This window comes from Anthonomus grandis, chromosome 9 (assembly GCF_022605725.1).
Source record: "Anthonomus grandis grandis chromosome 9, icAntGran1.3, whole genome shotgun sequence".
Taxonomy (NCBI): Eukaryota; Metazoa; Arthropoda; class Insecta; order Coleoptera; family Curculionidae; genus Anthonomus; species Anthonomus grandis.
In genome coordinates, this window is record NC_065554.1 from 5,873,192 (window position 1) to 5,945,280 (window position 72,089).

A 72,089-nucleotide genomic window follows, 5' to 3' on the forward strand; every position below is an offset into this window, starting at 1 on the left:
TTGCCACTTATATAGAAAAATGGCAACACCTTTGGTTTTTTAAACAGGACACCCTGTATATTTAAGTTTTTAAGATTAATAAGTTTTCTGGTGGATATAATAATAATGATCTCTAATCACAAAGCAACGTCAAGCTAGTGCACCATTATAGTGTTATGTGTGATACAATTTAAAAACATAAATAAGATAAAAAAACATATATAATGATTACTTTCACACTTAACATAATTAAAATTGACTAATAAAATTTAAAATATGCTAACAAAGATAAAATATAAACACACGGTTAAGATTCATCAACCAGACACTTAACCCATGACTGTTACTGACAAATAGTTTTCCCGCAACTGCTATCGACGGGTCACTCTGACCCGTCGATAACTCCGGTTTTAAAATATTAAAATGAATGAAAAAAACATTAACCAAAACTTTTATTTGATATCAAAAACATTATTTATATAATATAGAACTTGGGTAGTACAAAAAAAACTTTTTATTTACAATTTGGGCACACTTTCAAAGCACATTGCAAACAGGTAATTTGCACACAATGCAACATGCATTTGTTTTCCTATCTTTTTTTCTAGGGCAAATTGAGCACCTCTTTCTTCTTGATAAATTTTGGGTTGGCGGTTGTGTAGGTGTATCCTCCATATCTACTCCAAGAATATCGGCGGCGAGGCAACGAAGTTTCCGGGGAACTTTTTGGTTGTAAAGTCTTTGCTTCATAATATGTGGAGTATATAGTGCAATACCTAGTTATTTTAGAAAGTTGTAGCGAGTTATTTCCTCTCCACGTGAAAACCGATATATTATACGACTATTTACACCAGACACATTCAAAATACAGTGAAAAATTGCCATTGGCCATTGACGGGTTCGCCGAGAAGTGGAATACGTTGCACATTTTTCATCTAAAGCATCTACACCTGCTTTAGTGCTGTTATAGAACATAATTATTTCGGATTTCTCAGTACTTCCATCAATAGTGCTGTCGTGATGCATTGACAATATTAAGACAACAGATTTTCCTTTCTTCGGGACGAAAGATACTATGGTTCTGTCTGATGTAAGTCCGAAGTTTGAAGATTTAACAGGCCTTTTTCTGTCCAGTAAAAATTCTGGAGGGATCATTCTTTTATTTTTTTTCACTGTACCTACATAGGTAATCCCTTGTTTTTTTAACTCATTAGTCAACTCCATTGATGGGTACCAATTATCTCCAGTGACATTTCGGTTGGATTTCTCAATTGGTTTGATCATCCGAAGAACGACATCAGTTGGATGTGAAAATGGCGATTTTTTTTCATGTTGGATATTTTTTCCAGTATAGACCTCAGCGTTATACATATAGTGTGTTTGGGAATCGGCCAAGATCTGCACTTTTAGCCCGTATTTTGCAGGCTTATTAGGTATGTACATTCTAAATGCACATCTTCCCCGGAATGGAACCAGCATTCCATTTATAGTTACGTGAGGTTCTGGAATATAGTTCTGCTAAGAGTTTTTCACAAAAGCTTCAAAAAGATCGGATATTGCAGCTAGCTTATTAGTTTTTACTCTCTCGGACCTTGTAAGATGATTGTCAAACCTTAAAAAGCTCAACAAAAAGAGATATCGTGCAAGGAACATTGTACATCTAAATAAATCTCTTCCAGTTCCATCTGTTACCCATAATGATTTTAAATCCTCATGGCCTGACTTAAATATACCCTGCATGAATGAAAGACCGATGAAGGCTTCTATCTCAATTTTATCTGTCTTACCAATGGAAGTTGGAGCAAATTTTTGGCGAGAGTTTTTACGTCGTTTGAAGGTGGCGTATTTTGATGCCATTATGTCAATTTTTGTATTTGTGTGCTCAACTATAATTTTCAACATTTCATTAGTTCTTAACAATTTCCAAGATTCTAAGGGGCTCAATGGTTCCTTCTGTCGAGCAGGACCTTTCAGTCCGGATAAAACCCTAATAATGTTATTGGATTTTACCTTAGATCTTTGTGGAGGTTGTTTGGCCCATTTTGTGGAATCTTTTCCGTACCAAGCTGACTGACATGTTAAAAATGGCTGTTTGGTTCCTCGAAGCATTTTCAATTTCGATGTCACTAGACGAGGTTTTTCTTGCACAGATTCAGTCTCAAATTCACTATCCGTATCGTGTTTACTGTAAATTTTGTCGTCAACTTCGTCGTAATCACTTTCGCCTGCATGATCAAATAATATTTGTGCGGCTTGCGATCCATTTTCTACTTCTTGAAGAGTTTCTGCCGCCTCATTTACATCTTTTAACTCTTCCCAAAACTCTTTGCTATTTAGAATGTCTTCCAGCTCCGCTGAAGTTAGCTGCTTGCTTGTAGAAGCCATTTTATCTAGAAAAAAAAAGTCTATCAGTAAAAAAACGTATTTCAATTTAAATCTAAAAATTGCCTAAGCAATTAACAAACGTTTACACAAAAAATAATAGTAAAAACGAGTACAAACGAGTACATAATGAGATAACACTTTGTTTACGTAAGTACTACAGACGGGTCACGGAGACCCAACTACGTAATTATTTCGAATTTGGCAAATTCAACAAAACCACCTGCCATGTCTCCGACAGAAGCACTAACTAATAGGAGAATAGCTGGACGTACAGCTCCCCTACCACCAAGGTTACATAGAAAGTGCGTATTAGCACTAACGCCGGGTCACACAGACCCCGTCGGTAGCAGTTACGGGTTAATAGTTATTAAAAACAGATTTATTTAGCTATAGAAATAAAACAAAAAATACAACTAAAAGTAATAGTACTAATGCATTCACGTACCATAATATCTAGCACATATTAAGACTATAAAGACATTTTGTTTGAAGGAATTTCATTGTTTCCTCTCTAAAGATTTTTGCACTATTTATTTCTCTAATGTACTGTGGCAAAGAGCGGTAGGCTTTTACCGCCCTGAACTTAGGCCCTATTTCAAAAAAAGCTGAATGATGTAAACGGATACGTAAGTCACTATGATCCCTCGTAATCATTTCCGTAACATTTCCTCTGAATAGTGTTGATCATTTCACTAAAAAAGATCTGGCTGCTTTTTGATAAATATAACCAATGCCAAAAAATACAAAGATGGAGCAGTTAAAACCCACAGTTTTTTTGAATACGTCCTACAGCTAGTTCCTGCTGAAACTTCAAAAACACATCTAATGATGTATTTCTGTGCCCTAAGAACACCCATAGCATCAACACAGGACCCCCAAAATAAAATTCCATAATTCAATATTGACTGAATGCAAGACAATTTAATAACAGTACAATTGACTGGTATCAATGAATAAATTGTATCTGAGTTTGCGGACCAGAGTTACTATTCAGTCTGGAAATTAGTGTCTTGCAATGGTGACTCCAATTTGGCAATGGATCAACAATCAACATGCTTCCCAAGAAACTTAAATGATTCCATTATCGGAATTATTTTATTAACTCCTTTGACATACAGATATAATCATTCAAACCTCGCCTATAGGAAATAGTCTATGAGCGTAAGCGAGAGGGGACATATTGAGTCCGCATGAGACAGACAGAGGGCACAATATATGCCGTTTCCAAAGTAATACGTTTGGCAACACTGATATTTCTGCCACACGGCTTCCTGCTCGTTCATCGAAAAACGAGACAATTCTTATCCCCACCACACTGCATTTTAAACGTTTAACGTTATTTTTATGCTTAGTTTTCTGCTTAATCAGCAAAGATTAAATATAAGCTCGCTATTTTCTTGTTAAAATGTGTTCTCTTGAGTAAAAAAAGCAGATTATTAAGTGGTATTATGCCGGCAGTTCTGTCGATGAAATATCAGGTAGAATTGCATTCACGTTCGCAAATCGGCCCATTCCCGTACGCAGCACAATTTCTGTAATTATCCATAGTTTTGAGACCTTTGGGTGCTTGCAAAATTGTAGAAAATGCTACGCAAATGAGCAATCACCTGTTGTTAGACGGCTAGGCGAAGTTTCCTTGCAATAGTACAACCATTGCCAAAGAAACGGGTATTGGGCCTTTAAAGGTTAGAAGAATTTTAAAAAGAAATAAGTGCAAGTGCTATAAGTTGCAAAAAACCCAAGAAATTTTCCCACAGGACCATGAGAGACGGATGGAATTTTGCCATAAAGTATTGGAAAGGGCAAATCGGGACGAAATGTTTATTAGTAACGTTTTGTTTTCAGATGAGTCCTCTTTCTCTATTTGTGGTAAACATAATCCGTCCATTACAATGGGTTATTCAAGGGAAAATAAGCACATAAGCATACCAACACGTACACAATACCCTCAAAAGGTTAATGTATGGGCTGGCATTTTAGGTGATTTAGCGATGGAAACCTTAATGCCAACAAATACCTTAATCTTTTGAGGGATGAAGTTCTTCCTGCTATTCGAGGGCTCAATATCAATTTAGAACAAGTTTGGTTTCAACAGGATGATTGTCCTGCTCATAACGCATTAGTGGTACGTCAATTTCTCGAAACGTCTTTCCCTGATCGAACAATCAGTGGAAACGGTATTATTAAATGGCCCGCCAGAAGCCCAGATTTAGCCATCAATGATTTTTTTTCTTTGGGGATACATAAAAGAAGAAATTTATAGACACGAAAATGAACGGGCTACTAATTTAGAAGAGCTTTGTGTTAAAATTATACAAGCATTTATTAGCATCTCCATCGAAATGTTGTCGAACACGAGAAGGTCGTTTTATGATCGATTGACGTGCGGCACTGCCAAACAGGGTGGCCTTTTTGAACCTGACATAAGATAATTTTAATTTTTATTTAATATTATTAAATTAATTTTTTCCTTGATTTCGAATTAATTTTTTTCATTTTCCTGTCCAATAATTTAGTTAATTTATGTTTACAACATTATTGCAGTCGGTTTTTAGTTTATTTTTTGCTGTTAGGATAGGCAGCAGCAAAGACTCAAACGAAGCCCTTTTTTTAAATTTGCCACAGAGCAGTGCATTCCCTCTCGAACGCCTTAAGAATACTGAAAGGTTTCGGGTTCGGGCTTCGGCGAGGTCCGCTAGTGCGAGTATGTTGTCACAACGTTGCCAGACCTACGGCGATATAAAATTTCTATAGGCGAAGTTAGAATAATCATATCTGTATAAGGTTCATTAGATTGGACTTTATTAAAGTGTATTATTGCAATTTTATCTCTATTAAGTTTCAGCAAGTTACCCTTTCTCTACTTTCTACACCAATTCTCTATTTCATTTACCACTCTTGAACAAGCATCCGATAGACCAGCCACGGAGCCACTTGATAGTATAACTGATGTGTCATCTGCATACTGACAGACATGTCCTCCCGACAAATCCCCCGAGAGCCCATTTACATATAATATAAGTACAAGTTGTCCCTGAGGAACACCCTGCTCCACTGCTGTTGGTTCTGAAAAGTATGTTTTCCCATTCTGGGTGATACTTTCTTTCTCTCGGGTAACTGTCTAATAGGAATAAGCAGGTACCTCTCAAACCAACTGAACTGAGCCTATCCAGCAACAGCCCATGATTTATCATATCAAATGCTTTTGACAGATCAAAATAAAGACCTGCAACTTTATAGTTGTTGTCTATAGGTTCAACGATATGTTCTATTGCCATATAAATTGCTAGCTCCGTTGATTTAAGTGGCACAAAACCGTACTGACTTTCTGATAAGATATTATGAAATTTAACAAATTGTATAAAGTGTCTACACACACAACTGCAAGCTTGACAAGCATGCATAAACAATCTTTTTATATAAGCATACATAATTTTCCTTCGCCGCCACACGGACATGCATGCTTTAACAAGCTTCAGTTTATGCTGTAAAAATGTCTGATTCAGACGATACCTTGCTTGCTTTGACCGCTTTTTACCTTATTCGTAGGAAGAAAATGCGAAAAAAGAAACGTGATATATGGTGTATAGAGTGGTTACTGAAAAGAAGAACCTATTCCCACATTAATTTACTGTCTGAATTAAGGATATATCCGCGTGATTGGCATAATTATTTCAGAATGAGTGAAGAAACTTACCTAAAGCTTTGGTCACTTGTAATACCTTTAATTAAAAAGCAAGATACGCTTATGAGAAAAGCTATAACTCCCCACGAAAGATTAACAGCAACATTACGATTTCTCGCAACCGAAAGGAGCTGTGAAGATCTTAAATATTCAACTAGAATTTCACCACAAGCTCTGAGTTATATAATTCCTGAAACGTGCCAAGCTATCTACGAGGTGCTGAAAAGAGATTTTTTGAAGGTAAGAAAAATCCTTGTTGTTTTTAAGTAATTTATTTTTCTAGTAGGTACAAAACAGGAAAATAATTGTCAAAAACAAAATATTAAAAATTTAGTTTGCGAAATTAGAATAATACGAAGATAAGGATTGAAGGGAACTATCGCTTTCCTCACTTAAAGCAGATTGCAACTAAAAATATGTTGATCCAGATTGCTTGAAAAAACCATCGTTATTATTATTATTATTAATATGCTGACGAGATAAAGAAACATTCTTGGGCTCACTGTTACTAGATTGACAAATAGAATGTGTCTGAGTCAACTGACCCATTTCAGCCATAAATAATCTCTCAATAATTATTTTTTCTGCTACCAATCTTTGAGTGTTATCTGGTATATCCCTCATTTTGTCTCCACCTCTCTTAGTAGGTCTAGTAGAAGGCATTGTTTTCGGAGTTGATTGAACAGATAAAGTGGATGTGTCTTGTGCTGTTGAAGTAGTTGCTTCATTTCCTTGGCAAGATTCTTCTGAATCTTCTGTAAATGGAGTTGGTTGTTCTTAATTTTTTTCCTGAAAATGATAATAATAATAATAAAAATAGTTATTTATTCATAACAATTATATATCCTATTAGATATTTACATGTTACACGTTATATTTAGATAAAAATTGTCATGTAATAATGAGTGCCTATATTTCTTTCCAGTTTCCACAAAATGAATATAACTGGATCACGATAGCGAGGGATTTTGAAAAGAGGTGGAATTTTCCACATTGCCTTGGCAGCCTAGATGGGAAACATATCGAGATTGTTCCTCCAGCTGGAAGTGGTTCATTTTTTTTAAATTATAAACATCGACATAGCATGGTGCTACTTGCTCTTGCAGATGCAAACTACAGAATTTTTTTTGATTTTGGTACGAATCGCAGAGTATCTGACGGGGGCGTTCTTCAGAAAACAGATTTTTTTAGGAGACTACAAAGTAATTCACTCAACATACCAAGAGAAGCAGAAGTCACTCACAGTTCACGTATACTGCCCTATGTTTTCGTTGCAGATGATGCTTTTTATTTAAGGCCTGCAAATGGTTGCAGTTGGTGCCCTTACAAATGGTTTTGACATGTCAAACCATTTGTACAGAGCGATTTAACCTGCATGGAAAAAAAAATTTAACTACTGATTATCTAGAGCACGACGAATTATAGAAAACGTATTTGGGATGTTGACAGCGCGTTTCCAAAATTTTTTATACAGCCATCAATTTAGAATTAGAGCATATTGATGAAATAATTAAAGCAACTTGTATGTCAACTGTGTGTCAACGTACTGAAGGACCTACGCTATTTCTAACTCTTTCACTCTAAAAACATCGAAAATGGTGCGGCACGTGTTGGATTAACACCAGAGAATTCCAATATAGTGCTAGCGGTACAAGCCAAATAACAAGAAAAAGGCGCACTTTGTGATACAAGCAAGCCATTTTGCACAGGTGTAATATGAACCTAATAGATTGATTTGACTCGTAGTTCTTAAGTTTTCAGCCCTTAGGATTTTGGTTTGGGGGTGGAGGGGGTATATTTTAAAAGTAAAATATTGAAATGCGTAAATACATCTAGAAAGGCGTGTTTAAAATGGTTATCGCTTTATTTGTACCTTCATAAGGCAATGCTAATGTCTGAATATACAAACATTCACCGACAGACGAATTACAGCGCCATTTTTCAAAATGGCGGCGAAAAAAGTAACATTTGTCAACATCTCCAAATCTCCAACTCCAAGTGTTTGGTATCATTTCATAGGTTGTTGAGGTCGCTGAATACGTTTTTAATGGTAAAAATACGATTATATACGACCTAAGTATGTAGTAAAATCTATGAAAAAAACGAGGTGTATAGAGCCCTTTAGAGTACCTATCTATACGCGCAACTTTTCGCCAATTCGATTTGCAGGTTGCCGCTCGCATAAGACAACATTCTGCGGTGCAAATGAGATCGTTCCTCAGTTTTGTTTGTTTTAGAATTATATGCGGAGTGTTTTTAGTTTAGTTTGTTAAACTTATACTTATTATGTGTTATTTTCTACATATTAATTAAGATTTAGAAGTAACGATAGATCTGTTTATCTATACAAGGTAAGTGGTGCGTTTTTTTACGATTTACGTAAAAATGGGATTTATAGTTTTATTAAAACAGTTATGTACTAATAACTAATAAACAGACAATATACAAAGACAATGTATTACACAAGTGACACCTATAAAGATAACATACAACTTTAAAACTCATCCACGACTTTTTTGTTTTTGTTTATTTTTATTTAAATATTTGAGGTGGTTAGTTTTGAAAAAAAACTGTATTTATTTCTTATTTATTAGACATGCATGTTTTAGGTTATGGCAGATGGAAAGTTAGTGGTGGCGGGCTTTAGTCCCCTTGATGTTGCTTCCGCTTCTCCCTTTAATTGGACTTTATGTTGCATATGCCAGATCGGTGGTGGTGTTTTAACTTGTCCATTGAATAATCCGGTAGTGGCAAGAAGAAGTTTGAGTTATGCATCTCTTGCGTCGAATCTGAAAAAACTAAAGGGCTACGAGTATAAACTTCCATGCGGACTTGACATTAAGAATTTAGACGAGGGTAGTGGAATCCTTGCATCTTTTTAAAAAAATGGTGCTAAATGGCACAAGAATTGTACTTAAAAATTTTTGAAACCAAAATTTAATGAGATTCTTGTTCAAATTTTGTCACCTGAGTCCCAAGAGTCAGAAGAAGATGTTATTAATCACCTTGTTACGAGGTCAGCTGGTAACAGAGCAACCAGCATCATACAAATTAATACCAAAGACGATGTATGCTTCTTGTGTAGTGGTCCGAAAACTTGGAGAAAGCCTCTGAGACGGTGCGAGACCAAAGACTTGTATCTTAAGGTAAAGCGCTGTGCCCAGATCCTAAATGATACGAACCTCCTTTTTTGTTTTGGAAGTAAATGGTGATTTAGTGGCACAAGAAGCTAAATATCATTGTATTTGTTTGACTCGGCTGTATAATCGATGCCGCCGGACAGAATCTACCAGCGAGCGTGAAAAAAATGATATTTTGTGCGAAAGTATTGCTTTCGCAGACCTCCTTCTTTTATTCAAAACAAACTGCCAATTTCTTTTAAGTACATTTTTCGCATGGGAATATTAAAAAAAATGTACTCATCTCGACTTGCCGAATTGCAGAGCGTCACCCCGTCTATTAAGGTTAAACCAGACTGTCCTCCTTCACCAACACTGTGTGGTTGGACCAAAGATAAGGGACAATTTAAACCGTTTTGGACACTTCTTCCAGAGGTTTGGAGTGTGTGTAGGGTCCTTGACAATTGTGGTTGCACTAAAGGATGTGATAGTCAACGGTGCAACTGCTTGTATTTACTACTACAATAATTTCCATACTAGTTGCTATATAGCTCAAAGGCATATTTAATCGCATTTTTATGCTCAAAAACGTATTCAGCGAACTTAAAAACCTATGAAATGATACCAAACACATTAACATTTGGAGATGTAGATAAATGTTACTTTTTTTGCCGCCATTTTGAAAAATGGCGCTGTAATTCATCTGCCGGTGAATGTTTGTGTATTCAGACATTAGCATTGCCTTATGAAGGTACAAATAAAGTGATAACCATTTTAAACACACCTTTTTAGATGTATTTACGCATTTCAATATTTTACTTTTAAAATATACCCCCTCCACCCCCAAACCAAAATCCTAAGGGATGAAAACTTAAGAACTAGGGGTCAAATCAATCTACTAGGTTCATATTACACCTGTGCAAAGTGGCTTGCTTGTATCACAAAGTGCAGTTTTTTTTCTTGTACCGCTAGCACTAATATAATTCCTCTACAAAGATCCCGTATCGCTGGAGATATACCCTTTGATGCTTAACAAGTAAAACAACAATTCATGGAGTACTTTAGCATCGAAGGACAAGTTCCATGGCAGCAAAACTTTGTACATTAAAAAAAAACAACATTAAAAAAAAACAAAAATATACGTGTAATTAGGTTATATATTTTACTTTTTGTGTAAATTAGAAGAAATAATTAGCTAAAAATCAAAAATTTGTTTTTTGGAACGTAGAACCTTATAATTCCCAAGAAATTTGTGTTTATATTATAAAAATTTATATAATAAACTTACCTCTGTATCATTCAAATTGGACGTAGAAATTCTTGGAGTCCCTTGATCTGCCAAAAAGCTAAATAAGTGGTAGTACCATAGTGTAGGTTCATATAAGTCATCTGTGCCACTGCCGGAGCGATGAGATGCGTCAACTTATTTCTTTTCTCTCCTATAATTCATTCTGAAGGTATTTACCTTTTTAATAACGGCAGCCTTATCGGCTTAGCTGTCAATTAATTTATACTTATTAAGCAAGATTTTGTATGTTGCATCCTTCTTCATCCTATCATGATATTCTGGTGATTTAATTCGCCAAAGAGACAGCAGATTTTTGTATGTATGAATAAAATCTTCCAATAATTCTTGATTGCTCCTTTTTAAATCGCTGGACATGATGATGGCGACGCCGACCGACGCCGACGTAGAGCCTCATTCACGGTCACGGAGTGACTAAATTGTTTGTACAAGCCGAATGCATGCGGTACACACGTACCGTTCCGCTTGCGTGCGCATGGCTTGTCCAAGCTTGCATTATTCAAATTCAATCAATCATCAAGTGGCTTGCACAATTAAAATGCTTGCGCAAAATTTGCCTACAGATGCTACAGTTTGCTTGTACAAAAAGATTGTTCATGCATGCTTGTCAAGCTTGCAGTTGTGTGTGTAGCCACCTTAAGGCCATCTCAATTATTTTAGAAATGGATGATAATAAAGATACAGGTCTATAGTTTTTTGCATTACTGGGGTCACCCTTTTTATAAACTGGGATAATTTTCCCTTTTTTAGGTTTATTCGGGAAAACACCTGTAGAGAAAATTTCATTTATGATGTAGCTTAATGACCATACCATCTTTATAGGAATCTCATCAAGACCACATGAGAATTTGTTAGGAGTCATCAAGAATCGAAATATTTCCTGATGATCTGTTGAATGTGAAAAGTTGAATTGTGCTTGGGTAGAGTTCAGGCTGTTTTTTGTAGGCAAAAGAATAAACTGTTGACTAAAAATATGTACAATTTCAAAGGGGTTAATTATTGTTGTAATATTAAAAAATATGTTCTTCAAAAATATGTTTTAGTTTCCTAATCACGAAGTAGTTATAAGTTCAGAAAATTTCAAAATAAAATGTTCACGTTAAACATTTATTTAATTCTCTATTGTTATTAGCTCCTACACCCAGTATGTAGCAGCAGAAATAGGTTTAAGTTTTATATGGGTTTACATTATAAATTATTGAAAAATGGTATGAAATGTCAAAAATGTAACAGGAAATACCATATTTCACGTCTAAAAAAAAATTGTGTTGTTATATGGTGTGCACCTTGGCTTTCTAAAAGTTCCTAGACTTTCTTTGGTTCCTATCAAAGTATTTTTTTGAAAGTTTATAAGTCTTGTTTTTAAGCAGATAATTATATGGTTTTAGAAAATTTAATTTTTCTTATTTACTTAATTAAATTCGATAATTTAATTCGTTATTTTGCTAGTTAAAAAAATTCGCTTTGTTTTTTTCTTCGGAGTTTTTTTGTTATATATTCTCATTTATTGAATTGTCGAAACAGTGGGCTGCCAAGGCAGTTATGCATATAGATCTCCTAATGGATCCGTCATACCCCAACGGGGGTTACCAGAGCCCAACGGCCTTAGAGAAACCGATAAGGCTGTCTGGTCTGAAAGACTTAAAGTCACTCGGTACACTGAAAGTGTTACCCAAGTATTTGAACCTGGCGCACGTGAGTGCTGGGCACTCCCCGACTACATGGTCAATGGTTTCATCCACCTTATAGCACCATCGGCATTCCGGGTTGTCCGTAATACCGATAGTATGGAGATGGCTTCTTAAGTGCTAGTGACCGGTTAAAAGACCTGTCACTAGCCGAATTTCGCGTCTTTTCAGACGTAGTAGATTTTTGGTGAGACAGGCAGAGGGCCCACCTATGTGCGCTTTGGCCTGTCTCATACCAGGGGACTCAGTCCATCTTCGGTGGGTCCACTTGTCCAGCAGACCCTTCATTGACGCGACCGCAATGCATTTGGCGATACCAACTATGGGTTCCGGCCCCATCGGCACATTCGCGGATCCCAGTCTGGCAAGAGAGTCCGCTTCCAGGTATTCAGACCAGTTTTTTTAGGACTTTTATATGACAAGCGTGTACTAGAGTGTCCTCTAGTACAAGCTTGGAGTTTACCTTTGCGGCCGTGATAGCCATAATGGCAGCTCTGCTGTCCGAGCATATTGATACGACTGTATTGCGATGTCCACAGCTTAGGATTTTCTGTCCGCATTTTAATACAGCGAATACTTCGGCCTGGAAGACAGTGGCGTGTATTGGAATGCTGCCACTTCTCTCTACCTGCAATGTGCGTCACGAATCCCTTGCAGTCTACAGTCACTGCAGCCATGCAGTCACTGCCCATCAGAAGGAGAGGACATTCCTATATGGCCCGTGACCAAATTTTTGCGTGACCGGTCTCGCCATCACGTAGTTCGCCGAGGACGTATAGCCTGTACGCAGTCCTCATTGCCTCGAATTGCACAACGAGGTCCAGAGGCGGAAGGCTCAGCAGTCTCAAGCGCTCTAGTTGGCGCCATCCGCATGGAACCCGTTATGCTGAGACATGCAAGACGTTGAACTCTGTCCAGTTGAGCACGAATTTTCGCTTTCTCCGTACATGGCTACCAAACGATAGCCCCGTATGTGAAAAGAGGTCTCACAATGCGCGAGTAGATCCAGTGGAGGATCTTAGGAGACAGACCCCAGATATTGCCGAAAGCCCGCCTGCAGGCCCATAGCGCGTAGGTGGCCTTCTTCATTCTGGTGTCTGCATGATCGTACCAGGAGAGTTTGAGATCTAACTTGATTTCCACAAATCTAACTGTCCTGGAGTAATGCAGCTGCACGCCACCTAGAGATATAACGGGGGGCGTACCAAAGTTACGTCTTCTCGTGAATAGTAGGAGCTCTGCTTTTTTGGGTTTAATCCTGAGACCCCCGAGAGGCACCATATGTCCACCATACGCAGGGCTCTCATCATAGGGCGTTGAGACAGCGTCTTTTCCCGGGCAAAGGATTACCAGATCATCAGCGTAGGCCTGTATGTATAGGCCAGCATTGTTTAAAAGATTTATCAGGCTGTCGACCACAAGGCACCACAATGACGTTTCGAGAGCATGGCCTCTATCCAGCTAACCAAACAGGGTTCTGAGCCGCGGGTCTCGAGTGCTTGGCAGATTAATGTGAAAGGGGTGTTATCGAACGGCCCTTCAATGTCTAGAAACGCACTCAGACAGGCCTTACCACTAGCCAGAGCACCCTTTATCTTCCTCACAAGGTGGTGTAGGGCCAGGTCCGTGGATTTGCCCGCCTGATAGGCGTATTGGTGCACATGCAGTGGATTTTTGACCAGAATGCTTTCCTTAAGGTGCCGATCAAACAGCCTCTCCATCGCCTTCAGCAGAAAAGCTGATAAGGCTGATAGCTCGGTACGATTTAGGATCTGTAAAATCGCTTTTTCCGGGTTTCGGAATGAAGACGATTTTCACTTGACGCCATAACTTTGGGACGTAACCCTGAGCAAGGGACGTCCTGAATTGTCTGACTATGTGTGGGGTTAGTACTTCTAACCCGTTTTGCAAAAGGCATGGATATAATCCATCCAATATAACCAATCCAACATGACTTTTCTACTATAAAAACTATTAATATAAATAAATCGAAATACTTAAAAATGCACTTTTGGCTGAGATGTTGTAAGAAGCTACGATAAGAAATAACAAAAAAAACAGCTGCAACTAGACTAATAACATTATAGGCAAATCACTTAATGCACACAATTACGATTTAATAAATACTTGTTTTCAATTCAAGTTCAAGTTAAGGTGAATTTTTTCTACAAATCTTATCAAACAAGAAAACAAATAAACAATTAAGCAATTGTATGTTATAATTAGAAATATAAGAAAAAAAAGACTCGGCACTTGCAAAAATTATGAAAATAAGCTAGGGACAATATATTTCATTAGGTATAAATACAATATGTATCGATTACTTCCCACATTTAAAACTGAACAGTAAAATAATAAATTAGTAATTTGACAGCTATAATTTTGAGATTACCTTATTGATTTACATAAACTATTTAGCTTATCATATCAATAAATTGTGGTTCAGATTTTTCTTAAACTAATTTTAATTTACATTTAAACAATGTGGGCTAAATTAGCGTTAGTGATTTACTTAATAATCATTGTCGATGGCAATTCTCAAGAGTGGAAAGAATTTAAAGTAAGTAATTAAACTTGTTTTTTTTTAACTTTAACTGCTTTTTTTTTAATTAATCAAAATGTTCTCAAGGCCAAGCATGCGAAAACTTATCCAACAAAAACCGAAGAAGCCCGTCGCTATAAAATCTTTAAATCTAACGTTGAATCTATTAAGGAACATAATTTAAAATACGAAAGGGGCGAAGTAACTTGGTACCAAGCAATAAACCATATGTCAGATTGGACTGTTAAGGAGTTTAGGCAACTTTTAGGAGCAATGCCCTACAATCACACCAAAAACGAGAAGTTTCATGTGCCATCAGGTGTTAAAGTTCCTAGCTCTATTGATTGGAGAGATTATGGAGTAGTCACAGAAGTACAACAACAAGGGAGCTGTGGAGCTTGTTGGGCATTTAGCGTCGTAAGTCTGTAGTTACCTTGATTTATATATTTTTTGGCGTAAAATTTAAATACAACTTTCCTAATAATACAACTTTCCTAACAATCAAAAACTAAAATAGTAACGACGATTAGTTAAACAAATCGTAAGTGACCATCTCTATAGAAAAACTACACTTAACATAGATTAAAATGTATATTATAACTTCAATTAGTTCATATAAATGATTTTACAAAAACAGATATTTAATGCTGATGAGACGCTGAGCAGTACTTACTTGTAATCTATAACTGTTTAACTTAAACAATGTTTTACGTAACAATTAAACATTATTTGTATTTGTAACTTAAACGAAAACGCTGATATTTTGTTCTTGTGAAAATTGGCTAAAAGCAAGTAATATGAGACAAAAATCAATTATACTTACAAAATTTAATCTGTGCCGTATATTAAACAAAACTGTCTTAAAAAAGTTAAGGTAGCACTTAATTAACTTAAGGCATTTTTCAATGATTTTAGGTGTAACAAAAAAACAACAAATATTAATTTTATAAAAGTCAACAGATTCTTGTAATAATTGGAATTACAAGAAAAACTTAAAGTAATAATTGCTCAAAATGCCGGCCACCATACTCGATACATTTATTGTACCTACGCAATAGATTAAGGTTGACATGGTTAAAAACATCAGGCATATTTTGTATAACTTTAGCAGCTGTGGAAATTCTAGCCAACCACTAAATCATCCTCTTTTTCGACTCGAGTTTTATAAACGAGAGTTTTCATATGCCTCCAGTAAAAAAATCTGAAAAAACGGTGCTAAATCTGGAGGGCGCGCTGTCCAGGTGATAGGGCCTCCGCGGCCAATCCAGCGCTTTTCAAAATTTTGATTTTTAAACCCGCGAACAGTAAGTGAAAAATGAGCTAGCGCTACATCGTGTTGTGGCCATAAGTTTTGTCGTATATTTGGGGGCAGATCATCTAACAGTTCTGGCAGTAAATGTCTTAAAAAACTAGATAATTGTTACTGGTAGATAATTGTAGACTGAAGTTACCTTTCTATGAAACTAATATTTATTTATATAAAAATATATACACAGGATCTTAAGATTCATGCCTACTGAGCTAAGGGGATATTTTCTTAAAAATTAAGGAAACTGCACCGGGTTGAGGAGGGGCGGCAGCTGTTGCTGGAAGCTGGAGTGTGGGGGGCGCGACAAGACGGCTGTTGTCCTGGGTGCCCCAGGTGAATGGGCGATCCCGTCTGGCCGCTTTGGCCTTCAGGATTTGTTTGGGGTTTCTGGGGCATCCCAGGTAGTTTGCTGTGTGCGGGCCTCCGCAGTTTGCGCATGTGGCTGGCTGGTCTCTTGGTTTTGTACAGTCAGCGGTTGCGTGAGGTTGGCCACACTTCATGCATTTGACTGCGGTACTGGCCTGCACCGCAGTGTTAGCAGACGGCAGAGCGGACTCAAGAGCCTTTATTCAGTTCTTAAGTGCTCTGGTCGTCCGGTGGAAGGCTCGGCGGGGATCGTTCATTTCTTTATCGTGCCTCCTCTTGGCACTAGGCATGAGGACAACGTAGTAGTGGGATAGCTCTTCTTGGCTTGACGGGGTGGATTGTAGGATGGCTAGGTCCGCGCTCTTAGTTCGGCCTCGTCTTGGGATGTTTCCTCATCCTCGTCCGTGTTGAAGAATTCCGAAAGTCCATCCTTGTCATCCTCCAACAGGAAGGAAGAGTTTTCTTGAGCCATGGTTGACTCGATCGTCGGGCAGAAGGACAGCGGGGTCGGTCGTACTGGTACACTCGGTCACAGTATAAAGAACAAGACAGTAGGTTCACTCTCTTGCGGCCGTTTGAAGTAGGGACTTCTAAACAGTGCCGACTTTTTTTACGCGGTCGTAAATCATTATTTAGTTTCGACGGCAATCCTTTACGATACGGGGGGTGTTTGAAACATTTTTAATAAGGAATATTTTCGTACATCGCGGCGGGCAGCGTGTAATATATGGAATTTTTTGAAATTAAAGGCACTTTGTATTATTGTTAAAATGAAATTGAAAGAATAATATTAAGTATCTCTTTTGAACAAATAACTGTAAGAAAAACACTTGGTAGATAGCTTTAAAATTAAGTTTATTAGAATGTACACAATTAAATCTTAGCTTTGCGTTCCTTTCATGCTCTTTTCTTAACTGACCAAGAAACTACCTACCTAATATTACATACACTTAATTAATAATAACTTCGTTAATATACCCATTTTTTAAATATTTAATAAAATTTACATAATAATGTGATAACAACACTCAAGCATATGGAACTCGGTAACAGTGAAATATAAAAAGGCAGTTAAATAAAAAACACTTATTAAATGCCTAATTATTTGCTTTTTAAATAGGGGATGAAAGAACAAACCACTAAAATTCAAATAAAACGAAAATAGGTGTTTTACAACCTAGAATTCATATAAATATACAAAATGAATATAGTTTTACATTGGGGATTATAGTACACATCAATATTTTGAAACTTAAACCCTTAAAAACCACCCTTATTGACGAAAAAAATGCATTTTTAAGTATGGTTAGACGGTATAAGTGGCTAAAATTTATATCATTCAAATGATTGCAATGCAACTAATAATAAATCGGATAGCTTTCACTATTAAAAACCACCACTAATAACAGAATACCAAAAATTTTGTATGTTTTTAGATTAAAATCACGATTAAAAAAAAATATGTACTCTAAATCGCTGACACTTTTTGAACATATTATTGGTACCTATATATAGTCCATTGTAGAAGGCTACGCTGTAATTTTTGAAATAAATACATAATTTTTTATGATAAATTTTTTAAAACTGCAATTATTTTTATTTTATTCCTAACTTTTTTAATTTTTATGCTAATGACTTACAATCAAGTTTATTTTTAAAGTTTTCGATAGTACATACTTGAAAAAATGTGCTAGATATTTGTCTAAAAAACGTTTTTTTTTTTTTATTATTTCACGTTATTATTTTACGTCATTATATTTTGTTATCTAAAAAAAGGGGTTATGTTCACACAGTTGTGTCTTAGCGCCTATAGCACCTAGATAAATCAAACAAAAGCCAATCTTTTGTTTTTAAACCAACTTTTGTTTATTAGATTTTTTTGTAGGATCTCAATTTTCCGAGATATTTCAGAAATACTGAAGAAAAGCGTGTATTTTTTTTGTAAACTAATCCATTTTTATTTTAAAAAAAATGTATATCCCCTTTTACTCCTGCAGCCATCTACGCAACATATCGCTGGCATTTTTAAAGTACAAAACTTCCGCACAACGCTATTATAGTTCTAATATTGAAGACGCCCCTGTATAACGCAGTCGCCACCGGGCAGCAAAAAAGAGTAGCATCAGAAAGCGAGTGAGAAAGGCAACATTTTGGGCGGCGCTTAGAGTGATCCTTCTATTCTAGTTTATGTTCGGTGACTCGGTACAGCGAAACTGGTTCAGAGAACACTTCGACGTTAAGTGCAGGTGATCTGCATTCAACGGAGGACGAACTCTGTATGAGGATAAGGGATAAGATTTGGTTGCTTGTATTTATAAGGTCTGGGTGTGATGTTATTGGACGCGAGCCTACGGAAAAAGCCACGCCCCTTCAGTATGCAGAACTTTTGGCTGCTGAGAAATGGTCGGACGGAGGTGTGAACGTAACTTTTCTCTTACGGTGTTTAGAATTGTTCTTGATTATTTAGCGTGTGATTTGGGTTTTATCTGGGTGAATAGAATCGTGATCTTTTGATCTGTAAACACTTCGATGTGGACACTGGTTCGGCGTTTTTGTTTACGGTCTTGTGTAGGCCCGGTCCTGTACAAGTACTGCGGACGTCCCTTGTAAGCCTTCAGCCTTAATATATTGTGATTTGCCCCACCCAGCGAAGGACCAGCGGTTTTACAAGAAAACACACGAATTTCTTTCTATTTAGAATTTACTTTCCAAACAGCTACACTACTAAATATTACACACGTAATTAACGGTTTCCCGTTTTACAAATTCACAATTTTCTAGTGACCGAAACTCAACTGTTAGGGAACGAAAGACGCGGTAAAATACGAAAAGCGCGGGAGAAAAAATGCAGCGTGTGACGTAACCCAATTACAGGTTCAGAGGCGACTGACTGACTTATTTGTCTTGCCGTGCATAAAAATATATTTTTTCGCATAAATAGCCGTTCTAAGAAATATTGACGCTTGCAGGTTGAGACTCTGTCTGCGACCTATGTATGATTTCGCGGTTTATTTCATATTAAATTAAATTAAATCCAAACATCCTCCCCCCCTTGAGGCAACGTCCTCAATTAGTATCGTAAGGCAAAGGACACAACTTTGCTATTGGTCTTATAAATTCCCCGTCTTTGGTTTTAATCTTAGCAACACGCACTTTATTGTCACTACCCGGAAAAACCTCTAGAATTCGTGCTATATTCCACCTTAAGGGCGGTACATTATCCTCTTTCACCAGAACCACAGAATTGATCTGTAAATTCTTTGAAGGTACAAACCACTTCGGACGGTTCTGTAGCCGGTTCAAATATTCAGTTGACCAACGCTTCCAAAAGGCTTGCTGTATCTTAGTACACTGCTGCCAATAAGTCAATCGATTCTCTGGAACAGACAGCAAGTCTCGTTCAGGATAACCAGTCAAAGGTTCTCCGATTAAGAAGTGAGAAGGCGTTAAACAACTAAAATCGTTCGGATCACTCGAAACCGGACACAAAGGTCTCGAGTTCAAAATTGCCTCTATTTGGGCGAGAACTGTAGAAAACTCCTCAAATGATAATTGGTTGTCACCTACAATCTTTTTCAGAAATGTTTTTGTGGCTTTAATACCCGCCTCCCACAATCCGCCCCAATGAGGACTGTTGGGTGGTATACATTTCCATTCTATTTCCCTTATCGATAAATATTCATTTATTGAATTCATATTTGAATGTGATTTGAAGAAATCATACAAATCCCTTAATTGATTTTTGGCCCCATGGAAATTAGTACCATTATCACTATGAATAATAGCTGGGCAACCTCTCCTTGCTATGAATCTTTTCAGAGTCAAAAGAAAAGCTTGAGTGGTTAAACTGGAAACCAATTCTATATGTATGGCCTTTGTAGCCATACACACAAACAAAGCAATATATGCCTTACAAACTACTGCCTTCCGGACTCGGGTCTGCTTAATGAAAAAAGGACCCCCAAAATCTATTCCAACCTTTAGAAATGGTCGCGAGACCGAAACTCTATCTAATGGTAAAGAACCCATTAATTGGCTAGCTACCTTAGCCTTAAATCTATAGCATGTTATACAGCCTTTAATAACCGATTTAACCAAGTTTAAACCATTTACTGGCCAATATCTCAATCTCAAGTTGGATAAAATTGTTTGAGCCCCGGCATGTAAAAGTGTTTTGTGTTCTAACATGATGAGAAGCTTTGTAACATGATGCTTAGCAGATAGTATTATAGGAAATTTCTGACTATAACCCACTGCTGCATTTGCTAGGCGCCCATGAACCTTTAACAACCCATCAGCATCTAAAAAAGGGTTCAAACATTTAATTTTACTACTTTTGAATACCAAATTGTCTTTATTTTCCTCCCCGTTTAATTTTAAATTACACAAATAGTCAATTTCCTGAGCGAATGCTTCTTTTTGTACCAATCTGAGGATAGCCTTGAGCGACACCTCCAGCTCATCAACTATCAAAAGACCCAACTGTTTTTCCCCTTTACAATTTTTTGAAAACCTGAAACAAAAAGCTACAGCTCTTTGTAAAAAAGAAAAACTAGAATAGCGTTCCCAAATTATCGTCAAATCCTGCTGAAAGGATTGAACTAGGACAATCTTTTTCTCTTCAGGTACAGGCGTAGCTAAAGAAATATTTGGCTCATTCTTTGGAAATCCCTTATTCTCTCTCAAAAATTTTGGCCCATTCCACCATAAGTTACATGAAAGTAAGTCGGCTGGGAAAGCCCCACGTGAAACGTAATCCGCTGGATTATTCTCCGAGTTGACATGTCTCCACTCAAAATTAGTAGTTAGTTCCTGTATCTCCGAAACACGATTTGCAACGAAAGTCGTCCATCGTGAAGGTGTGCCCCTTAACCAACACAAAACAATGCTGGAGTCTGTCCACAAAATTACCCTAGAATTAGAGTCTATTCTCAATATTGGTAAAATTTTACTCATCAATCTAGCGAGTAATAAAGCCCCACAAAGTTCAAGTCGTGGAAGTGTTACCGTCTTCAGCGGTGCCACTCTAGATTTTGAGCATAATAGATTGCAACTAACCTCACCACTTTCATAAATACCTTTCACGTAAATGCATGCTCCATATGCCTTTGTTGAAGAATCTGAAAACCCATGAACTTGGATTTCAAGCAAATTTCGGGAACCCAAAAATAATAATCGAGAAATCTTTAGTTTTCCTAAATCCGGAAAACACACAACGAAACCTTTCCATTTTTCCAACAAATTTAAAGGAAGCTCCTCATCCCAATCTATTTTGCTAACCCAAATTTGTTGCATGAAAATTTTTGCTAATAATACTACTGGCCCTATAAGCCCCAACGGATCAAACATTTGTGCAATATTTGACAATACAATCCTTTTTGTAAACTTACTATCTTCCTCAATAACTGGAGCTAGTATTTTAAAATGGTCTTTAAAAGGAGACCACGATAAACCCAAAATTTTATTAGATGAATTTTCATCTTTAAACTCTATTTCCTTGATACAATTATTTCTATCCTTTAACAAAGAAATGTCATTTGATGCCAATTTGTGCAGGTAAAATCCTGCTGAACCTAACAATTGTGTGAGCTGTGTCAACAACTCAATGGCCTCTTCCCTGGAATTACCCCCTCCTAAAATATCGTCCATAAAACACTGTTGCAACAGCGCTTGAGATGCTAAAGGAAAATCTAACGCCCTATCTTCACTTAATTTGTTTAAGCATCTTGTTGCAAAATATGGAGCACAGTTAGTGCCATAAGTGACCGTTTGAAGCTCAATGCATTTAAATTTGTCCCTTGGAGAATCTCTCCAAATAATGTTTTGTAAAAAACATTGTTCAGGATTCACTCTCACCATCCTATACATTTTTTTAATATCCGCAGTTATGACATATTGAAAGGTCCTAAATCTACATAAAATGTCAAACAGCTCCGGCTGAGTTGGAAACCCTTTCAGCATGATGTCATTCAATGAGAGCCCAGTTGAAGTCTTTGCAGATGCGTCGAAAACAACCCTCAACCTTGTTGTTAAATTTGACTCCCTTATTACACAATGGTGCGGTAAAAAGTTCCTTTGAATCCCTACCTCATCCTTATTTTGATCAAAATCATAATTTATAAGTCTTGCATGACCCAATGAAACATATTCTTCAATAAATTTTTTATATTCAAGAAATATGTCGGGGTTATGTAAAAATCTTTTCTCCAGAGAAGAAAATCTTTTAATTGCCATGGATAAAGAATCCCCCAATTTAAAAACGTCATTTTTATTATAAAGTGGTAAATCTACCTGATACTGTCCATTATTTAAGTTCCTAACAGAATCTATAAAAATTTGTTCACACTGTTTATCTTCAGGTGATAAATTTCTTTTATACATGACTTCCTCCATTTGCCAAAACTTAAGCATTGTCAAATTAATGTCTTCTTGATTGCCTTTAATCCCTAAAGAATGCCCAAATAATGAAACTTGAAAATTACATGTCTTAAAATGACTGCTTGACAGAGCTGACACAGCTCTACATACCAACCACCCCAACTGGGTCTCTTGCAAAACAGGTAACCCATCCCCCAGTTTCACTAAACCCGGTAAAAGCAAATCAAAGTAAATGTCAGCTGCAATAAGCATATCTATGTCAGATGTCTTGTAAAAATATGGGTCGGCAAGTTTGAAATTACCAGGAATTTTAAGGTTATTTATATCTATAGTTACATGTGGCAAAGGACATGTTACAGTTTTTAATATGTAGCAACTAGTAGTGACAGTTTTATTGTTAAAAGAACCCAATTGCAGTTGAATGTCAACCATGTCATTCACCTGGGTAACACTATTCCCTATACCACCAATAGTTAATGTTTGTTTATATGGTTGAACCTTTAACCTTTGTAACAAACTCGAAGATATGAAGCTAGACTGTGACCCTGAATCGAGAACTGCACGAGCCTTTATCAGCTTCCCATCCCTAGCACATAAATGAACAATAGCCGTAGCTAGCAATACATGTGATTTGAGTCCCTGAATATGTAATGTTCTTTGAATATCTGTGCTACTTGCGCTAGCAGCATTATCCCCTCGAGAATCCCCTTGATTATCCCTATTAACATTTATATTTTGATCAAGTTTTTGCTCTTGTATTTTATTTTTATTGCTGAAATTCTCATCATGCAAAAGTGTATTATGCTTTCTTTTACAGATGTTACACCCTGTAGATTTACATTGTGCTACACCATGATTATTACCCAAACAATTGTAGCAGAGCTTATGTCCCTGAACAAATTCCCTTTTCTGTATGAGCCCAATTCCTTTAAATTTAAAACATCTATTTATAAAATGCCCTTCTACATTGCAAAATAAACAATGCTGCTTATAATTTTGCTGTGTTGCTACAAAAGATAATGATTTTTCTCTTTTCCCTAGATATTGACACTTAACTTGCTTTGACCTTTCACTATCAGTAATATTTTCCAATGCCATGCATCGTTTCTCCAAAAATTCTAGAAAACCTTCCACAGTTGGCAACACTGTACCATCCCTTTCAAGTTCAAATGCCCTGCGTGTTGTAAAATCCAATTTTTGGCAAAGAATGTACACAAGCAAAATGTCCCAAGATTCTACAGGCTGTTTTAACGCCTTAAGTGAATTTAAATGTTGCCGAATTTTTGTCAAAAATGACCTTATTTGGTCCCCGTGCCCTTTTATAATTTGTGGCATTTCCATTAACCCTTTAATGTGAGAATTTATAATAACTAAATTGTTATCATATCTTTTTTTTAAGATATCTAAAGCCACCTTATAATTCTCATTTGTTAATGACAAATTGTCTATTAGATTTAATGCCTCCTGTGAGAGTGCACCCTTTAAATATAAAAACCTTTGAACGTCAGTCAACTGAATATTGTCGTGAATTAATGCTGTAAATAAATCAAAAAATGATTTCCACTCCTCATATTTCCCGGAAAAAGTGGGAGCATTTATGTTTGGCAACCTCACTCTACCCTGAGGATCGCTAAGAGAGATTGGATGGCTGGATTGCTGTAAACTAGGTGCTATTGTTACCCTGCCTCGATTCTGAATTATGGTTTTTATTTTAGCACAAATTCTAAAAAATTGCATTTCAATATTTTCCCTATCAGTTGACTCAAGGTCATCTTCATCTTCAATCTTTGATTGAACAGTATTATATAACTCAAATGCACTTTGTAAATACGTTTCCCTGATAACAAATTCATTAAAATCTACTTCTAAATTGTTTTCATTTGTCTCAACATAAGTTGCTATTCTAGTAATAGCTTTTTTCTGCTTTGTACGCTCTTTTTTATAACCCTCCATTATAAACTTTTGATTTCAACTTAAATTAAAAATCTAAATTAGCCCTTTTACTAATACCTACTTCACAGTACAAAAACAAGAATATTTTGTGTAAATATTGCTTTACTTTACCTATATAATCTTTTAATGCAAATTAAAGCTCAACTTCAACTTAAAGCTCAACAACCCAAGATTAAATCTAAATCCTTAACCCATAAATATTTTAGCTTTTTACCTAAAACCTAAAATTTGGCAAAAATGTAAACCCAAGCAATGCCGTCAGTTGTAAAATAAATATAAAATGTTAATTAAAAACCTTAAAGATGTTGCAAACATTCACCTCAGTAACCATTATATTATTATCATTATTAACGTTAACTTTTATTATAAAAGACCCTACATTTATTGTAAAAAATCGCTTTTGTAGATCTAGCCTTAAACATGAACAGATCTAATCAACTTAATTAAATTCACCAATTCACAAGTAGGTACGTTTAAAACACTGTAGGTACTTCTTCTTTAATGAACCCCAGTTTTAATAAACAAGAAAGATCTAACCTTGAATTTGCTTCAATTTCCGGTTGTAGTGGAAAATTTCCAGTCCCAGTTTGCCCAGAGTCGCCTACAACCTCCTACCAATAAACCCAGCTGTACTAAGTATTCACGTCGCTACCTATCTGACTCTCCGTAGAAGTCCCTTGGAGCCTTGCTTGAAGTGTTGAAGTCGTAAAAATGCCCAATCATTACTTCAGCAGCAACAGCAAATTAGCCCCTTCAGTAAAATCCCATAATAAATCCCGTAAACTCAACTATCCGGATCGATTGGACCATGAATAGAATCGTGATCTTTTGATCTGTAAACACTTCGATGTGGACACTGGTTCGGCGTTTTTGTTTACGGTCTTGTGTAGGCCCGGTCCTGTACAAGTACTGCGGACGTCCCTTGTAAGCCTTCAGCCTTAATATATTGTGATTTGCCCCACCCAGCGAAGGACCAGCGGTTTTACAAGAAAACACACGAATTTCTTTCTATTTAGAATTTACTTTCCAAACAGCTACACTACTAAATATTACACACGTAATTAACGGTTTCCCGTTTTACAAATTCACAATTTTCTAGTGACCGAAACTCAACTGTTAGGGAACGAAAGACGCGGTAAAATACGAAAAGCGCGGGAGAAAGAATGCAGCGTGTGACGTAACCCAATTACAGGTTCAGAGGCGACTGACTGACTTATTTGTCTTGCCGTGCATAAAAATATATTTTTTCGCATAAATAGCCGTTCTAAGAAATATTGACGCTTGCAGGTTGAGACTCTGTCTGCGACCTATGTATGATTTCGCGGTTTATTTCATATTAAATTAAATTAAATCCAAACACTGGGTTTTGTGTTTAGAGTGGTTAGTAAGAATGGAATTTGGGCTTGGAACATACTAGGAAGAAAAGAAATGCACACTGTTAGGACTTATACCTCGACTCCTAGAAGAAGCTTGATTGCCGAGTTTGAGTTCAGTTTTTCTAATTTTGCCATTAGGTTGTCAATTTTTTTTTCTAACATCCCATCAGGCAAACTTAGCAGATTCAAGAGGTTTGTATTCTTGATAGAAAACTCGGGATATTTCATATGTAATACTGAAGTGCCAGCCGTAGGCTTCGCCCTCCCGGTGATAGAGTCCGTGTCGGTCGTTTTTTTTCAAGGTATCCGCGGAGCTGTTTTTTTGTTTGTTTATGTTTTGTAGATTTGGGTCTTTTAAGCAGCGCAAAAAACTCGCCGGATGGTCGCCACCACAATTGCAACACTCCGCCGGAGCTGTTCTGATTTTATCACAATTAGAGTAAAAGTGATTGCCCTTGCATTTATGGCAACGCGGCTTTGCGTGTCAATTGCTCATGTCGTGTCCATACTCTTGGCATCAAGGGCACTGCCCAATTTTCTTCATATTATCGATAGTGTGGGTCCGTGCCTGGGCTGGTTTTAGACCAACCCAATTCCTCAGGCTCGAACCCTAATTTTCTGAGCTTCTCCTCATTTTCTTCTAGTTTCAAGTTTTGGTTGAGTCCTCTCAGAATAACATTTCATTTTCTGTCTTCTTCAAGGAAGAAAGAAAAGTATTTCATTCCGTCTTCCTTGAGGAGTCTTGTGAGTTCTCGATGGCATTTGGATGTTTTGGGGAAAAGCGCTAATCGCAATCTATCCTTCTGTACTTTTAAAATGTTTATGAATATTTATATGAATAGTTTATTTTCGCAAAATAATTTAAATTTTGTAGCCCAGTTGGACGTGTCTCTTAGCACTACATTTGAGACTTTAGATATATTGGGATTAATGCTTTTCCCCTTTTGCGCTAAGGAGAGGCTATTAAGGCATATGTAATAGGTTTTTAGGATTTTGGATGGGATTTACAGTTGGGTTTGGGTTTGGGTTAGAATCTGACGATGTTGAGGGGGTAGGCTCCCTATTTGCTGTATTTTTACAAGGTGAACCAGTTCAGACGTCAGCATGCCTCCATCCTGTAAAGATGGAGACAGCCTCGCATCGTCCCTGGTTCTTTTATTTTTTTGTTCTTAAAGATTAATCATGTCTTTAGCCGGACCCCCCAGCACCGTCAGATGCTCTTCGAGTTTAGCATTTTTGTTAATTAGGGCGTTGTTTTGGTTCAACACCCCTTCGAGTTTTCTACTCAAGTCAGAGATCTGCGTCTTAAAAGAATGATTTTCAGAGATCAACGAGTTTATTTTATACTCTAGGAGTTTGATTGTCACGATGATTTGAGAATTTTTGAACTTGATCTCGTAGATCTCGTTGTCCCTTTTCTCAATTCGCAGATCCCTTTCCCGAATTTCTTCCTCGAGTTTCCTCTTTCATTCCTCACTGAGCTTCAGCTGCGCACTCTGAGGTAGCGGCTTACCAGCTCCCAAGTCGGGGTTTGGAGGGGTTTTTAACTGTTTCGAGAGTCTAGGATCAAGACGGGATTGTGATGATGGTTTTCTGAACTTTGAGGAGTCATCAGAAGCCCTACCCCGCTCTCTCGCTAGTCTACTTTTTGATCTGTTGTTGTCTTCACTTTTTGTTGACCTATCGGCTAGGTAGCCGTCAAATAGGTCCATTTTTTGTCTCTCTTCTTGCTCCTTGCGGCGTTGGTTTAGCCCCTACTGATAATGGGAGGCGAGTCGACGCTTTTCTCCGCCGTTTGTTTTGATAACTTGACTGGTTGAGGAAATATATGTGTTGTTCGCTGTGGATACTGCTATGCTGCTAACTGCTCACAACTGTTCAACTGCTAGCTCGAATACTGAAAGGAATGAAATAATGAAAAAAAAATTTCTTACTCCAACTGCCGAGAACCGATGTTGATATCCCCTTAAATGAATACCATGTGGGCTTTCCTTAGCCCACAAATGATTATTTTTAGAATTAAAAATGCCTTCCTTCGTAAATATAGCTTCGTCAGTAAAAGAACATATTTTGGAAATTGAGGTTTTTCTGTACACCGCTCAAGAAACCACTGATAAAAATGTATACGGGACATTAAATCATTTGGTCTCACTGATTGTACTTTTTACAGCTGGTAGGGCTAAAGAAGCTGTTCATGAGCAATGTTCTGTACTCTACTGCTCAAGTAGTTACAGATGGGTTGTCTTCAAATCGTTAAAAAATTCTGCCGCGAAATCCGGGGTCTGGATATTCCTTTACGCACCAATATTTGGCCGTTTTTACGGAGCCAGTCTCCCTGAGCCGTCGATTGACTTTTTAAAAAAGTGTGTGAGCTGGTACTTGCCTTTGGGGAAACCGCTCTTCATATAATCGAGAAGCAGGTCTACCATTGCATCGAACTTCCCCATACATTAATAGCATATCGGTATATTCAGCAAATGTATAATCCTCTATTGCTTGTTACACTGGTTTCTTCCGGACTAACTGTTATTTCTCTTGCCGGTCTTCTCAGTTGCAACTGCGTGCTATGGTACTTTGATCTCCTATACTACTTTTCTCTGTAGCATCTGGGTGCTGAGGTTGGATTAAAGGATTTTTAACTTCTTTCAGGATAGGAAAGAGTAATTAGGCTTCGGGGAAAGGTTGCCAGTTATCTTTGGGCGGAGCCAGAGTCCGAGCCACATGCCTCGCAGAGAAAATAAAGCCTGAGTGAGTCGAGCTGAAGACTGAGCGATCTCAGTCCTTTGGTTTTAACTTAGATACTAAAAGAACTGTTTTAGTCAGTATATTTGAATTCGGCGGCTAATGCTTAATCTAAATCTCTATTGCTTAATCGCAATAAAAAGAGAACTAATACTGTGTAGAATCGGTTACTGACAATGACATGTTATAACAATAAATGTTATTCCATTTGCCGAAAAGCGATAGTAATAGGATGCGTCCTAAAATACAAATCTTTTGACGGGTTGTGGCTTGTTTCTACTCTAGGACTGTATTAGGAAAATTTAATTGAATCTATTAATGAGTGATTTTATAACATTTAAACATAATTTTATAGGAGTTAAAATAAATTTTGATCAGGTAGATAAAAATTTATATAATGTTTAAAATTACTTGACACAACAATACTTGCACAGTATTTAAGACATCCAGCAGAAAGTTAAAAGCTTAGTCCTGATTAACTTTCGAACCTTGTTAACATGCACTATCGCTTTTAAGCAAATGAATTTGTTGAATAGCATTATTAATAAATTCATTAATTCTAGTGCTGTATCTTAACTTACTTTTAGTCAATTTTTACAAAAACGGTAATATTTAGCGATTTTTGCTATGAGCACCTTTTTTATATAAAAGCTATAGGAGCATCATAATTTGATCTGGCCGAAATTCAAATTTTAGAGAAATGGGGTTAAATTTACCAAATATCCGCCTGGCGTCCACGCCAAATTATTTTCGTTAAGTAGGTTCAAAAAAATAAACGTACTAACAGTAATTTATATTCCAAATTTGGTTATGGTAGCTAATTTCTGGTTCCTATCTACCCTAGGAGTTTATAAGTTTGTAACATGAACGGAACACCCTGTATAGCTAAAAATATGCAGTGTGGTCAATTTTTCTTAACAAAGTAAGCAAAATTTCACATATGACAAAGAAAGTATATAGTTTATTGGCCAGAAAGAATGTTTTACTACATTTTGATCTAACAAATAGATGTATAACTTTGATGTGATGTGAAATACCTGAAAATCTCAAATTACCAAAAATTGCAGATACGACTCTTAATCTTAACACGGCAGTGTAATGCTTTCAATTCTTATAGTTTCCTTACTCGTAACCTTGTATCACATAAAATTGTAATATACCAAGTAACAATTTGAAGTCACCTATACTCTATTTCAGAAGTGTATAGAGCAATAAACTGGGGAATTCCGTTCTGTTTGGCTACATTTCGTGGTAGTTCATAGGCGCAGGTACTTATAATATTTATGAATTTAATTTTCACGGATTAAATGCCTTTATTTTGCAAGAGATTAAATACTAAATAAATACTTTTAATCCTTTTGTATAGGTACCTATCTTTTAACGCTTTGTAACATGCAAAAATGGGGTCAGGTAATATATACAGACTATAAATACTTTTAAATCATATTTTAAACGTTAGTAGTCACTGCTACGCTGTAGTGTAATCACAATATTATTATCCCAATATTTAAAAAATGGAGGTATTCAGTCCAACGAAAAGATGTACTAAAAATTCTCCACTATCGCTGAGTGAAAAAGTTATTATTTTAAATGTACATGATTGCATAAAACACGATTACCCTAGTTTTACTGTGCAAGAAATTGTTGAAAAATGTTCTCGAATGAGTGGAATTGGAAAGTCCACCATTTTCAAATTGTTGCGGGAAAGAAAAGTAGCAGGTCAAGTGGAATCTCCCAAGCAAAAGCCAGGACGACCTACAAAAGTCCTTGATGAAAATGCTAAATGTATAATTCGAAGAAAAGTTCACTCTTTTTATTTTAAAAAGGAAATACCCACCCTAGACAAAATTTTAATGGAGCTTGGCCGAGATGACAGTATTCCATTGATAAGTAGAAAACTTTTATGGGAAACTTTAAAAAATATGGATTTTGCCTGGGAAAAGCATAACCGCAAAGCACTTTTACTGGAGAGCGACGAAATTGTTTGTTGGAGACGACAATACTTGAGAAGTATCAAGCAGTACCGCAGGGAGCAAAAGAAAGTTTTTTTATCTTGATGAGACGTGGATTAACGAAGGTTATATAGTCCAAAAAATGTGGCAAGACAAAAATATAACCAGTGCTCGCCAAGCTTTCATAGAAGGCCTGTCTACGGGTATTAAAGTACCTTCGAGAAAAGGAAAAAGACTTATAATCACGCATATTGGAAGCGAAGAGGGATTTTTAAAAGAAGGTCTGCTAACCTTTGAGTCGACTCGCACAGGAGATTACCATGAAGACATGAACTCAGCCGTTTTCGAGGACTATTTTGGTGAAATGATAAAATTTCTTCCGACTAATTCGGTGGTGGTTATGGATAACGCAAGCTATTATTCACGGCGAATAGAGAAGACGCCAACTTCAAGTTGGAGAAAGCAAGAAATTATCGATTGGCTGACTGCAAAAGGTATTGCGTTTGAAGCAAATTTGATAAAAAAAGAACTGCTGGCAATAGCAAACTTACACAAAACTCGTTTTATGAAATACGCCGTGGAAGATATAGCCGAAAAATATAATATAACTGTACTGCGCTTACCGCCATATCATTGCGAACTAAATCCTATAGAACTGATATGGGCACAGGTAAAAGGATTTGTAGCAAGACAAAACACGACTTTTAAAATGAAAGATGTTAAGCTACTGTTTGATCAAGCCATTACGGAAGCGACACCAGAGAATTGGCGAAAAGCAGTCCAGCATGTAATTAAGCAAGAGGACAAAATGTGGGATCTTGACAACCTCATCGATCAGACAGTCGATCCTTTAATTATAATGTCAAGAGGTGATGACAGTTCGTCAGATGACGAAGAAGACTACAATCTATTATAATTTAAAATTGTTATACACTGTTCAAAAAGTGACAGATCCAAAAGTGACATTTTCAACTGTTTTACTCTACATATTATGTTCAATAAATTTGTGAAAAAAATATACTATTCCATTTAAACAAAAGTAACTTTCTAAAATAAAATAGCATTTAAGTACATTAATTATAAGGTAAAAAACAAGTCCCAGTTGCACGCCTTTGGCGAACCGTTTTCAATGTTTATCAGTGAGTAACAATGGGCAAAACTCATAAATTGACCCAAAACCGGGTGGCACTACCTGCAATCAAAGAAAAGAAAGAATTTTACATTGAAACTAATACCCAACTAAGGTAGTGGCATAAAATATTGGTGGATCACCAGGTACCACTTTTGCATACCTAATGAGGTTTTATTGCTCTACACACTTCTGAAATAGAGTATAATTTAAGAAATTCTTATTTTCACTAGTTGCAATGTTGTTTTCAGTGCAAAATTTAATTGGTTTTGCAACGGCGTTTATTTTCGACCAAACTTCGACGTATTGCACCTATATCGCATTTGTTGTAAAACTCTGCTGTTTTTACAACGTATTTTTTTATTATAGATGGTAGCAGTAGTAATTTACACTTAAAACAACGACGTGCAGACTTGTTCAATTTTTTGAATCAAAAACCCAGTAAGAACAAGGTTACCTTCTCGTTAGCGAATGGGTATTACATTATCTGATCGTCTGTGTTGAGCATTTTTCGCTGTAGAGGTAGCTTAAGAGTTTTAGAAAGAAGATGAAAAACAAAGGAAGAAGGAATAAGAGGAAGAAAAAATATTCAATTCAACATAACCTACTTAATCTATATTTTTATTTTTATAATTCATTTTTTGCTTGGAATTTTTGGGATTTATTATTTATCTGTTGCTTTAAAAAAAATAAGAGATATAAAGACTTTAAATATTCTGCAACTTACTATAGACGCAAAAAAACTTGCAATGGAAACAAAAGTGCCTACAACTAGCTTACCTGAAGTTGATATGTATTATGTAGACTCAATGGAAGTGGTGGAAGTTAGCAGTTAAAAGATTTGTATTAAATTTTGCATATTTAACGTTTAAAATACTAGGTTTACTTATGAGGAAATGGTTTCCTTCATCGTTCCTATTACCTACTTTATAGCCTTTCTTTACAAAAGAGAATAACCAGTTTGAAAACAATGGTAAATCTTATAAAATTTTATTTTTTAGGATTATAGCAGCAGCAGGAATGAGAACTAAGAATGTAATGTTTACATTACATCTTATATTTTTCAAAGAGCTTATGAATTTTTTTGTAAAAATTAAAGGTTTTGTTTATTAAAGTTTGTAAAAAAACGTGATTCATACGCACAACAAACTGCAAACAATAATTGAATTATTAAAATTTTAGGTTAGGTCCATCTACTTCTTCCTCTTGCTTCAGGCCAACCAGGGACAACGACAGCGAGTTTCTTATGTAACCAATAAAAAAAATTACTTATTATTTTTTTTTCCGGAGTCCGCTATAAATTCAGGGCGCGCGTCTTATTTAGGGCTAAAACAACATCTTTTCACAGTAAACTATGTTCAGTTTATAAATTAAGTACTTGTAAATCTTTCAAATCGGCTATTTCACCCCTTATATAATTCACTATATTAAACTACAAACAAAACAAATATTAATAAGGACTGTTCAAAAGATGGATTAAAAAGGTTTTATTTTTGGAGTAGCTGCCTACTGGAGTTATCTTTCTACTAGTTTATTGTTCAAAAATTAATAAATTTTTCTGTCGTTATGGCGTCCATTCGTCCAAAAATCAGTAACTCTAAAAACATTGCAAAAGCGTTTAGAAAGTTAATGGGTAGTCACTGCGTAACGTTGAGACAACCAAAAAAATCTCTTTCAAATTGGTGTAAACCGGAATTGTTTCTGCGGTTAAGACAACGTAACAATGCAACGTTGCATTGCAATTTGCAACGTTGTCGCGTCGAAAAATTGATAATTGGGATATTTCTTTTTTAGGCAGGCGCACTAGAAGGATTATACGCCTTTAGAACTGGACAGCTTCTACAACTTTCTGAACAAAACCTTCTGGATTGTGCCACTGCCGCAAATGGATACGACTGTAATGGTTGTAGCGGTGGAGTTCCTCAGTCAGCTTTGCAATACGTCCAGGACAACGGAATTGATTACTATGACGAATACCCCTATGAAGAAATAGAAGATACTTGCAGACAACAGCCTCCTGTTCTCCAAATTTCTGGCTATACAAGTACAGTTCAAAACGACGAAAATAATTTACTTGATGCTGTAGGTAGTGTTGGTCCAGTATCTGTATGCATTAATTGCGATCTTATAATGAACTATGGTGGTGGAGTTTTCCAAGATAGTAGCTGTTCTCAAACTATTAACCATGCAGTGTTAGCTGTTGGTTACGGTTCTGAAAATGGTTTAAATTATTGGCTAATGAAAAACTCTTGGGGAACCTCTTGGGGAATAGATGGATACATAAAGATGGTCATGGGACAAAATATGTGTGGCGTAGCTTCTCAGCCTTGCTACCCCTACTTGTAGCTTACTATTGTTTTATTTTATTTAAAAATAAAAAATAAATATGCTTACGAAATAAAAAAAATAGAACTTAACCTATATGTTATAAATAAAAAAAAATAAAAAAACATATGTTAACTGCTTCTTATTAGTTTTATAAAAGTTGTATAATATAATATTAAGAGTAATTTAATGCTAGAAAGTTAAAACATTTTAATTTTTTTAAATTTATTTTGATCAAAATATTAAATATTGTTAACTGACTTCAAGGAATTGTTATATTGGTGACTTTTTGATCATAGAGCATCTTAAAAATGCAAATTACTTCCAAATATACATATATAAATGTTATACATTAAAGAAACATCTTTTATTTACAAAACATCTAAACTTCAAACTTTTGCAAGTCACTAAAGTTTTTCGTGGCACTTTACCACTTCTCTTTATATCACTTCTTATAAATCTCTCTGTGTTGTACCTTTTATGATGTCAGGGAATTCCTTGAAAGAAAAAAATCTCTTTAGGGAGCTATATAGGTTTAACCCAATCGACATAAAGGGCTCGTGAGATAGTTAGTAATGCGTAGGTACAAAATAAAACTCTAGCCTAATAAAAAAACTCTCAAACAAAAAAGTCCCCGACACAACCTGCTGCAGAGCAGAATACAAATTATGCGAAGGGATAAAGTTCGGTTATAAGGGCTTATCTAAAATAAAAATCTTAGGTAATTTTCACGGTTTCTTTAAAGAGCGTACCTTTTTTAAATAGGACGGTTAAAATATGGCACGGATTTGAGAATCTATGTGGCAACCGGAACGATATCAAGGAGGTGAATCAAATTTAGCGTTTGTGTGTTTAGGAAAATTACGTTCAAAAGGATAAGAAATAGCGTATAGGGTCTTATAGGTTTTTTGTTAAATTAACAAAACTACGCTTAGATTATTGGTGTCAACATTTGCACTCTTTTTGTTGCAATGTGCAACTCACACAAAACATCTTTTATATTTTGTATTAGAAAAAATTAAACCCCTTTATCCAGTTTTCAGTAAATAACTTGCTAACGTGTAACAAACTAGTTATATTAGATCAGTTTTCCGTACTGCTCACTAAAAAGTTCCTATTCTATAAATTTAAGTAAATGACCGATCGAGATTAAGGTAAATAATTCAACTATTATTTTGCTCTTGTTATTTTATTTCTTCATAAACATAAGTAAACTTACCATTCTTTGACCTTCCTTATAATTTAGAAGACTTCTGAATCCCTCAGAAATTCATACTGTATTAAGAGATTTAATAGTTTTCACTCCTCATTATTTAATGAAATCGAAACTTAACGTTTTGAAAAGGAGGAGGCCTAGGCTAATAAGCTTACATGCTAAGCTTTCTTACCCTGATTTTAAGGACAATATATTAAAACAATCTAAACAAATTATCATGGACAATTTTAACCCTTTAAACTTGGCCAAAAGACTCTATAATAATGGGAAGGCATTGCTGCATATAACACAAGTTTCTCAATGAACAAATACTTTCTTGACTCAATAAGACAAGTATCCTTATCGACATATCTCAGTTTCACAAATAACGATACAATCAGCCTCAAACTTTACTCCTTACCCTTTATTTAAAAATTAATTTATAAGCTAATGATAAACATTAATTATACACATATTAAAATACACATAAAATACTTTTAGACCAAATTTTCCTCATCTCAGAACACCTTATGTTATATCATAAATTTCCATTATCATATTTATTTATTTATTTTGTTTATTAATTTATTTGATAAAGATAGGAATAAACACATTAAATAGTAGACAGGTTTAAAAACATAAAATAGTATTTACAAAATTAACTCAACATAATAACATACTATAAAAAATAAACAGATTCCAACAAACTTGAATTATGTATGTAGTACAGATATCGCGAGAAAAACTACAGCATACCCAGTCAGCATTAGTCAGTCCCTTGGAAATCTCAGTGACGCAAAAATGGGACATAGAATAAATCCCAGGGACGTCCCGTTACATCTCATGAAACCTTTGGGACATCCCATGGATGTGCTTTTGGAACAGTACGGGTCACAAATGGGATCATCCCAAGTTGATCTTATAGATGTCCTTTGGATAGTACTATAAACTTACAGGGGACTTATTGGTTGTGCAGCGGACATATTATATGTGACAACAATATTTACGTTTTTCGAATATTTATAAGATATAAAAATGATGGTAGAAAAACTATACAAAGGGGTATATTTTGTAAAAGATCACTTTAATTTTAATATAATTTGGCTTTGGTTTTTCTAAAAAAGCTTGTAATTTCATGAAATCTTCATTTATCTGGGAGAAATAACGTGGTTAAGATGTTAAGAAAGATGCTGTAAAATTAAAATATGACCTATGTTCTGTGGTTAATTGGTTTAAGATTAATAAGATGTCCCTTAATGTTCAAAAATGTGCTGTGGTCACTTTCACTTGTAAACTATTTTCTTGAAGACTACTATATTGATAATACCAAAATTCCTAGAAAAAACTTTATTAGAGATTTGGGAGTAACTTTTCAGACCAATATGAAATTTAATTCTCACTATAGTGAAATAGTTAATAAGGCTTACCGATCTTTAGATTTTGTAACAAGAAACAGTAAAAATTAAGTCAGCACTATCATTAGACTTTATAATGCCCTTGTTAGGCCACATATGGAGTATGGCTCTACTATCTGGTCACCTGAAGCATCATCACATTCAGACATGATTGAATAGGTACAGAAAAGATTTTTAAGATTTCTGTATATCAGAATGAACAAAGGATACCCATATAAGGTGTCATACAGGGCAATGTTAAAAACGTTTGACTTCCAGATGCTCTGTACCAGAAGGCAAAATCAGGCAGTCATTTTTATATATTTCATTGTAAATAATGTTAACTACTTGAGCTGTGATCTAATTGAATACATGTCTTTTAAGATACCAAAGACTAGATTAAGAATAACTAATAAAGAGCTTTTTTATATAAATAATTTTAATACTACATCTCCAATCAATAATATGTTAAGGATAACCATTTCTTAAATTGCTTTGAAGATGTAGATATATTTAATATTAGGGTTAGGGAAATTAGGAGGTTGCTTGAGCATCGGGACATAGTTTAGGAGTCATGTTTTACTTTTTTCTTCTTATCTTTTTTTTCTCTTAGATTTAGTGTTATTGTTGTGAAATTGTTTTAATATGTTTTTTGTTTGTTTTTTTTTTCCTGTTATAGGCGTTACATATAATTACTATTACCCGATTTGTAGTGTTTGTAAAGTTTTTTGAATAAATAAATAAATAAATAAATAAATAATACATTGACGATATTAATTTTTTACTTTTTAGTCTTTCAGGGACGTGGCGTAACCATGATAGTGCGGGAGCCCGTGTACAAGACATGTACACATGTGGTACAAGTTAGAAGTAACTTAAACTTGTTGCCGACATACTATTGGATGATGAATCGACCGTCAGCTGGCAAGGTTGCGTTGCGTAGGATTGCTAAGGTATTACAAAAACGTTAAAAAAAATATGAGAACCATTTGATACAGGTTGAAACTCATATGAGCGTAAGTTTATGTTCTAAAATTAACATATACATTCGTCAGCTGGCCAGGGAGCGTTGCTTTATCCGTCAGCTGACCAATCAAACCCATTAAAAATCAGGAAAAGTTAGAATCATTTGATACAAATTGAAACCCACAAAAGTCTCACGCTGTATCAAATGGTTCTCAACCTGTAATGTGAAAAAAACATAGTCCAAACTGAAAGTAATAGGAAAGAAAAGGAATCATCCTTGGATATTTTGCTTTCTCTCCGCCTGCCCTTTATTGTATGTCTTGCTCTCTCTCCCCCTCTCATGAACAGATTGTCGAGTGATCTAGAGGAACTTGTTAGCATGATTGAAAATTATGTTTGTGCTATGTATGGTTTTAAGACTATAAAGCGTGTTAACGAAGCCCGTGTAGCGTTGTATTTTAAAGTATATAAAATGAGCAAGGATGGAAATGAATTTCGAATACCAGAAAAAAATTTCGACGCTTTACTTTTGCCACCATCGCAATCGGAACTTGTACAGCACATATTAAGAACAATATATATTTCCAAAATTTGGAGTAACGCACACAAATAAGTGCCATCCTCATTAGATTACTTGGAGCATGGCTGGCAGCTCGAGGGAGGAAAATTAGTTTGCAAATGGTTTAATGGCGATTAGTTACCTCAAAATGTAAAAATTATTACTCAGGAAGCTGAAAACAATACAGGTATTTATTTATCTTAGATTGTTTATTTAATTTCAATCGTTATTAATATAAATTGTTCTAAAAATAATAATTTATAATTTTTAGAAGAGAATGAACAAGTGGACAATGACCTGGCATCTATTGAACTTGAAGAAAGCGATGAATCGGATGAAGACGATAATATTTCAAAGAGTGAATTAAAAAAAAATTTATGAAGTGGTATTTTATAGAGTTGTGTTAACAATAAATTTTTTCTTAAATGATAATAAATGTTTTCATTCATAATTATTGTTTTAAAATTGAAATTTAGTGCTGAAAAAGTTTTTTACACTGAGATTATAATTCATGTTCTGTGTCTTTTTAAATATCAGATATATAATAAGAACCATTTGATACAGCGTGAGATTTTTGTGGGTGTTAATACTTATATTAATATACCTGAAAAACATCGTTAGCTGCTTGTATTATAATGTAAACATCGTCAGTTGATGTACGCAAGCAAGCGCGCGATGGTCGAGCGCTTAGCACCTTCTCCGCATTAGCTGACGACTTTCGCAACAACATACACGCAGCTGACGATGTTTTTTGTGAATAGTAGTATGAATACTAATATCCACAAATGTTTCAATTTGTATCAAATGATTCTAAATTTTCGTGAATTTTAATGGGTTTGATTGGTCAGCTGACGGATAAAGCAACGCTCTCTGGCCAGCTAAGGACTTTATATGTTAATTTTATAACAAAAACTTACGCTCATGTGAGTTTCAACCTGTATCAAATGGTTCTCATATTTTTTTTTACGTTTTTGTAATACCTGAGCAATTCTACGCAACGCAACCTGGCCAGCTGACGGTCGATTCATCATCCAATGGTATGTCGTCAACAAGTTTAAGTTACTTCCAACTTGTACCACATGTGTACATGTTTGTACACGGGCTCCCGTATTATGACATTATCTCAATATTTATTTGTGTAACTTGTGTAATTTGTGGGTTAAGCCTTAGAACATTGAATACCTAGAATAAGACTAGCTGCAAACCATAGGCGAGGTGCGTGAGTTCACTATCTCTGAGAAAATGATATCAAATTGATTTTCCAATTTTTTATACAATATAATTTTTTTTTTATCCAGTGAATATTTTTAAAATTTTCTCTTAATTGCTAACTAATAATATATACTTCGTTTTTAATCGACATATTTTTTAGTATAAAAAAATATTCTTAACCAAAAAGTAAATGAAAGAAAGCATCTTGGCAACGTAGAATACCTATATTTTTACAACGCAAATTTCAGATGACGTTTTTTTTCAAAATATTTTTGCATATGTGTGCCACTCTATTTATAGTTTGCGTCGGCTGGTAATTAATTGATATACTATCGATAACTATCTCGTTCAATTTCCAAGAAATTTTAATAATTGTTTGTCTAGATATTAGCAACTTATGGTGATTACAAACCTCTACAATCAAAGGTTTTTTTTTGAGAAAATTAATTAAAAAGTCTAATATTAAAGAAATTGTTAAGGCTTCCAACGAATTTGACTTAAACTTTGTTTTATAATATATAATAAATATCTAAATGAAATTAAGAAAGTTGCAAGCCTCTACAAAATAAAGTTTTTTCGTAAAAAATTATAGAAATTGTTAGATTTTAAAAAATATAAACGGCTATAAGCAAAAGTTTTATCCATATCCTTTGGAGATTCATCTTTCCTTGGGAGGGAACTCAATAATTTTTTACCAAACAACTTTCGTTTGTAGAGTCCTATGGTTGGAACCTTTGGTGTGACGTTCAAGTTACTGATCTGTTCAACTAAGTTTTGATCTTCCCTAATGCTAACATTGTTAGCGAAACACGTGTCGAGAATAAAATAAGTTATTTGGTAAGTGGTTAAACTGTCTCGTAATTTAATTTTCGATTAAATCTAGACAAAAAAATATCTAGACAAAAAAATATTAAAATTTCTTGAGAATTCCAGAAAAGATGAGCATTCTATCGATTAAATAATAGTGGGTGCAGATTATAAATAGGTTGCTGGCAAACGACATATGCTGCGTTCTCGATAAAGTTGCTGGACGTCGACGCGCCGACCAAACATTTCATTTTTGCACACATTATTTTTGCGGCGTTTACTGATTCAAATGGGCGAAAAATTTACCAGATTGTAACAATATGCTTAACTATACATTATTTTCCTAAAAAAAATTAAGGAAAAAAGCTTAATTTTCGTATCCAATACTCGCTAGATACTTCACAAATATGTCGTCTTTTATAATATTACAATCTATTAGGATGACACCTAACTCGCCTGTGAAAGGAACGATTTGAAAGCTTCTGTTTCCAAATATATGTGACCCCTTTATAGATTTAATTAAAAACATGCACTGACGTCACTCAAAATATTCTTTTGATACTAATATTATAGAAAAGGCCATCCCAATGTAACCAACGAGGGTAGTTGCCAAGTACCTTTATCGAGAAAATAATTCTGGGTGAAATTTACAGCGTCGCCGTTCTGTGGCGAAATTTGGCGATAAATATTAATTATTATTAGTGACTAGGGTAAATATAGTACAAAATAGGTTTGGTTATTAAACGAATTTGATTCTTTATCTTGCTCTATAATAAAAAATGCAATTAAGTTTCTGCTTATTATAATAATTTATTACATTACTTTATTTTCTTCTAGTAAAACTGAGTATCCAACATCGAATATTAAGCATGTTCATCAAAAAACTGTCTCCTCTGATCCCTCTGTAGATGTTACGCTCAATCCAAGCCAGCAAATGCTTATTCTAGTAAATTCAATGTTCTAAGGGTTAAGCATTACTTCTTCTAAATCAAAAAAATATTTCTTGCAGGCGTTTTTATTTTTAAATGAAGTTCTTTTACTGAAAGGTTTTGCATCTTCAGGCATTTTAAATATAATTTAGGTACTAATCTTCTTAAAGCACTATACTGTGGCACCTTAAAATGAAGCCAAAATTGAGGGAGTCCAATCCAAAGCCTCCAATTTAAAATCACTTTTGCTTATCGTTACGGCCACAAAACACTACGATATAGTGATGAAATGAAACCTTGCGAAACAAAAGTAAGTTATTTATTACAAAAAATTAATTGCCACTAGGGATCAAATTCTTCAAATCTAAAAAGGAAATGCAGGATGCAGAGCATATCAGTTACAACATCGTAATGAACTGAACATACCTTCCGCAATGTGCATTTAAATAACAGAGCAAATCGACAATGACCTCTTCATGTCATGGAGTAGAACTAAACGGAAACGGCCTAATAAGGCACGAAATTTGAATTTAACTCTATAGTAGTGTCTGCTTAAAATTACTGTTGAAAATGTACTGTTCTTAGGGAAACTATTTTCGGTATTTCTTTTATTATAAGTATATATATACATAAGTCTTTTAATTTCAACAAAACGATAAACAAGCTAACTAACTAAAAAAATATACAAGATTTTAGATTATATAATGATATACATTTAATATATAGATATATAAATGTAAATATCCCAGAAACATCCCATAAATGTCCTAAATCTGACAATCCCACCCAGGACGTCCAAGAGACGTCCCACGGTACTTTTATTTAGACCATCATAGACATTTGCGACCAACCTAGTACGTCCCCAGGACAACAAGTTTATACTGGATAAGAGAATAATGAAAATAAATTAATTTTGGTGTATAATAACATATTTTTGACGTTGGCTTTAAAGCCATAGAGAGAGAGACTAAAGAAATCTACTGTATTCTCAAACGTTCTTCCAATTTTGGTTATTTTGACCAATGAAGCATTTTTTGAACAATTTGGTTTCTTAAACGTAATAAAAAAATTATAATTGGATCTTAAAAGAATTTGAGGATTATTCAAAGAGATAGTCAATAATATTTCAGGAACATTATAGTTAACCAGTCGGTAACAGAATGCCCGTTCTAATAATTGCTGTCTGGTTTTACGAAATTCGTTGCGAATCTTGTCTCATCGTTGCGACAAGAGTGACAATATACCAAAGTGTCTTCGAGCAACTTGCATCGTTGCACGCTTCCAAATGTAAGTCGATCGAGAACAATTAAATTATACATAAAAATAATCATCTTACTATTTGAAAACGTAGCAAACTTTTTGATAATATAACAACTAAATCTTCCATCTATTAGATAGAAGAACAGGCATTTAAATATCTGAATCATTGTGTGCTGAATCTCGCCTTTAAACTATTAACCTTGAATTATTGTTTTTTTTTTGCTAAATAAAAAGACCTTTATTATTATTATTATTATAGATTTTTTCCTTGCGGCAATCACACTCCCGTTTTACGGGGAACATTCACTTATCCCAGATATCTAAGATATTAAAAGGATTAAGCTCTGAGGGGACCCTTTCCAGGTTGTCGGGCCCTGGATGGTGTTCGGTCTTCTGTACCCATGAACTCTCTGACGACCCGTGCTGTCCCCACTAGCACCGCTTTTTGCATGTTTTTGTATTGGTGCTCACTTAGTCCCAGTTGTTTGAGGTTCTCTACAAGGGTTTTTGGTATAAGTCCAGTTGACGAGATTATTATTGGAATTGTTTGAACATGCTCCATCACCCGTTGCCGTCTGATTTGCCCTTCAAGATCTCAATATTTGATAATCTTTTCGTTGTATTTTCCTTGAAGGTTATTGTTATTAGGTATAACAACGTCAATCAGCGTGGTTATATTATTATTATTATTATTATTATTATTATCATTATTATTATTATTATATGGATATCAAAAACCAGTTTTGTGTCGAGCGTCCAGTATATGTGTTACTTTTGGAAGAGTAAAAATTTTATAGTTGAAATTAATGATTTTCTTTTCTTTCATTTTTCTGATCGCAGAAAATATCGAGCCTGTCAATAATCCACAGCAGACAATAAACTCCTGTAATACTTCAAATCATTTGCACAACCACGAAACTCATATAACTCAAAATAAGATTTAATTTCACCAACATACAATATAAATCCCTCAAGGATCCTAAATAAGATCCCTGAGGGATACCTAATGTCGGTCCCTCTTACGCCATAATATAATTTGATCAGCCTCACGGTCATGTTGCGCCTTATTTTGTTAAATGCCTTACTGAAGTCCGTGTACATGGCATCCACCTGAACCCGATCATCCATGTCACTGTGGAAAAGGTAAAAAAATGTGTATCAATAAATCGGCTTTTGTAAAATCCGTGCTTCTCGTTGCATATAGTGTTTTTAGTTAGATTAAATAAATATTTGTAAATTAACTTTTTAGAAGTTTTAGCGACCACTGACATTTTACTGATTGGTTGATATTTGTAATATCTTTTTTTACCCATTCTTAAAAATCGATACTACCATTGCTGTTTTCCACTCCACAGGAAATTCATCAGTTCTAAAAAGGGAAAGTGATAAGAGTGGTTTAACAATGTTTAATGGCGTATTTTTTTTTTTTTAAATGGAGGTATGCTATGTGGACCGGCTTCCGTTTTAATATTACCCACTAGTGTCTTGCAACTCTGGCCTTCGGATTAGATATTATTAAGAAGCTAAATATTATTTTTAAAACATGAAATAAAAGTATATTTAAAATGATGCCGTTCTGGTTCGAAAACACCAAGGAAATATGACTTAAATATATTACTTATATCATTTCCATTATTATATAATATTTCGTTTTCTTAGCATAATACCAAAATCGGTTTGGACTTATAACAAGGTCATTTACTAAAGACTTTATGTAGTTTTTATTGTCAACATCAATAAATTTCGTCAAACGTGCATAAAAATACTTGTACAAGGCGTAATCGACTAGATTTTTATAAAAGCGCCATTTTTTATAAACTTTGTTTTTGTCTCTTAGCTTAAAGTCAAATATATCCGCACAGTTGTTGAATTATAAGCATGGTGTCGTCAGCATAATAAAAAGCTCTGTCCTTTGGAAAAGCGTCAAATATTCCATTAATAAACAAAGTAAAGAGTCCCGGACTAGGTGCACATTTAAACGTGCAATTTAAGTTCTGACATGGAATTTATAGAGAAGCAAGCTTTTCAGTCATTTTTATGATTTTAATAATAATATGGATGAAGGCAACTCTGCCTTCTGTACGGTTGGGTAAACTAAGTAACTTAGTGGTGCAATAAATAGTCCCAAGCCCGGATAAAAGAGGAGGGTGAGACGCTAGGCCAACCACCTACTAGTAGCTCCTTTGAAATAAACCGGTTTAGAAATCCTCAAACCTTGGCTCGTGAGATCGGCCAGTATAATCTTGATGTATTTGCAATACAAAAAGTTTAACAGACGGCAGCTAGTATTATCAAAGTATATAGATTTCAACTATGTTAGACTGTGGTATTATCGATGAAAGTGACCTGAGATTATACTATAGTGGACGTTCCAGAGAGAACAAATATGAAGACGGCTTCGTTCTTTACAAAAAAAGAATGCTGTCCCTGGATTTAGTCTTATCAATGACAAAATATGTGTAATCAGTACTGGAAGCACCCGGAAAAATATCGCTTTTCGTGAATATTTATGAGTTCATAGAGGAAGCGACAGACGTAATCAAAGATGACGTTTACGATGAGGTAGAAGGGGTATATCAGCAGCTACCCTCGAACGATATCTAAATTATGCTAAGGGATGTAAACGCGAAAATAGGCAAAAAAAAAGAAGATAGCCAAAATTTATTCTTAAAAAATTAGGTAAAGAGAGCCTCTATACAATCTCTAATGACAGCGGTAATAGTTTAACAATACTCGAAGCAGGCAACATAATAATTGCGAACAAATATTTTCCACTAAAAACATTAACAATTAAATATGAATTTCGCCTGGCCAATACACTAAAAATGAAACTAACCGTTTTTTGATAGAAAAACGTCACGAAACTGATATTACAAATGTGAGAAGCTTCAGGGGCGCAGAGTCTGACAGTGATGTGGTCACAATAAAGAATAAAATACGAATACTTAAAAACCAACCTCCCCAGGGAGCGGGTTTAAAGTCAACGTAAATTAACTACAACATCCCGAGGGTAAAATAGTCTATTAAATAAAAAATAAATTTGACACTTTAAGCAGTTAGATAGGTAATGATGACGAAATATGAACACTGGACAATTATAATAGAAAGTATTCAAACAAGTGCAGGGAAAATCTTAGAGCCACTAGCCTCCCTAAGTAAGAAAAGAGTTTAACGAACATTGCGAACACCAAATAAATTAAAAGGCCATATAGAGAAAATTAATGGAAAACAGAAAAAATAAAAACAACGTTAATAAATTTATTAAGCAGAAAAAGGAAGGTACATGAAAGAAAAAATTAATGATATAGCGGAACACTATTATCAGGGTAGAATAAGAAGCTTCTATAAAGGAATAAGGCAAACAAGGTCTTTAAGACAGAATTAGCCTTAAAAAAAGAAAAATTTAAATGAACTCACAAAAAGCAGAACATTCAAGCATAACTTACAAAGTACAGTGGACCAAAAAAAAAACTAAATACAAAATCTTAGGAGACACATCTATAAAAAAATCCTAAACAAATGGAAGGAGGCTATAATAATACCAATTGGTTATACTAAGTACTCTCTAATATCCTGCTAAATAGACTGACTCCTTTTGCTGAAAGGTGTATTGAGAAATATCAGTGTGGGTATTAAAACGGGAAGCAGAACAATAGATCAGATGTTCAACGCGAGACAAATACTGGAAAAGCCGTAGGAACACGATCAAGCTACTCTATTTGTAGACTATAAACAGGCTTATGACAGCATCCATCGCAGAAGCCTATGGACCATCAAAAAAATTATGTTTTCCTAAATCAAGTCATTAATCTGACGAAGATGTGCATCCTTAAATTCAAGGCCTGGGTTAAAGTTGAGGCAAAACGTCAGAACCCTTTAGTATTCAAAGTGGACTGTGACAGAATGTGTGATAAGAGTTTTTATTGATAAAGGTAAGAGTGTAGAAATGAATGAATGGGAATGAAATTCAAGGCGTTAGTATACGATACGCGGACGATTTGGGGATGATGTGGAATGATGGATGCAAGAAATGGCCTAAAAGACTCTATGTACTAATAGATCAGGATAAGTTAAGAAAAAAATAAATACATAAAATCATTAGATCCAAGAGAAATACACTGAGACATAATAACAGATAATGGATCATTTGAAAAAATGAAAGACTTCTGAACTCACGAATAAACGAATCAAGTGATGTTAGAAAAGAAATTAGCGAAAAAGGCATATTGCCCTGAGCAATTTGCTTCAACTACGAAATCTAGCAAGAGAAGTGATATTTAATATACAGTGCGAACGTAAAGGTTGGAATAAATTCATTTAAAATTCAGGGGTATGTTCAAAAAAAAAACGCTCGGACATGTCGATTTTTATTTTTAACTGCGGGTTTTCTTACTATAATTTTATGTATACAGGGTGGCCCAAAAATAAGTTACGGTCATCAACGTAATTTTTTTTAATGTAAACACCTATTTTTTATTTTAGATTTAGGTTCTACATCAAATTCTAAGTACATTTCATGTACCATGTCCTATACCTAAACTCAACCGTTGACGATTGAACACAATAAAAGGCTATTTTTGAAAGAGTTATTTATATCAAGCAACCTATCAGTTATTGTTTGGTTATTTGCATTTGTGGTTGGTGTTTTTGATTGTTAACTTGTCACAATTTGTTGACATCAAATAATTTTGAGTGAATTTAGTTTGATTTAGAAGCAAAGTTTTGCTTGTGTTAAGTTTATCAAAAGATAAAATTAAAATTTCAAAAAATGGTACGTCTTAGTGAGCGAGAGCAAATAGAGATTTTAATGATGATTGGTTATGGAAACAGGATGCGCACTCAGATGCAAGTCTGTGAAATTTATCATCCCAAGTATCCTGATAGGCCACGTATATCTCAAAGTACTGTCAGTAAAATAGAACAGAAATATCGGGATTTTGGTCATGTCAGGGATAATTATACGAAAGGTCGGTCAAGTATATCAGAAGAGAAGCAACTAAATGTTTTGCTGGCAGTTGAAGAAGATTGCCATAAAACGACTCGCAATATTGCGTTAGAAAATCAGATATCCCAGACATTCGTCGTTAAGTATTTAGGTATAAATAAATGGCACCCTTACAAAGTTCAATTGGTTCATGAACTAAATGAAGATGACCCAGGTAGGCGTTTAGAATTTTGTGAGAGACTTATGGACTTGTGCCATGCTAATCCACAATTTTCAAAAAAAATTGTATTTTCTGATGAGGCAACGTTTTGTCTTCATGGTAGTGTAAACCGGCAAAACTACCGATATTGAGCTACTGAAAATCCGCACTGGATGATGGAGTGCCACAGCCAAGTCCCTCAAAAAGTAAATGTTTGGGCGGGGGTGATTGAAAACAGGGTTATAGGGCCCTTTTTCTTTGAAGGATACTTGAATGGTGAGAGGTATTTAGAGTTTTTAGAAAATGACTTAGTTCCATGCCTTGCCACTTTATACCCCGATCCAGAAGACCCGGATATATTAGATAATTTCTTATGGTATCAGCAAGATGGAGCTCCAGCCCATTACACTCGTCCCGTGCGCCAGTACCTGGATACCGTTTTCCCTGGACGTTGGATTGGTCGGAGGGGTGCAATTGAATGGTCGGCCAGATCGCCGGATCTGACTCCTTTAGATTTTTTTTTGTGGGGGTATCTTAGGTCCATAGTTTATGTTAATCGGCCAAACAACATTGAAGACTTAAAAATTAGAATAACGGAAGAAATAAGATTGATAGAACCTTCTGTTATCGATAACGTTTTACAAGAATTTCAGCATCGACTGGGATATTGCCAAGAGGTTCGTGGCAGTCATTTTTAACACTTAATAAATTAATTAAAATATTTTTATGTATTCTTGCTTGATATAAATAACTCTTCCAAAAATAGCCTTTTATTGTGTTCAATCGTCAACGGTCGAGTTTAGATATAGGACATGGTACATGAAATGTACTTAGAATTTGATGTAGAACCTAAATCTAAAATAAAAAATAGGTATTTACATTTTAAAAAATTACGTTGATGACCGTAACTTATTTTTGGACCACCCTGTATACATAAAATTATAGTAAGAAAACCCGCAGTTAAAAATAAAAATCGACATGTCCGAGCGTTTTTTTTTTTGAACATACCCCTGAATTTTAAATGAATGTATTCCAACTTTTACGTTCGCACTGTATACACTATAATAGTAATCCGTGTGGTCTTGTATGGGTAACTATTAGAGAACAAGAAAGTCTATTCTTCTTCGAGAATAAAGCTTTAAACAAAATATGTTGACCCGTTCGGGATCTAGTTAGAACCCAGTGGATTAAAAGCACGTATGGTAAAGTAGAGAAAATGACTAAACAGCCATGGAGTAAATATATAAACAGGTAAGAAAGTAAGTAAGTAAGTATTGATGTAAGCAAGTCTGTAAGTCTGCAATAAGACCAGGTTATCAGTTTTTAAAAGGGATTGGTCATTGAAATTTTAGAACCATTTGAATCCATGACATGACAAAAAAATTAGTTGGTTGGATAAACTAGAGGTTTAACAAAATATTAAACAATACTTAGGATAACGCTTGAGCTACTGTTTCCCATATTTTCATTAAGTAGTTATTATAAAGTTATCAAATATCTTTCAGATATCAGAAATAGACAAAGCCTAAATTTTTTTTTAGAGACTCTACGGTAAGCATTGACTTAATCATTGTCTATATCCCCAAGTATTTCTTGTTTATAAAGAACTACCAAAAACTTCGTTTATGGCAAATTTTATAATAGGTATTCTATCTATATTGATTTAGTATATTATTTTATAATTTAGCATCTTTTTTGTTAAATGATTTTCCTCCTATAATTCCTAAGATCTTTAAAACCTACAAAAAAATGGTTTTGAAAAGTACTCTATTAAAAACAAAAATCTCAGCATAATTTTAATTTTAAAATACAAATAGACTCACATTTCGGTCGCCGACACCTGAATCATTCATAAAGCGTCGAAGAAGTAAAGTACTTTCGGGGCTTTAATTGCGTTTTCGTTTCTAATTCATCGGGCGTACGATTTTGCACAGAAGCATTCTTAACGAAAAATTCTCGCAATTAACAATTCAAAAGATCTGTAAAACTGCGAGGGATTCTCACGAAACAAACTTATTCCAACTTTGAAGTTTGCGCTTAAAAATGCTGCAATGATGGCGTCAAAGGACTCCTAATTATAGCCCTTCATCAACTTGGGAGGCACGTTTCCGACACTGTAAGATTGAAAATTTTATTGAAAGATAGAAGCATAATGGAAAGGGTTGCGAGCTATATTGCGTGTTAAATGATATTAATTATTTGAAGTTTAATTAACTAATGATAGATTTTTCGGTATTTATCTTATCAACATAATTTGGTTAAGAAAATTAAATATTGAATAGCAATAGTAAGCTCTGGATTAATCAACATAAATAAACCATAAAATCAATAGTTGAACTAGGAAGTTTAATCCTTTGGGGCTTACCTGTTTGGTCGTTCTCTTATCGGGGTAATTTGATCAATTTGTTTTCCGCTCGTAAACTTCTCACAGTAAATCATTATTTTAGAAGGGAAGCATTTTCTTATAAAAGGCGACCATTTAGCATTCAGGCGGAGGCGAGAAAATCCAATAGTCTTAATAATGGTCATAAATCTCACGCTGCCTCCAAGCACCCAACATAGAGGTGTATCATTTTTTATTTTGCCAGAATTTGTATATTGTTTTTCCCTTTTTTATTATCGTTCGCGTTATTCGCTTTATTATTTCGAGCAACATAATTTCTTTGTCTGAGCCAGATGTGGAAGTATAATAAGCAAATGAAAAATGGAGATGATCTAAAATTTATTAGGTGCCTTAAATTTGTGTGTTTCCGGCCGGTCTTTATAGGTTAACCCTAAAAAAAACTTTATTCTTTATGAACATACTTGAGCACAACATATGTACGAAACATGTTTTCTAACAAAAATGCATGTTTTAAAGCAAACACGTATTTTAAATGCGTTCTTATTTACATATTAAATATAAAACTGATTTTACCGTTACACTATATAAAGCAGTATATCTCTAAGCAAATACTTAAATCATTTAAAAAAAAATTGGTCTCATTCAATTTTTTGCGCGGTTGACAAATTAATAAAATTTTTGGATTAGCTAATAAAATTGTAATTTAAAAAAGTTTAAATTTTTTTAGTTATAGCTTAAATATTCAGATCGTTTATTACTTTTGATCAATCTATTAATAACATAAAGCATGAAAAGAAGTATAAAAATTAGTGGTTAAAATTTAAAATGAAAATAGTGAAATAATAAAGTATGCAAAAAAGTCCTTAAAACCATAAAAATTAATAAAATTAAGTTTACTCAGAGTTGCGAAGAAGACCATTATTAAAATAGTTAGTTTAGAATAGACCAAATTGGAAAAAATATATAAAGTTGTATATTAACATTATACAATGCGCTTAGTATAAGATGATTAAACCTTTCTTTCTTATATCCCTCTTTTGCTTTGGTTAGGTAAGTTTTTAAAGGATCATTTAGGTACTTTTCAATATTTTTTCTCAAGTATTCCAATAATTTTTTTCGTTAAACTACACAAAATTAATTTTTAGTTTTTTTTCACAGTACTTTTATCACAGTTAAAGTATTTCCAGCCATGCATGATGTACCCACTCTAGAATTTTTTTTAATATTAAAATTGATTATAGGGTGACAATTTGCCATTTAAATATCACAGTACCCCGATAAACAAAAGTTTAATCATCAGGTATACAGGAAATGTAAATAATAAAAAATATTTACTTGCATTCAATATACCTTCAATAAAAATAGCAATATTTGCTGCATAACTTAGTTCTTAATAAAAAAAAGATGTATTGAGATTAGATATTGATAAATCGAATTTGTTTAAAAGCCAACACAATTTCAAAAATCATTACAATGAGCAAGAAATATAATAAATTATATCTTATAATATAAAATAACAACAAAGAAAATACCCTAAAATGCAAACTACATACTCCTAAAATAACAAATATATTGTAAAGAAACTTAAATTAAAAAATAATTTCATGAAGTGCAATAAATTATAAGTTTGAAAAATTAATTGCCTCTTTTTGATATAAAAGCTTTGATTAAATAATTTTAAATATTGTTCTGAAAATATAAATGCATTGGTTGTTTTTATAGTTTTTGTACTATTTTATTTTGTAATTTGAGTTCGTTGGAAAAGTCTACTTATTTTATTATAAATCTTAGTAGTGTGAATTTGCTTTGCCGGAACAATGTGAGATGTTTTAGGCATTTCTATCAGTTTTTTTGTTGATTTTAGAAACAGTTAAATGTGAGAGTTTAGGGTCTGCCGTTGATAATGGAAAGAATGTGTTCTTAGAAGAAAGTATATTTCTGGTATAAGTGTATTCCAGAGTTCGGTTACAATAAACGTTTTTTTTAAGTGACAATAAAGAAGGTTCTTTTACTCTATGGGATAGCATAATAAAAACTATTGGCGCATAGTGGAGCGTTGTCTTTCATGAAATTCTATCCGTGAAATCTAAATTCGTTTTGAGCTCTTCTAGCATAATAATAATAATAATAATATCCTTTATTTGCCAACAAAATCGTATACAGGACGACAAAGCAACGTCATACAAAGGAGGATCTAGCTCGCATAGGGTACATTAATTTTTCTTATCTAGAATTCATAGAGGCAATATACTTATATAAACAAAATAACAAAATTTAAAATAAATATTCTAAATATCTAACACAAGTTAAAATTATTATCCAAAAGTAAAATTATAAAAACATTTAATCTGCAACCAGTGGTAAACAGCTTTTTTAAATTGGACTGTAGATTCAATGCTTCTAATATCAGCAGGTAGCATTCTATAAGCCCTGATGGCCATATAATGAGAACCTCTTTCATAGTAAGCTGAATTATGCAATGGAATGCGGAATCGCTTCTATGTCGTGTAATCATAGTCACATCCTCAGCGTACATTGCCCTAGTCTCAACAAACAAATGATTGTGCCTCTTCACAAATAACACCAAGGAAGAAAAATATAAGAAGGGAAGGGTGAGTATTTTTAGTTTGCAGAAGTAAGGTCTACAGGAAGTTCTGTAGGTCATGCCCAATAAACAACGAATGATACGCTTTTGCATTCTAAATATATCTAGAGCTCGTCTTGCTGATCCCCAGAAACAGATACCATATTGTAAGATCGACTGTACCTGTCCGAAATAAAATAGGCGAAGAGATACCTCAGACACTACATCCCTTAATCTTCTAATCAATCCGCACAAGCTAGCTAATCTGGAATAAAGGTTTTTAATATGTTTCTCCCAATTTAAATTGGGGTCAATGTGTATTCCTAAGAATTTAATACTATTGGCTACAGGGATTGACTGCCCACCAGACCACACAAGTAGAGATTCTAAGACAATATTGGCCTTCGAAAAATTAATCAACCCCGTCTTACCAGAGTTCAAAGACAACTTACTGTCCAGACACCAGGTCCTCATGCGCTCCACTGCGGATGAGCAGCCCCGTGAAAGATCTGCCACTGTCTTCCTGGCAACTATAACTGATGTGTCGTCGGCGAATTGACAAATCATATCAGAAGGGAACAGCTCAGGCAAGCCATTGACATATAATAGGAAGAGCACAGGTCCCAAGATTGAGCCCTGAGGCACACCTCTTCCTATAATTTGGGGGCGGAAAAACGTTGGTGAGCCGGAATGTGTCACACAAACTATTTGTTCTCTTTGCTCTAGATATGAACTGAGTAATTTAGATGCTGCACCCCTGATGCCATACCGTTCCAGGATGTCCAGCAGTAAAGAATGGTCAACCGTGTCAAACGCCTTAGACAAATCGAAATACAGTCCAGCTACACCGGCCTTTCTCTCAAGATTCTCCATGATATATTGTATTGCACTATAAATGGCCATTTCCGTCGATCTTTTGGGAACGAATCCGTATTGGTGTTTATTTATTATTTGATGGTGAGTTAAATAATTCATAACTATTTGATAGATAACCCTTTCAAATACCTTTGATATGGATGGTAATACGGATACTGGCCGATAGTTGGCAATATTCGTTTTTTCTCTCTTCTTAAAAACAGGCACTACTTTTGCCCGCTTAAGAGCAGAAGGAAAAATTTGGGTAGAAAGACTCTCATTGATCACATTGGAAATGGGTCCGGCTAAGTGAATCCCAACAAACTTTAAGACGAATACCGGAATTTCATCCAAGCCAGAGGAAAATTTATTTGGAAGGTTCATCAATATCTTAAAGATATCCTGAGAATTAACAGGATTGAGAAATATGGTTGGATAATCATTATGCAAGTTATGTATATTGGAGTTACAGCTTTGTTGATGGTCAAGAGTAAAATGTTTAGCAAATAATTTGGTGATTAAAGCTGGGTTTTCAAAGGACTGACCATCTTCCCTTAAAACAATATTGTTGTTAGTTTTATTTTTACCTCAAGACTTAGATTTTATGATTGACCATGCTGATTTTATCTTGTTTTTTGAATTTTGGATTTTGTTATCATTTATAGACTTTTTATAAGAGGAGATGTAACATCGATATTGTTTCCTTTCATGTTTGTATGTAACGTAGTGTTCCCTAGAATTAGTATATTTGTACCAAACATAGAGATCTTTTATGTAGTTTGAATATCTTTTTATCTCTGGTGTAATCTAGGTTGGCTTCTTATTCTTCAACCTAGTTGTACATATTGGAAAAGCCAAATCAAAATAATAGAAGAGAATACGAAAGAAAGTATTATATTTTCCTTCAACTCCTTCAGCAGAATAGACCTCCTCCCATGCCTCCGACATCAGCATATTGTAAAATCGATTCATGTTGTGTGTTGAGAATTTTCGTCGCTTCACAACCATACCACATTGGGGAACCTCCATCTGTCTCTTAAAAACAAAAATTTAAGGATAATGATCAGACAGATTAGAAACAAGGACTTCAGAAGATATGACAACACTTGAGTTCATATTTGTAAAGATGTTATCCAACTGAGAGGCACAGTGAGCAGTGATTCTAGTGTTGGAGTTAATGTAAGGTATTAGACCAAAGGTCTGCATTAGTCCAAGCGAGGCCATTATGCCATGGTCATCAGGGTTACTAAAGTTAAAGTTAAAGAAATTTTGTTATTATACATCTCATCAAGTAGGTTATCAAGATTGTGGAGAAAAAATTGGCTGTTACCACTAGGTGATCTGTAGACACAAACAACTATTATGGAATTATTGCTATTAATAACAATTTTAGAAATGCAAAATTCAAAGTCTTTTTCTGTGCCAGTCTGTAGACTGTTTACTTCCTCTACTTTAACATGATCACTGAGATCATCTTTATAAAATATAGCAGTGCCACCTCCTTTTGAACAAGAGCGACCATAGTAACTTGAGAGGTTATACCCATGTATCTTTACAAGTGTTATGTCCTGGTTTTTTTGCCAATGTTCAGTAATTGTGAGAATGTCAGGAGATAGTGTAGCCAGCAGAACGTCGAGCTCCAGAACTTTATTGTTTAAGCTTTGCACATTGTAGTTAAGCAGCTTTAGTACAGAATTACTGAAAGTATTTGTATTTGGTGACAAGTATTCAGCGTCAGAATGGTGAGACCCACACTGAGAATAGTTTTTATGCTTCTTGCGATGCAAATCCCGTATAGCAACTGTTAGGTTAGAATGCAGACTCATGTGGCTTGTTGACTTCTCTGATGATGGTCTAAAAAATTACGACCACGCGAGAAGTTAAACCTTTCGAAACTTACTCCACGTGGCCAGAAATTCTTATCATACACTAAGTCTTTGTGGACGGGGCTTACGCCAATCATATATCTCTTCCGCTCAGATTTTGTTGTTTTGGGTAGACATTCTTTAATGGTTACGTTTTCTGGAATGGTATCAATGTGCTTTGCTACGTAGGTTCTAATCACCTCGCTAGTAATTGCTTTCGAGATTTTGCTAAGGTACAACCATATTTTTCTGTCCTCGTTTTTTTCAGTAGCTTGACCGAATATAGTTCCATCCTACACACGCGTTCCTATGTTTGCTCTTTTTCTTGTGGGCATTTTATGCTCAGAGATAGAACGACCATCGACTTTGACTTCAGTCGATAGTTGTTGCCCAGCTCTAGTCTTCCGTCTTCTTTCAACTAGTTGAAAACCATCCTTCGTTTCGGTTGCTACTTGTTTATGGCCACTTGCTTCGCGGCTAACTTCAAGCTGCTCGGTGACAGTATCAGTTGTGTTTGGAAGTGGTACGTGCATATTTGGGATGTTGACATTATTCTGTTGGGATTTTTTGTTACCTTGGTTTATGTTTTTTGTCATCTTATTTTCCTCTAAAAACTTAATTTTTTCTTTTAAGAGGGCAGTATTTTCCACTAATAATAGGTTTTTTTCCTGTAGTTCTTTAACAAGAGTTCGTAATAGTTGTACCTCAGTTGTTCATTATGTTGGTCAACATTATTGGTTTCCGTTTCTGGATATTCCCTGGTGTTGGAGGTTAAGTCATGATCACAACATGTTAAACGAGTGGCGTCAATAAATTGCACTTTTTTGGAATAGTCGCGTTCGGCACAAGATCTATGAAATGCTTTTCCACACTTTATGCACACAATTGTACTTGACTTAGTAGATTTATGGCACTCAAAATAGATATTTGATGACGAGTCACTTGACGATGCGTTCTTGACGCCCGCCATCTTTTTTCTTAGAGATGAAAATGTTGGTTAACTTGAAATAAAATTTAATGTGTACATTTTATAAACATATAAGAGACACTTGATTATCCTAAATTCTAAACTACACAGATTACCTTGAATTCTAATTACATTCTTGTATTTAGAATTTAAGATAAGTAAATAAAGCCTCACGAAGCATAGCTGAATATTATCAAAATATGCGATACTTGCCTGAACCCTAGCAACTGTACGCTGCAACCTGTAAACTCTAGATTATACAGGCAGACTAAATGAGAGGTTATATGCCATCACGCAAACAGGCTTATCAAAAACTCAAGACATTTAAAGGAAAAAATATTTTAATTGTCGCTCTTATACAAATATACCTATTATGCTGAGTCTCGCAAGTCAACTCTTGTGCACTCACCCATAGTCACATCTAAAAGTGTTTTTGTTCACAAAAGTAAACTATTATAATAATTAACATAAAGAGTAACTTTACTCTTAGTAATAGATGAAGGGTACAGGCTAAAAAGGCGGAATGTCACTTTTTGCTCATTTTGAGCTGTTCAGTCCGTTCAACTTTTAATAGACAGTATCACCTAGTAACATTATACAGGCGAAAAAAGGGAAGAGTCGCCAGATATCGACAATTTAAATTAATCTGTACTGGCTTAAAAGAAGAAGAGTCCGCGCGCCACATGCTAAGAAGGGGGAACGTCACAAATGCATGTTATTCAGGAACTGTCAGAAGGCTCTCTTGACTGCAGTTACTTTTATTTTCTGATTGTGTTTGCCGGTTCTGTTGTTTATTTATTGTTCGTCAAACTTGTGGAAATATAAGTGACAAGTCGTATTTTAATATTGTAGTGCTAATAAACAGTATAAAATGAATCCAAGTGTCAGTGACAGTGAAGACTTTGTTGTTATGCCAGTTCAGGGAAAAAAAAGAAAAAGTTACGGAAGACTAACCGATGTTTCTAAAAAACTTAACCTACAAAGCCACGTGATGAGAAGCGACTGCCAATGTAAACGTCTCAAATGTTTTGATAAAGTTCCACTTAGTGCCTAAGACAAAAGATAATAAGTGAGTTTAATTTATTAAAATCCGTGGATGAGCAAAACATCTATTTGTGTGGAGTTATTAGTGTCTGTCCTGTACAAAAGCGACGTCCACGTAACGCAGAAGAGGTCGCAAGATTACATGAGAGTTCATTTGCTTATCGTGTCAGAATCTCTTTAGATGGTGAGACAACAGTACAGTTTGTATAATCAAAAAAAAGCTTGAAATTCTCCAGAAATCTTTAAAAATGATTGGTAGCGCCCCAACTGATAAACGAGGAAAACACTTAAATAGGCCTCTCAAGCTGAAACAGGAAGCTAAAGATCTAGTAGTCAATCATATTAGTTCGTCCAAAGGACGACAAAGCCATTACAGCCTAAAGGATTCTTCAAAAACTTACCTGCCCAAAGATTTAAATATCAGAAAAATGTACAATATATACAAAAATACCGTTACAGATCAAAAATATTGTGTGTCATATGAAACATATAGATCTATTTTCTCACGAGACTTCAACATTTCATTTGCTTACCCAAGGTCGGATACGTGCAGTATCTGTGACGAATACTTGGCAAATATTAGGTCCCTAGAGGCCAAAATGAAGAATGTGTCAAAAAATGCCATAGAAAAAAAACAACTAGATAACAAAATCACTACCATCCAACAGGAAAATCTACTTTACAAGGATAAAACTGAAGTGTTTTATTCAAGGAAAAAGGCTACAAAATTATCTAGTCGGGTAAATGAGAACAAAGAAGCAATATGCATCCATGGATTTTGCTAAAAATCTGTATTCTCTTTTAATATTCATGTTTTGTCGACTAGTCAAGGTATTTTCTATACTTATCCTGAAACAAACGGTCGAAAAGGCTCTGACGATGTATGTTCGATGTTGCATCATTTTGTTTACAACTTTCTACCTAGTAGTGTTCGAGTCCTCGATATATTTTGCGACTCATGTGGGGGACAGAATAAGAATTACACAGTTATCCGTTACCTCCATCACTTAGTGCATGTGCAAAAAAGGTTTGATGAAATCAAGACTAGTTCAGCAAAAGTCGCGTGTGGAACTTCCGAATGAATGGGCTGATGTTTTTAGAGCTGCACGAGTTAAACCAAATCCTTTTGATGTTAGGGAAATCACTTTCGATTTTTTTAAATACTGGACTATACATTTTTCTACACTTTACAAAAATAAGTGTCCAATAAAGATCCAGCCCATACGTGAACTAAAAGTCGTTAAAGATCATCCCGGCTTGTCTACCATCGATCAACAAGGAATGGTATGTGGGAATCGGCTGTTTTGATTGAACCGAAGGAAAAATTTATCAATAATTTATCAAACAATTTGTTCGAATTACCAAGCCAATTATACAAAGGTACCTAACTATACACATAATATTATTTTCCAATGTAAAGGATGTTTTATCTATTTGCAGGAATACTGCCTATAACACTAGCCAAGTACAATGACCTGCAGTGCTTAATGATACACTGTCGCAATCCAGCCGCTAGAAAATATTTCTCTACATTAAAACATACCAGAAATGTCAAAGACAAGGCTTCCTTTCCCAAAGCTTCGTGTGTAAGAAGCGCAAAATAAAGTGTTTGAATTTTTTCTGTATCTTTTCCAATTAAATGAGAAATTCGAATTAACCTTTGCTGTTTTGCTTTAGAATTGCTTATGTATAAAAAACTGATGATACTACAAAACTACAGTGAAAATATATGACATTCCCCCTTCTTGTTTGTTAAAATCTATAGTTTCTTCTTCTTTTTTGCTCTAAAAATTTTTTTAAATGAAATTTCATTAATATTTTCTCAATTCCAATCCCAAATAGACATAACAAACTAAATCCATTAATACATTCAATACAAAGTAATAAAATAATAAATTTTTGGTATTGGGTTTTAAAATTAAAAAATGATTTCCTGAAAATCAACGATTTTTGATATTCCCCCTTTTTAACCTGTACCCTTCAGATGTTTAATTTACTATATCATTTAAATATACATGGACGAGCAGAAACTCCAGAATAAAACTTTAGGGCACCCAATTTCTTATACTTCTCTCACTTGACACCTACTTATTACAAATTTTATAAACTCTTCTCTGACTGATAAATTCCTTTACGCAAACCATAAAACTTCAGCTTTTTCTTCTGTTATATAACACTCATTCAAAAACTATCGGCAACATCTGTAAAGAACTTACTTAGCTCATTCACATTTAAATTGATACTTAAATCCTAGGGAGGTCTCTGTCCATTAATGATTGTCCAAGATGTAGAGTTATTGAATTTGGTTTGTAGAATCGTCAAACATAAAATTTGCTGTTTTTTTGTCTTCAAAAGAGCTACTCGATGGCTCATTCGTATTAATCATAATTCTGTTGTAGAAATTGAAAACCAAACTCACTCTTCTCAGTATTTAATAAATTTAACTTTCCTTCTATGGCTTGAAACTATCCAAAGTATAGCAAAGGATTTGGATAGTATAGGGTTAAAATTAAGTAAATTGGCATTTGAGATCCCCCTTAAGTTTAAAAACACATAGTTCAGATAATGACCCCTTTTAATATTAACAAAAACCTGTTGCATAAGTAAAAATTCTCATTTCATTTAACACTTCATATTGAAATTTTTATTAAAAGTATTAAAAGTTTTCTCTCTTTTTTTGCCATGAGGCGATGGCCAGTTGTATTTTTAGATATAATAATTTTTGTATTATATTTAGTTGTACTTCTTTTATATTCTAAATATTTTCTTGGATTTAAAGTAATGATAGGGCTTATATTATATTACTTACAATGTACTTAATATATACATTACTTTAAATCCAAGAAAATATTATATATATATATATATATATATATATATATATATATATATATATATATATATACAGGGTGGTCCATTTAACTTGAGAAATCGCAATATCTCAAAAACTAAACATGTATCCAGAAAATGTTTCACGTGAAGTTTGAATGGTTTCCAGGGGGCCATAAAATGACGTCATTGGTTTGACCTTGAGTGGACGTCTTCAAGGTCAAATGAAGGTCAGCTTTACTTTTTTACTCGGAAACCTCTATTTTTTTTAATAGAATCTGATTATGCGTTAAAAAATAAGTAACTTTCATCTGACACTTTTTTACATGCGACCTCTTCTTTTCAAGATATTAATTCTTGATTCTTTTATAAATTTTTTCCCTGAAAATGACATTAGAAGCAGGAATAGCATTTTAATAACAGGTTCAGCAATTCTTTAATATTGTTGTGACAAGGCATTGTTGATCATTGATCAATGCAAGTTGTTATGATGCGACATTTTTCTATAGTGAACAGATCTCACGTGTTTATCCCAGGTACTTCAGGCGATTGTAAGCAAATACTGATGAATAAGGTAAATGAGAGACTATTTTGGTTCACAGTATTTGTTCAGTTATTTATTAAGTATTTGACTATTTTGTTGATCGACTATGGAATGCCTAACAATAAATAAAAAAGTTGAAATGGTTCTTATCTATGGTGAATCTGAACGGAATATTAATAGAGCCATTGAACTGCATACCATGCGACATCCTCAACGGCGACTTCCATCGCGAGCATCATTTTATCGTGTAGTGAACCACTTTATAGAAGATGGAAGTGCGAGAACGATCAATCAATCACGAAAGGGAAGCATTACCAGTCAAAATAATGAAATTGCCGTCTTAGCTGCAGTTGCCCATAATCCTGGAGTCAGCTCACGATCAATTTCTTCTGCTTCTGGAATCTTCAAAACAAGTGTCCTGAGAATTTTGAAACGCCACAAGTTTCATCCGTACCACTTGTCGTTACATCAAGAGCTTCACGGCAACGATTTCCAAAATCGAGTGTTGTTTTGTGAATGGGCCCAAAATCAGTTGCATGAAAATAACAATTTCTTTCTGCGCGTCTTATTCAACAATAAAGCTTCATTTACAACCTATGATGTAGTTAATCGTCATAACGTGCATTATTGGGCAGTTGAAAATCCCAGGTGGTTTCGAGCGATAGAACATCAGCGGTCATGGTCTGTGAATCTCTGGTGTGGCATCATCAATGATAAAGTCATAAAACCTTATTTTATTGATGGTGTCCTTACAGACCAAAAATACCGTAATTTTTTGCTGGAGAATCTACCAGTATTTTTGGAAGATATGTGTTTTGAAGTGAGACTAAATATGTGGTACCAGCATGATGGTTGTCCTGCACATTATACACTCATTGTGCGCCAAGTTTTAGATCGTGACTTCAATGGACGTTGGATAGGTCGCGGTGGAGCAGTCCACTGGCCGCCACGGTCACCTGATTTGATGCCCATAGATTTTTTTCTATGGGGTTATTTGAAGGAGATCGACTCCCGAAAATATGAAGCTGCGAATCACGGTGGTTTGCGGGCCGATAACTCCACAGATGCTGCACCATCATAAGATCATAAGATACTTTCGCTTCTTTTAATATCTCATCAGATACTACCTACAAGAGCAAATGTCATTGTCAAGGAAAAAAATCCTAAAAGAATCAAGAATTAATATCTTGAAAAGGAGAAGTCGCATGGAAAAAAGTGTCTAATAAGAGTTACTTATTTTTTAACGCTAAATCAGATACTATTAAAAAAATAGAGGTTTCTATGCAAAAAAGTGAAGTTAACCTTCATTTGACCTTAAAGACGTCCACTCAAGGTCAAACCAATGACGTCATTTTATGGCCTCCTGGAAACCATTCAAACTTCATATGAAGCATTTTCAACATTAGAGTGACAGTAATAATAAGTTTTAATAGTAATGCTTCAATTTTTGAATATATTTTTTACACCCGAGAAATAAGTCATATAAATTACTTGTAGTTTTGCCGACAATATAATAATCAGTTGGTTAAACTTGAATTTCCTTGAGATGGGCTGATAAGCTAGCTTGTCCAAGTTTCATTCTGATAATTGTTAGTATAAAACTCCTGGACTCGTTAAGTTCTTTATGCTAGTATTTGGAAGGTATTTTTGTTATTAACTAACAGTTATTTGTTGGCGCTTCTTTTTTTCCGTGATTTGTTTTATTTAGTAGCTATAACGTTTTTAATATTACAGCAATATCACTAGCATAATGAGAGTGTGATCAGTTCTCCTTGACTTTCTCAATTTGTGGCTAGTGTATTTACGATCTCGTTACCACTTAACCATCAATGTGCATAACCCATATAAATATTTTTATTCTGATAAGTTACATGTCTAATAAATTTCATAATTTCCCATATTATAGAATTTATCTTTATCTATTTTCTTGAAGTACAGACAGGAATCTGAACAAATGACCAAATAAGTCTAATACTATTAGCATGAGATTTAAATATGCTGCAATGTTAATTCATTTGGAATCGAAGCCTAATATCTATTGAAGAAATAGAAATTTCTGCTTTATTACCTTCAGCATTTTTTAAAGCTTCTGTATAAATTTGTATGCTATTAGAGTGATTTCTTAATTCTGATGTAATCAGGATTTTATTAATCAATGAAGAGTATGCAACTGAAGAGTATTTAACTATAGTGCTTTGTAAAATTAAATAACCAAATTGTGAAAAACTACATTGAATGAAGCCTTGGATAGGTTTTACTAAGAGGTGAAAATTGTTTAAATCGCCAATATTTATTCGTTATACCACATAGAGTAAACTGACAATTAAAATTCACAAACGTAACACAAATTAAAATTAAAAATATAGATACCACATATCTTACAACGGGATTGTAAAGACATTTGGGATATTCTATTCTAAAGTTACATTTATAATACCTTCAGACTAGGGATCACTGTATCACCATATTGAACTAATCGGCAAAATTATATATCGGCTAATCTATATTTTTTATTTTTCAATATTTAAGGTTTACATTATAAACCCAATACTATTTGAGCAAAAATTCTTTTAATCTCAATGAATAAAAGCAAAGCTATTACTAAAACATAAAATCCAAATTATTAGAATATCATGAAAGATTCGTAAGACAAAAAGAAAATCAAGAGATGTGCTTAAGTACGTTGAATCCTTGCCAAAAAAAACTTACGAAACGAACCTGAGCATCTAGAGAAATCCCATAAAACTTGAGTAGAAAGCTTAAAAAAACTCGACCTTGATTACCAAATAGGATAGGTAAATGGAGTCTTTTTGAGGATAGATAAGGCCAATACAACCAATAAAATCTCACAATAAAATAGCCAATAAAATGTACCAAAATACAGATCAAACGGCAAAGTTATACAGTTATTAACATTATTTCAAATAAAAACTTAAAAAAACAAATGTATGTAAGGTATCTGAGGGACTAAAATCCTAACAGAATATCCGCTAAGTAAGCGCCATTATGGAGATCACGCAGAAGAGTCTGCAGAAATGGCCTTAAAAGACATTTGTCAAAGTTATTTAGTGGCAAAGACATAGAAGGATATAAATAATAACTCAACTACGTCACTTCTCAATGTATTACTGCGAAAGATAATTCTGCTCTCTATAACTGGATTAAATGAAGTAATATCAAGAAACCCTAATAGTCAGAGGTAAGATAATGAACGTTGTTCAAAAAAGAACAAATAATTAGAGAATTGATAACTTGTTGGTAAACTTGCTAGCATCGTCAATAATATTTTATAAAAAGCCTCACCATGCTTTTAAATTCTTACGAAAAAAACTGACCCAAACAAAGAGCTTTAACACAGTTTAAAGGTGCTACAATCAAACTTTACAAGTTGCGGTAATATAAAAAATTTACTTATTACATATAAATTATATTAACAATGAAAAAGGTTCTCTGTGTAATGGTGTTAAATATAAGTGTGAGGAATAAATTTCTAATGCTATTGCAAATAATTTTGCCAGTGTCCATTAAAATAAAATGATCCTCCTAACATAGTATAAATAGTTAGTAAAATAGTATAAATACTCAGTAAATTTTTTTACTGACTAATATAGAGCTAAAAGATGTGTAGGAATTTTGAAAAAACCAAAAAGTTGTAAAAGCCGTGCGGAAAAACGTTGCTTTTCCATTCTTATTTAAGGGTTTAGACGACATGTCTATTGTTATAATATTTATATCTAAGTCTATATTTATTTAACTAATACATTTTCTGATGAGTGAAAAAAGGCTAGAGTATATCTCGTTTTTAAGAGAAAAGGTGACAAAACATTATATATATATACAGTGCTTTTCTTTGAAGTCCCCCCCCCCATTTATTTTTTGAACGGGTCAAAAAAAATTTTTGAAACTTGGCATAAGTAAATTGGTCTATAGATACTATTTTTCACTGTAAACTAGGTAGTTGTAAATTCCAAGATGGCGACTGGGCGACATCTTGAGAAAAAAATTTAAATAGAAAGGGGGGTCGTGTGGTACCTCATTTTAAAGGTCTCAATGAGTACTTTATAACCCTAAAATATTAGACCCATATCTTAACTCGTTTCAAAATGGCTGCCTAATAAAAAAGTATTTTTTTTATTTTAACGTTTTATATTTTTATGATTTTTGAATAGGTAAATATCAGTGTACGAAAATAAATGCGTCACTATTTTATTTTGACATAAGAACGACAGTTCTAAATGTCAAAATAACACATAAGCGCCATCTTGAATAAATACATTAAATAGAAATCTTATGTTACCTCATTTAAAAGGTTTTATTGAGTACTTTTAATATTTATTACATGGACTCGGTGGACTCCGTTTTGACCTGTCTAAAAGTAACAGCCAAAAAAATACACTGTTGCGATTTTATTAACGTTTTTAATAATAATATACAAATAATTTATAATTTTTGAATTTTGGATTTAAAGATTAACTTTTTGGTTTCTAAAGACTTACTGAACCGCCCTCGTATGTCACATTTCACGTTAAAGGTTATTGAACATTATTTAGACATTCCAAAAACCAAATAGCTATTAAAAAAACTCGAAAAAAAATTTTAAGATATTTTTCCTTAACCGGTAAATTACTCAGCTGTTACTTTTAGACAGGTCAAAACGGAGTCCACCGAGTCCATGTAATAAATATTAAAAGTACTCAATAAAACCTTTTAAATGAGGTACCACACGACCCCCCTTTCTATTTAAAATTTTTTCTCAAGATGTCGCCCAGCCGCCATCTTGGAATTTACAACTACCTAGTTTACAATGAAAAATAGTATTTATAGACCAATTTACTTATGCCAAGTTTCAAAAAATTTTTTTGACCCGTTCAAAAAATAAATGGGGGGGGACTTCAAAGAAAAGCACTGTATATCCCCACTACAATATTATCAATACCAGCCGAAATATTTGAAGCCATAATTTTTAAACATATTTATTTGTCTGTTTAACATAGCATTTCAATCTACCAGCATGATTTTCTGAAAGTCCACAGTAATCAATTTAATGCAAATAATCATTTGATAAGATTTCATTTACAATATTGTATGGAAGATTAAATAAAAAGTACGGAACATGCATATTAACCTAGTTAATTTTAAAAAAAATATATCTCAGAGATCGTCTGCATAGAGTAAGTTTCAGGGGTTTTAAATCTTTTGCCCCTATCTAATTTAGGACGACTTTTGTTTTTACTCTACATAAATAGTATAACATAATAAAAAATGCCTTTGACATTCAAATATACTAAAATTAAAAACATTAAGGACTATTATACAGGGTGTTTCCTAACTACGGTACAAAACTATACAGGGTGAATCGTTAGGTAGTTTTATGAGAAAAAGTTCCTATGAACGTATGTCGGGAGTTGCTTTGTTTCTGAGATACAGGGCGATGAAGGTTCAAAAAAATAACGGTATTTTAAAAATACTATAACTATCCTTAAACTGATTTGGTTGAAATTTGGTGCAGTTATTTGAAGTTATAAGACGCTTATTTAGCTGTACCTAGATTGAAATTATTAGGTCCAGTGGCATGTCAGTGGGCACCACATTCTTATTGTTAAGAAAAAAACAAGGCCAATAATTAATTGTTTTGCAGCTTTTTATTTATTTTTGTATTTAAGCAACTAAAAATACAACTTTTTCGTATCTTATCTTATTATCTTCATATCTGGCTTTGTTTGCGAGAAAAACAATTTAAAGTATCTTTAACTCATTCTAAAAATTATCCATGGACGACAACATGAAATAAAAACCAATTAATTCGATAAACAATTTCGACCTTAAAGTACATGAGCAAAATGTCCACCCTCCAATGCACGACTTTTTGGTCTCTTGTGTCTTGTTTACTATGATAATAAACATTCAACTTCTACGATTTTTATTATCAGATCTTTGAAATACAACAAAATAACAAATACATTGCTTCTTATGACAAATAATTGGCAAGTTTATTCAAGTACCTCCTTTGTACCTACATGCTTTGGAGACCAGCTGACAGTGATAGAATTGCTATAAGTAAAATTCAGCTGTCAATTAGCAGTGATTCATTACTCCATCATGAATAATTTTACTAACCATGAAATGACCGACATGCACTTTATTGATGGATTAGCAAATGGAAATGCGGAAGAAGCACGAAGAATTTACCAGGACAGATATCCTAACAGAGTAATTCAATGTGCAAAAACATTTAGAAAACTACATGCAAGATTATGTGAAACTGGGAGTTTTAATAAAAATATGGGTGGTGGAAGACGAGAAACTATAACAACGCCTGAACTGGAAGAAGCTATACTTGATGCGATAGAAGAAGATCCTTCCAATAGTATCAGGAAGATTGCACTGCAGCTTGAAGTCAGTTCAAAAACCGAAAAAAAAGAAACCTCCTGCATCCATATCACATACAGCGTGTACAAGCTCTACTGCCTCGGGATTTTCATCCAAGATTAATGTTTTGCAGGTAGTTGATTCATACGATGGCACACAATAATAATTTCCTACCAAATATTTTATTTACGGACAAGGCAAATTTTTCAAGAGATGCTATTATGAACTTCCACAATGATCATTTTTTGACCGACGAAAATCCCCACGTTATTAGAGAAACTCATTTTCAGCAACAACTTTCGCTGAACGTTTGGATAGAAATTATTGGTGACTACCTAATTGGCCCATTTTTTTACCGGCAAGATTAACAGGTGAATCCTACACGGATTTCTTGCAACACCATTTACCCACTTTATTAGAAGAAGTACCCCTACAAGTAAGACTCAACATGTGGTTTATGCACGACGGGGCTCCAGCTCATTTCAGTGTTTTTGCTCGTCAGCATCTCGACGTCATCTTTCCTAATTGCTGGATTGGATATGCAGGACCTCAAAATTGGCCGGCTCGCAGTCCTGATATGAATCCCCTGGATTACTATTTATGGGGCCATCTGAAGGCTCTTGTTTATAAAACTCCTATTCTAGATATGAATTACTTGAGGAATCGGATAATTGTCAATTGCAATATCATAAGGGATACTCCAGGTATTTTTGAGCATGTCAGACATTCAATGACAAATCGTTTGCAGTGTATTTTATCAGAAGGTGGGCATTTTGCTAATTTACTTTAAGGTCGAAATTATTTATCGAATTAATTGGTTTTTATTTTATGTTATCATCCATAGATAACTTTTAGAATGAGTTAAAGATACTTAATTTTTTTTTTCGAAAACAAAGCCAGATATGAAGATAATATAAGATACGAAAAAGCTGTATTTTTAGTTGCTTAAATACAAAAAAATTGGCCTTGTTTTTTTCTTAACAATAAACATGTGGTGCCCACTGACACGTCACTGGACTTAAAAATTTCAATCTAGTTACAGCTAAATAAGCGTCTTATAACTTCAAATAACTGCACCAAATTTCAACCAAATCGGTTTAAGGATAGTTATAGTATTTTTAAAATACCGTTATTTTTTTGAACCTTCATCGCCCTGTATCACAGAAACAAAACTCCCGACATACGTTCATAATAACTTTTTTTCATAAAACGACCTAACGATTCACCCTGTATAGTTTCGTACCGTAGTTAGGAAACACCCTGTATTTTACATAATGATATAAAAAATATTATTAAATGATCTGAGGATAATGGGCTTTATGTTATTATTAGCAAATATTTTAGTTTTACCTATACTAGAAATCTATCTCCAATAGCTTATTCTAACTCTATTTAAAATAACATATTATCAGGTGTATCACAAACGAAAGATCGGGGAGTAATATTTGGTGCCGAATTAATATTTAAAGATGCCACTTTAATGAGCCACTTTTAACACACACATTTTTATTGCCACAAGCAATAAAAATGTGCCACTTTATCGTGCGAAATACTAGACTTTAGAAACCATTATTATATAAAGCAACTTGTTTTCATTTGTAAGAAGCATCTAAGAATAAGCAAATGTAATTTTCTTACTATAAGTATTATAAACATTAGCTTAAAAGAGTCCAGAAGCAAATGATACGCTTTATGTATTTTAAAGAAACAAGACTTTTTGTCTATTTAATCTCCTCATCTTTTCTCTGTATGATGTAAATACCTTGAAGAAATGTAAGGTCTTTATTTTTTACAAAAAAATATGCATCATTACTCAAGTGGCCTTGCATACTTTTAAAAATAAAACGTAAAAGCAAAATAAATAAGCAAAAGTTAAACTTTTTCAATAGACAAATCAACTTTGTTTAATGAATACAATACAATAATAAATTGCTACTTTATTGCTTTTTTTATAATGGCTGAGACTTTTTCATATTTACTTGATCCAGATGAAATTAAATAAAAGTCAGTGGCCGTATTTAAAAATGTAAAACTAATCAAGGTCTTTAGAATAATAAATCGTGCATCGTTACTTAAGTAGTTGTGCATACTTTTAAAAATAAAACGTGGTTGTGGTTAGCTAATAAATGGGACTTATATATTAATAATATTACGTGCGTCGCAGCTCATAGGGTTATGCATTTAATATTAAAAATTACATTTGTTGCATCTCCTGTTTTTTTATAGAAACTGATATATTTAAACTGGTCCTTTAACTAACTTCGCATTTTTATCCAAAGTATCTTTTATTATCGCTAGTTATAAAACCAGAAATTTGGATACTTTTCATATTCCTGATGTGGCTAACAACAACCGTCAACTAAGGTCACCCCTTCATAATATTTATAGATTATACAATCAAATTTAAAATAATGTTGATATATTTTGTGATGAATATAAGAAGTATTTGCCAACTATAAAGACCTTAATTTATTTTAAAAATATTATTTCCCCCTTCGGTTTAAGTTAGGTTTAAGTTTATATTTAGTTAGTGTACTTAGGATAATAGATCTGTTTAGTACATATTAAATAAATAAACTAGTAAGGCAATAGAAACTGCCCAAGTCTCATATTATCTAAACCATTTGTAATATTACCAATTTTAATATATTCATCTTCATATAAATTTAAAATCAGCAGTAATCTTAATCTAACTTTACTTTCTAGCTGTTCTTAACGACTAAAATTTAATAAATGTAATAAAACAGGCCTAGAACAAGTAAAAGATAATATTTTAGCATGTATCAGATAACACCCATTAACCATTTTGTTTCGCATTGAATAAACAGCGGCTACACAGATTAGGGTAGAAATCCGAAATTGAATTTAAAATTTAAACGAAACAATGTTCGTCAGGTCAGATAAAAGTTGCGAACGCAAAACACAAACCAGCCCTAATTCGACAGTACACAACGCCATGATTTTTGCCATTTTTACTGCTGCAGGGAAACGTCCGATTTTTCAATGTTGGTTTGTATACTAGGGCGGTGTGCGACCCCTTGTAGCAAATTGCGCTGCTCTGCGGAGAATATTTATCACTAATGGTCTCTGATTTTGGACGACAAGATTAATGTAATTGTTTTGTTTTATTTTTATGAGAGAAAGCTTTTTTTATTCAAACATATTTAGCGATTATAGCATAAGTTTTAAAAAAACAGTGATTTTTTTTAAACAGTATAAACTATCGAAATCGAAATAAAATTAATTATTGGTATAGCAGAAACAGGTAGGTAGAGGCCTTTATAAATACAACTATGGCTAATTGAACCTCCCTTATCTTAAATGAAATATTCTTGTTTATAGCGTCGTTGCTTATTTATTTATTACAAATTCAGATTGCATATAGTACACCAGTACCAAAAAAGCATCCACTATACATATATAATAAACTTATCTCAGGTTAACTAAAAGTTCTTTTGCAACTACATTCAAAATATTATGTAAAGATACTGAAAATAAAATGAAATATAGAAAACTATATTCCTTAACTATTGTTACTAAACTAACCTAACGATTGTATTATACCTATGTTATATAACTAACTATAATACTATACAAGATTGGAGTTGCATAAACAAAGATAAAATTATTTTATTTTTTTAAAAAGTAGTTGTTTAGTTGGCATTTAAAAGATCCTATTGACGTATTAAAAATATTTGATTTGAGAATTTTGTTATGGTACTTAAATATATTTTGAAATCTACAAATTGGAGAATTCTGTTCCATGTTAGTTCGATGGAAATCATCTGCAAGCAAGCATCTGCCCATTGTATTTTGTCTTAGTATCCGTATATTATTATCAGAGAGGAGAGAATGCGAATTCACAATCTTTTTAAATGACTTGAAAAATCCAAACATTGTTTTATCAACAGAACATCAGTTAAAGATGAATGAATTGATATATCTACCTAATTATGCAATAGTATCTATGTATTGTAGGACTTGAGTGTCTCACGGAGGCTGTATGATTGTGGTTAGTAATATTTTTTTTAGAGCAGAGTTCTTTTCAAAAAATAAATAAATATGACCTTCTAAAAGAAACCGCGTTTGAATTTTGTGTAATGTTATCTAGATCAAGAAATGTATACTTTATTTGCATTTATCGATCGGCAATATCAGATTTCAATGACTTTTTTTTGGTCTGGAGAGTCTTTTGTCTAAAATCTTGCTTGGCATAAATAATTATTTCTGGAGATCTTAATGTAAATTGTGAGGATTTGAACTCTGCTTCGACTCTCCGTTTAGGCAATATGCTTAGTTCACTTAACTTAAAAATGCATGTAGACTCACCAACCTAAGTGTAACCTTTAAAACTTTATAAAAAATTGCACTGTAATCAATGCCGCCTTATCAAACTATGAGACTGTTATGTGTAAAATTAAGAAAAGTACTATAATAAATATTAAAACAGAACCGAGTTTGGGACAAATATTTGGAAAGAAAAATTATAAGCTTTTCTACAATTTAGGTATCTCTGTTGACTGAAAAACCCCCGATGTGTTGCCTGACTCAGTCTCTAATTTTCATGCAAGAGTGTTGCAACTATTTGATGTTGCTTTCCCTATTGTAAAGGTTACATCAAAGTCTAGGTGGAAAAAGTCTTAGCTAACTACAGGGCTTAAAGTCTTTTTAAAAAATTTGCGTTCCCTTCATACCATCAAAAAGCATACTGACCGCCCAGTATTTCACTCGTACTTTAATTCGTACCGTTCGTTGTATAGGCGTCTTATCAGGCTAGCTAAAATATTCCCACTATTCTAGACGATTGAATGAGAGGTCAAACAAGCCGAAGAAGTGCTGGAGAATAGTGAATGCTACCAGCAGTAAAAACAACTATAAACCTACTATAAATCTAAAAATTAACATTGACGAACTTAACACTTTCTTCGGTACGGTAGCCTAAAATCTTCAACAAAATCTTACTCTATCAACTAAGCCGCTTAGCTTAG

The 72,089-nt window shown here is 34.2% G+C and overlaps 1 protein-coding gene across 1 annotated transcript; it reads left to right on the forward strand.

Moving 5' to 3' along the window:
- Positions 1 to 14,514: 14,514 nt before the first annotated feature.
- On the forward strand, positions 14,515 to 34,369 carry LOC126740658 (cathepsin L-like proteinase). The gene is made up of 3 exons (XM_050446776.1): positions 14,515 to 14,722; positions 14,792 to 15,121; positions 33,704 to 34,369. Exons 1-3 carry the CDS (start codon positions 14,645 to 14,647, stop codon positions 34,253 to 34,255), a joined length of 960 nt encoding a protein of 319 aa, XP_050302733.1. The 5' UTR covers positions 14,515 to 14,644; the 3' UTR covers positions 34,256 to 34,369.
- Positions 34,370 to 72,089: the final 37,720 nt, after the last annotated feature.

What these genes read in the sequence shown, in the direction of transcription:
- LOC126740658 (XM_050446776.1), top strand. Translation starts at nt 14,645, where the DNA reads ATGTGGGCTAAATTAGCGTTAGTGATTTACTTAATAATCATTGTCGAT. An exon ending in AAGAGTGGAAAGAATTTAAA is followed by an intron (nt 14,723 to 14,791) that starts GTAAGTAATTAA and finishes AATGTTCTCAAG; the next exon opens with GCCAAGCATGCGAAAACTTA. An exon ending in CTTGTTGGGCATTTAGCGTC is followed by an intron (nt 15,122 to 33,703) that starts GTAAGTCTGTAG and finishes TTTCTTTTTTAG; the next exon opens with GCAGGCGCACTAGAAGGATT.